Genomic DNA, 72,089 nt, shown 5'->3' on the forward strand with positions numbered 1-72,089 from the left:
AGGAAACAAAAATACATAGAGCATAAATTTGTTTTTGTCATAACCTGGAAACGATGCATCCATTTGCCAAGCTGTTTTAGGAAGAGATACATATGGATGATGGTAACATGCTCAAGCAATTTCAGCAAATTCTAGTGCATAGTTTTCGAGAAATTAGCCTCCATCACCTGCAGCCATTTTTGCATTTTCTCGATATCTGTGCATCCATTTAAAAATTTGTTTCATGGGGATATTCATATGGATGATGTAACATTCCCAAACAATTTCAGCAAATTTCAGTGCATGGTTTCCAAGAAATCGACCTCCATCACCTTCAGCCATTTTTAGTTTTTCTCAAGATCCGTGCATCCATTGACCAAATTTTCTTTATGGGGAGCTGCATAATGATGATTGAAACATGCTAAGAAAGTTTCAATTCAATCCATTCTATAGTTTTGGATATATGGACAAAACAAGTCGGCTACAAGAGGTTGTCCTGAATTTTGAAAATATTGTTTGCAGGTCAATAGGAGGAGGATCAGAGCAACAAAATAGGATCAAAGGGGACCTATACAGTTCATGTTTTCATTTCTCCATTCCACATCCTTCATCATTCCATCATTCCCTCCATTTTTTTACTCATTTAGCTCAGTTTGCAAGGGTTCTGTGTTTTCTATAGGATTCCCTGTAAACCTACAGAATTCCCTGAAGACCTTCAGGATGATCCTGTAGGAATTACAATGGCTTGGGAATCCCAAAAAAAGTAACCATAGAGAAAGGGGATGACATGATTATGTAAAAAAAATATCTACCTCGCCAACTCATCACCATGCGTCTCTCCACCATGATCACTCCTGCATTCATCCAATAAAGTCAGTTTCAAAAAACTTACAATTTTCAAAAAAAAAAAAAAAACAAACAAAAGAGGATGAAGACAGAGAACAAGGGGACAACACCTGAAAGCTATACCTCTCATTCACCAATCCCTAGACCCCTTCTCTACCCATGCCAACCATCCTCATGCTCCAGAATTGAAGAAATGATTAAAAAATTTGAGGGAGAGGCAGCTACTGGACATCCTGTACCAACCTATCCCACAAAACAAAAAAATCACAGGTTGCATTCAAATTTAGCATGGAGATCCAAAGGTCAAAGAAGCTCCCCTAAAGCTTAGCATCAGCATCACCATCCAATACCTGCACATCAAGGAAAAACATAAGAGGAAAAAAAAAAGAGAAAAACACATGCTACAAATGCAAGCAAGGACTTCACTCTCCAACAAATAGCATCTATAGGAAGGCCAAGAAGAAGTTACGACAGGGAATATGATGGAGAAATGGGTTAGATATTCTTTAGGAAGGTTGATATAGGTCCCCCAACACCTGCACATCAACATCAACACAGCAGCAGCATGCATGTCTCTCCAACAACCATCAAGTAGGTATAGGTATGCAATATTCTTGACCTCTTCTCTTGAGCATATTATAGTTAGAAATTTGTTGTCAATGCATGGGAGATGAGGTTTTATAAGCTAAGGAAGGGTCAGCAGTCTCAGCCTCCTTCAACTAATTAATTTCAACTCACTCCTTCACTCATGCAATGTTGAAAATTCAAATTATGAAGGGTAATGATTTCAAGGAATGAGGACAGCAGTTAAAAGAAGAAATTTTTGCAAAGGTCAAGCCACCACAACACTCCAATACCTCCATCCACTTGATATTCACTATCTATTCATCATTCATCCATCCCATTTCATTCTTGAAAAAAAAAACAGAGCATCCTCTCCATTTTCACAAACCTACACTACTCCCTTTGAGCCCTAGCATCATCATCCAATCCCTCTTCATCATTTCTCATCACTCCCATACAGTTAGAAGACCCTGAAAGAGGAGGAATGACTACTACAGGAAGGAAAAATGTTGCTACAAGAAGGAAGAAATGAACAAATTATGCTAAACCCCAAGATGGCAGAGCTTAAGAGAGACCTAATCAAAACAAAGAACTCCAAGGCCATTAGGCAGTCATCTAGGCCACAAGAGAGAAGAAGAAGGCAACAAAAGGAAATGAGGCATTCACCATCAAAACAAAACTCAAACTGCAGTGATGAAAAGATGTTTTCCAAGAGGTCTCCAATCTCTTTCTAGCTTTTTTCCAATGCCTAAAATGGGAAAAAGGCATGGGAGTCAATTTGAGGGCATGTCCTAGGCTCAGAATGTCATTTATGCTCAAAAATCGTTTCATGTAATTTTAACAGGGTTTCCTGTAGGTTTCCTATAGTTTTGACAGGAATTACTACAGGATGTCCTAGTTCTCATCTAAATGCATTTTGAAGGTGTTAGAGGTGTCCAAATGGCGGAACAAGGTAGCAGAAGGTTGATAAGGGTGTGGAAGACCTTGCCAAACTGAAAAATATTCAAGAACCCATCTTCAATAAGGGGAAGAAGGCAAGCTAATGGTCTCAAGAAACATTGATTTTTCTTTGCACAAATATTTTTTTGGGCTTGTCCTTGCAGAACTTACAGCCAAGATTCTTAATGCACAAGAGAGAGGCCACCAGGGCCATGAATGAGGCACAATGAGGTCACTAAGTTGCTCAGAGGATGAGCAACACTTTCAGTGGGGGGATATGATGGGCCTCTAAATTAGACATAAATTAAGTCCCATGCCTCTAAATTAAACATAAATTAAGGCCTATGACCATCCTTCAACATATTAAACCTCTCTTTTGACATTAGATAATGTATTTTTAACTTTAATATATTCATTAGAAAGGTTTATGGATAATTGAATATTTGTGCCTAATATTATTTATTTTTGTGGAATATTATGAGAATATTGGGAAGATTATGAAGATTTGGAGGAGGAGATAATTTAGGGACTTGTTCCCTACTACAAGAGGATCAATAATAAATAATAAATCAACAAGATATTATGGAATTATGGCACAGATTTTGGAACTCCAATGATTGAGAAAATCTAGGAATGTGTTCCCTACCATTTAATGCAGATTCCTAGTATTGGGGACCAAATCCACTAATCAAGGGATTTTGGTGGGGAAAGATTTCTCCTTTCATGGGGAATGATTCCTAATCATTTTGTATAATTACCAAGTCGAATTTGCCTCTAGGGGAGATTTTCATTAGTGTTCTTGTGGAGAGAACTCGTATTTCTACAGCTCCATTGTATTTTCTTGCACGGATGTAATTGTATTGATGAAAATAATGAAGATTGGTGTCATTTTCAGCTTATAAATTTTGTTTTCCTCCATAGGTCTCTGAGTTTCCTTGGGCTTGGCCATCTCAAGAGCCTCAGAGCCCTTTTGTATCATTTTCTTTCCCTCTTTTCACTTCTTATTCACATGCATCTCTTGTTTTTATTTCTTTCTACTTCTGCATTTAGTATTAATGATTTCTTGTTGTAGGATTGAGTTAAATGGTTAATGTAATTTCTTTTGCAGGGTCACCATCATCATTTCATCCTTGTAAAAGAGTTGGAAGGTCATCGTAATCATTGAACTACTTGAATTAACTTTCTTATTTCCAAATCTAGATTTCTAGAACTCCTTTTTAGCAAAAGAATAGTAAATTTATGTTATTTTTTAGAGCATGCTAACGAGCTTCAATCGAGTTGGTTCCACTTGCATTAGATCAAAAAAACATTCTAGTTCATAGAAAAAATTACCCCATTGCATTTGCACTTGATTAGGTTAGGAAATTTATAGATTTACTAGCTCGCTAGTCCTCGAATTTCTAGATTTTCGAATAGTAATTTTCCGCTATTTTTTAGCATCGGTTAACTGAGGTCTTTTTGAGTGATTCCACTTGGAATGGGGACCTAAGAAATCCTAGTCAATAAAAAAATTGTCCCATATAATTTGGATTTGATTTTCTTGTTCATTCAATGAATTATAATTTCGTATAGTAAATTTGTAACATCCTATAGTAAATCAGGGGATCCTGTAGGAAATCCTGTAGCATCCTGTAGGAAATCATGTAGCATCCTGTAGGAAAGCCTGTTTTGAGCCCAAATTGAGAAAAAAAATCATTGAAGTTGGGATTAGGCCTCTACTTGACCTCCATGCCATCAAGATCATTTTAACCCTCTTGCTCCACACTTGTCTCCTTTGCCAAAGATCAAGGAAAGATTAGATTTGCATTTATAAAGCAAAAAGATTTAAAAAATGATTTATTTTATATTTACACATGCACACAGTAGTTAGTACTCTCTAGATAATATTTCATGCTCAGTTAGTTTAAATCATCAAATGTGATATATAGGGTTAAGCTAGGTTTCTTTTACATTTAGTTCATGATCTTTATGCAATTAGAATAGGTTTCTTTCCTTGTACTTTCTTTTTTGCAATAGGTTAAGGTCCCATTTCGAACATTTCATTTTCTGCAATCAATTTAGGATTTGACTTCAATACATTCACTCCATTGCATCATGTCAGCAAAGGAAGGACACATTGTGTGCTGCACATACAGTGTCAATACCTCTTAAGTTTGTACGAACCCCGGGTTGATAATTAAAGTCGGTAGCCTTGGGAGTTGTAGCATTCTTGTTGCAATACCGAGGCTCATCACTTGTTTCAGAAAAACAGCGACCACAAGAAGTTGGCACTAAGTACAAGCTTTGGAAGATCAAGATGGAGAAGGGCGACACAATACCACAATACTTGAGTAGGTACACCCAATGTCGGGATGATCTTGGGAGTGTTGGTATTATAGTTGTTGAAGATGAACTGGTTAGCCTAGCGCTTCTGCGCCTTCCCAAGATCTAGCACAACTACCAGGATTCGGTAAATGGGAGGGAGCATCTACCAAAGTGGGAGTGTTTGTGGTCTGACTTGGTGCAAGAAGAGATAAGGTAGAGCACCAGAGATGGAACCTCATCCAAGCATGATGATGAGGAGAATTGTGCCTTAGTTGGAAAGACGAACAAGTGAAAAAGAAATAAATTCCAATCCAAAGGATATTCCAATCAGGACATCAAGAATAAGGACTTGTCGAACATTAAATGTTTTCACTGTCATGATTTGGGACACTATGCCATGAATTGTACATGCAAGAAGGCCAGAAAGAAGCCCTCGGGAGGAGCAGTAGGTGAATCTCTTGCTTCAAAATTCGAGTTGGATTTCACCCTCATTTCTTGCATGGTGACATCGGTGATGGGTAGTGTGTAGTATCTGGATAGTGGAGCCTCATTCCATATGACCGGAAACAAATATTTTTTTAGTGACTTGGAGGAGAACAACATCCAGATGAACCTCAAAAAGGGAGATGATGGAAGGTATAGCGTGACCAGCATTGGTATTGTTACTTTTCAGAGGGAGACTAGTTCTCCTCTCACATTAAAAGATGTCATGTATGTTCCAGGTTTGAAGAAGAATTTAGTTTCAGTTGCTATGTTGGAGGACCGTGGCTACGATGTGATATTTAGCAAAGGAAAGGCTTTCCTTCATCACATAGCCACAATACAAGTGAAGAGGATCAGGGTTCGGGTGAAGAACCTCTACAAATTGGATGTAGAAGATTATGCAACATTGAGCACAAAATTAGAGAAGGTGCAGAGTCGAGACATCAATGAATTATGGCATAGAAGATTGGGCCATCCTCACCATGGAGATTTGAATATCATGCAACAGATTTCTATAGGACTTCCCAAGGGTGCACTAGAGCAAATAGATACATGCAAAGGGTGTACATTGGGGAAGTACACCAAATCCACATTTCATGATAAGGACAGTCAAGCACAAGTGATCCTTGAAAGATTTCACTCATATGTGTGTGGACCGTTCTCAACAGCCTCCACATCCAAGCACAAGTATTATGTAATATTTTCAAATCATTTCTCACATAAGTGTTGGATTTTCTTCATGAATAAGAAAGATCATACATTCTATAAATTTTGTGAATTTAAAGCACTTGTTGAGAAAGACATTGGTAGGAAAGTGAAGGCTCTCAGGAGTGATAATAGTGGATAATATGTGTCGAATGAATTCAAGAACTTATGTGCATTAGAAGGAATTCAACAGGATTCAATAGTACCCCATAACCCACATCAGAATGGGGCGGTTGAAAGGAAGAACATAAGTATTGTGGGAGCTGCATGAACAATGTTACATGATCAGGGCCTACCATTGCACTTATGGGCTGAAGCATGTAACATAGTCATATATGTGTAGAATAGAAGTCATCATCAGATTCTCGGGATGATTACACTAGAAGAAGTTTTTTCAAGGAAGAAACCAGATGTGTCAGACTTCAGGATCTTTGGCTCATCAGTTTATTGTCATGATATCAAGGATGCAAGGAAAAATCTAGAGCCAACAATTGAGTTGGGCATATTGTGGGTTACATTGATACATCTCACAACTATCAGGTGTACCTACCATCTCACAAGATGACAGTTGTTAATAGATATGTGAAGTTCAATGAAGAGAAGGCCATGAGATTTTCCCTTGAGAGGGAGCTTCAGTTACATGCAGATGAGGAGATTTTGGCTCCTAAGTAAGAACCTCAAAATGATGTAGAGTAGCCACATAAAGAGGAGCAAAGAGTGGAAGCACACACTCATGCAGAGACATCCAGAGATGGAAGGAAGTGCACTAGAGAAGTTGACAGATTAATGCATGATGTTAGAGAGAATGTGGGAGCAACCACATCACAATGCAGGAAAAGGAGGTGACTAGATCAATACACTGGCTACATGGCTTTGATGAGTGAGAGTGTATAGAATTATTCATCCTCATTCAAGGAAGCAATATAAAAACCAGTATGGTTTGATGCAATGGTAGAGGATTATGACTCCATTATCATGAACAGTGCTTGGGAAGTTGTCCCAAGGCCAAATAATAAGTCAACAGTAGGTTCTAGGTGGATCTACAAGGTGAAGCAAGTAGTAGATGGGAGTGTCGAGAAACACAAGTCTAGATTTGTGGCCAAGGGGTTCTCTCAGGAGGATTCCTATGCTCCAGTAGCAAGGTACTCTTCAATCATATTTATTCTATCACTTTCAGCATAGATGGGATGGAAGATACATCAGATGGACGTAGAGACAACCTTCCTCAATGGAATGATTGAAGAAGAGGTGTACATAGAGCAGCTGAAAGGATTTGAGACCTTCAACAAAGAGTCCCATGTGTGCAAACTCAAGCGAGCATTGTATGGATTGAAACAAGCACGTCGTGCTTCATACACCAGGATCCATAGCTATTTCAATAGGTTGGGCTTCACCAAAAGTGAAGCAGATGTGAACCTTTACCATATTGTGGTTGAAGGTAAATTATTGATTATATTATTATATGTCGATGATTTAATTCTAATATGTGATTAGAAGTTGGTCAAATCTTGCAAGATAATTCGAGATGAAGGACCTGCGGCTCATGCATTATTTCCTTGGTATGGAAGTATGGAAAGGATATGGAGAACTATTAATCTCTTAGGGCAAGTATTCCAATGAGATACTGAATAAGTTCCACATGGAGAGCAAAAAACCCATGGAGACTCCTCTAGTAGGGAATTTGAGGAAGGAAGATGCTCCTTCAGGTGAAGTAGTGGAGGCTACTATTTATAAGAAGCTTGTGGGTTCACTCATGTATTTGGTGAACCCATGACAATACATGTGTTTTAAGTTAACCAGATTAGTCAAGCAATGGTTAAGCCAACCAAACTCTATTAGAAGGCAACTAAACATGTGTTGAGATACCTATGAGGCATCACTGAGTTTTGTCTTTGGTACATACGAATAGAGCAAGTGACATTGTAAGGATTCACGGATGCAGTTTGGGTAGGGAGTCCATCAAAAAAGAAGAGAACATCAGGGGTAATCTTCACTATTGGGTCAACATTAGTTTCTTGGTACAACAAGAAGCACAAATCAGTTGCACTCAGTTCAATAGAAGTAGAGCACATGGCCACTAGTCAAGCAACTTGTGAGGCTATCTAGATCAGGAAGATCCTAAGTGTTGGGTTATTTGGTCAGTAGATGGATCCTAAGGTGATTTAATGTGACAATCAAAGTTGTATCAAACTATCTAAGAATCCAATTTTTCATGATCATTCCAAGCATATCACCATCCAGTATCACCATCTACGAGATTATGTGCAGAGGAGAATCATGTTGTTGGAGTACATTCCTACAGAGGAACATGATGCAGACATCTTGACTAAGGAATTGTCAAGAGGAAAATTTGAGTTCCATAGAGGCAGGATTGGGGTATCTGATAATCCCTTTCTTGTTGAGAGGGAGTGTTGAAAATGTAACAAGAAAATCCCGATTTAATTTTGTCCTTGAATTAAATTAGGAATAAAATTGTAATTCCACATCACTAAACAACTTGTACAAGTTAACTAAGTTAATTTGACTTAGTTGGCTCAGTTAATTCGAGTTGAAGGTCTAAATTGAGTCATGTAAAGTGTCTCCTACTTTATAGGAGCCTTGGTTGACCTTATTTTAATTTGTAATTAATTAATTCAATTTAATTGAGTTAAAGTCGGTTAAACCAATTCCAACTGAGAGATGAACTAGTAGGAGATCAGACAATGGGGTGTTGCTTCATGTGTTCAACCAATTAAATTATGATTCACTCATAAATAACTCATGCATGTCAGATCTGAGAGTTACCTAGTTGAGATTGGAGTTCAAGGGCAGTGTATTATTAGTTGTTTAATCATCTGAATTATACAAGTGGTGCATGCAATTAGAGGAAGGCCTATGAGGATTATGCAATTCATATTGAGGAATTTCCCTAATTAATAGGGAGCTAATTCCTAAGGAAATAATATAAGGAAATAGGGACTGGGGCAAGCAAAAAATTGGTTAAGTATTGGCCTAGGCTTGTCTAGAAAGTTGTGAGACAAATAGAGATAATGCAGAGGTTGCTCGGGCTTGCAAAACTTGTTGTAATCTTCTCATATTTTCTGACTAATTAAATATATATATAGCAGGGGTTTTTAGTTGTGGTTTTCCCTGGGAAATCATTGTGTAATGTGTTGATTTAATTCTTCCTCTTGTATTCTTCATGATTTCCCAGTCGTTTAATTGTTTCCACTAATGAGTACAGTAGATTCAAGTCTATTGTTTTAGTAAATTACAATTAGTAGTTTGAATCTATAACGAATTTCTACACAAGGAGCTAATTTTTTAGAGACATTATGTTTGACCAGGTGGTTGGATTATCAAAGAGAGCATTATTCAACACATGGGATGACGGAATGGTGAACCTTAAGTAGATGAATTCTTGGGTGATGGAATTTTGGAATCCAGTTTTAAATTATTGTCATAAAGTAAACAAGCTTTTGAATAATTGGTGTGTGATCCATTTCCTACAACATATGTATGCAGATAAGATTCTCCAAAGAACCTAGGTCCGGGGTCGGAGCTTTTAAAATTTGTAGAGATGGCATGTTGGCTACAATCCCTTCACTAAGATGTCAAGAAGAAAGTTTATTAGGGTGAAGCTCCCTAGCTTACCTATTGATCTTTGGTCTAGGAATGCTTTGAGTCATATTATCAATAAGATTGGAAAATTCATTTCCTAGATGACCATAGTATGGTGGCTTCTAATAAGATGGTGGCATGGATTTTAGTTGAGGTTCACTTTGGCTTGGGGGTGAAGGTAGAGGTTGATTTAAAATGGGAATGCATATCCCACATAAAACCACTGTATTTTTGGAGGATCTGTTTCATTGTCTAGGGTGTCATGAAACTGGACACCTTCTTCAAAAGTGTCCTAGGAGACTTTCTCAAAGATATTTTTTTAAAACTAATTCAAGCATGGACCATTGGGGTCTAGATGATTGTTTAATGGAATGCAAGTGATCTTTTTTCTCATCCAAGGTTGCATCAATATTGAGCATCCATATTTTATTTTTCTCTAATTATTAATTTCAATTCATCAGCTAACTATGAGGGTGGAAAACATGAGGGACCTACTCTAGTCTCTAGGGAGATGGATTCATAAAAAAAACTTGAGCCTTGATAATTGTGTCAATCCCTTGATTAAATTATGGAGATTTGGCTTGTTCCTCTTTTTTTACCTCTAAGTTAAACTCATGTCACCCTTCTTTTGGTCATTCGGATTTTATGTCAGTTGATGACGCTTCCTCTCCTATTATTTTTCCCCTCTAGAAGTATTTTATTACTCCTCTTTCCTCTCATATTAAATTTGGGTCCATCCCTGATACATACCTTCTAGAATCCTGGATCTCTTCACGTCCATCTCTAGGCATAGATAGACTTTTTTTTCACCTAATGAGGTTAAGGGTTATCATTTGACTCTAGATCCTTTGACGATTTAATCTATAGCTTACTCTCCAAACCCCATCCCTCCTACCTTGGATCAAACAAGAAGTGTCATAATTAGGGAGAAACAGGGGTTAAACAAGAGGAATCAATTTTATTCCAAGATTCAGGATTCCACATCCCCTAGCATCCATCCTATGGATTTTGAAGATGAATCCAAGGCCCTTAGAAATATGCCCTCAAATTCACCCCCAAAATGATTTTCTTGTCCCTTAATATCCAAGGTCTGGGTAATGTCTCGAATAACAATCACCTAAGATACCTTGTTCATATTTGTAAGCCTTATGTGATTCTGGTGCAAGAGACTATGGCGCTTGTTTCCAAGGTGCAACCATATTTTTTAGCTTATTCCTTGGTTGGCGGCTTAGATTATCTTGGGATTTCTATAGGTTTTGCTACTCAATGGGACCCCAAAGTATATAATTTGATGCTTATAAATCATGTGCATGAATTTATATTTCAGGTCATATCAGGGGTGTTAGAAAAGGGATCCAAATCATTAATTTCTATGCCCCTTATGTGGAAAGACAAACCTTTTGGGTTCAAATGAATCAGAGTGGGATCAGTTTGGTTGATGGTCTAATCTTGGGTGGTGATTTAAATATTTCAAGGGAATTTTGTGGGGGTAAGTGCATATCAAACCCTTTGGCAGAATATTTTTTGAAGATTTTTGATAGCTTCAAGTTAAGAGATATTCCCTCCTCTCCTATACAACCTACTTGGACAAATGGTAACTCAGTGATGTAAGCAATGGAAAACACCTATATCATTTTCTCATCAAAGAGGAGATTTCAAATGTGTTGGGGAATGTGAGAACTTGGATCCAACAAGCTGGCATCTCAAACCATTGTCCCATTTTCTTGCAATGGAAAGATGACCCTACCCCATTGTTCCTACCTTTCAAATTTAATCATGCTTGGTTGTCGAATCTGGATTTTCATAACATTGTTAGAGTTTTTGGTTGAGCTCAAATAAAATGCAATTTTTTTCACATATGGATAGGGTTTGTTATAGGCTGAAAAGACTAAAATTAGTGGTAAAACGGTGGGAAAGAGATAAGAAGAAAAATCACTATCAAGAACTAATAGAGATTGATTACAAAATGGATATGTAGGCAAATCCCAATCACCCGGGTTTTCTTTCTGAGAATAAAAGAAAGGAAATGTTGCTTCGAGAGAATATGAAGTGCCACATCCTTCATCTACAAGAGGAGGAATGGAAGCTAAAAATTAGGGCTATCTGGGTTGCTGCTAGAGACAATAATACTAAATTCTTCCACAAGTTTGCTTCTCATAGAAGGAAGGTGAATTCCATTTGGGAATTGAGGGATGATGATGATGGTAACACCTTACAATCATGGGATCGACTACAGAGAGGGGTTGTCCAATATTTTAGCAGGCTGCATACTACTAGGGATGATCTGGAGGTGGATGCTCAGTTAAAGTTGTTGGATTCATATCCTACTTTTTTCTCTCCTAAAGACTGATGTTTTAGAAAAGCCTACTTGTAAGGAGGAAGTGGAATTTGTTTTAAGATCCTTCACTAAGGACAAGAGCCTAGGTCCTGATGGTTGGATCATGGAGCTTTTCCTTTATTTCTTTTTTATATTATAATGATTGAGAACATGTAACAATACATAGTACAATACTCCTCACAAGTACTCAGTACTATCTCTAACTATTACACACAAAACTAGCTCAGATCCGAACAAGTCACAAGTTCAAATCTCCTCTGCTGCTTTGCCTGCCTCCACTGCACAATCCTGCAAGAGAATCACGTGAGCACAAGCTACAATTGCCTTGATATTGGCCCACACTGCGCAATCCTCATTGGCATTACTCAAATCCATGCATGTGCAAAATCTCATGCACAACTGATAGTCACAACTCACCCTTTCACTTACCTCTAACACCTGTCTCTGTTGAACTGTCCATGCACTGAGTTAACTAATGTATTCTTTAGTTTCTTTATGAGTTAATAATTAGTGAATTAATTAACAATCAATTCACACAACTCATCACTAGTGTATTCTTTAGTTAGACTAAATACAACTAGTTCAACTAAGTCAAACTGAACACAACTCCATCAACTCCACATCCAACTCCACAGAACTCACATGCATGAGTTCTAACTAAAGTCCTCCATACAATAGCTCAACTAACACATAAGAAACCACTGATTCCTTTTTTCAGCTGCATGTGCCACATCTGTAGCTCAAACTGAAGTGCTCCAAGAGAATAAGATAATGTTTAGAGTCCAAATATTACTAAGGGCTAATAATATTTGACTGTTTCTATTTTTAGCCTGGCAGTCTAAAAATAGACTCTGATCACTCCGTTGTGAACCAAAAATAGAAGTCCATCTATTTTTCCCAACATGACCAATCATCCATAAACAGCATCCTGCAACTCATAGACCATGATCCATATGTCTAAAAATAGACATAGTCTAAAAATAGACTTTACGCCAAAAATAGCCTACGGGCCCACTTAGTGAAGGCGACTCCTTTCCACTAAGCTCCATCATCTTGTTGCATTTTCAACACTCCCTCTCAAAAAGATATGGATTATCTACAACCCCTATCCTGCAACTCTGGAATGCTCTGCATGCAACACATTTGCCCGGTCCACTTGCTCCAACAACACTTGGAACAAAAACACTCCCAACTGACCACTTTGTTGGGCTAGGAACATACTCTGATGCTGAAGCTTTACCTGCTGCTGACAAGTGCTCCCTCTCTGACATCTACACTACTGCAACATCTCCATGCATCTCGCATCATTGCACACCTCTCTGTGCCACCTAGCACTGTGCAAAATACTTGTGCCTCTCACATTACTGCAGCCTACTAGCTATGCGCTGTCCTGGGATTCCCTACACTGTCACTCTCTCTGTCGCTCCATTCGCATCTGTCTCTACCCAATCAGTCAGTTCCTGCTACTCCACATCGGGGCTCCCGTAGCAAGGTCTCATCCAAGAGGTTGGGTACCTCAAGGATCTTGCATCACTTACTTCAATTTGAAGGGTTTACCAGACTCCCTCTCAAAGGAAATGGTACCGAGACCGGTCGCACTGTATCTACCATCATCGCTCATCTCGATGTGCACTCCAAGATCTTTCTCATCTAGATCAGAAAACAAATCTTGATCTCCTGTCATGTGAGAAGACGCACCACTGTCCAAGAACCATACCGATCCCATCACACTTGATACCAAGCATGCGATCAGCGAAAAATCCAGCTCAAACTGCGAGGCTAAGGCCTCTCCCGTTGCAGATCCAACAGCTTGCTTATTTTTCTTCTTCTGCAAACAATCTGTGGCATCTCCATTCTCAGCTTTGATGTTTCTGAGTTTATCCTTGAGCGCCATTCCACCAGCTCAAAACTCAACCACTTCTGATCTAAAATTCGTGAGAACAAATTATTTCTTGTACAGAGATCGATTGTATGGGCATTCACCGGATATCTCACCTTCCAAAAGAAGGATGAATCCAGAAGCTACCTGGCCCGATTACAAACTCTACCTGAAGAAATAAAATGTAAACACTTTCTGAATAATAAATCTAATGATCAATCCTGCTTTGATATCCTGTAGAACTTTTTCTACAAATCAACCAGCTCTGATACCATGTAGAAATTTTGAATAATATGACACTTATTCACAGAGATTATCCCGATTATACACTATTTCGTAATACATGCATAATACATAACCTCCTCTATGTTGATCGTCAATTTAGCAGCATTAAAAACAATGAAACATCAATCGCATGCGCACATTAACACAGTGTGTAACCCAGGGAAAGCATACAGCTGAAAACCCCACACTATCTGTATATTATAATGATTGAGAACATGTAACAATACATAGTACAATACTCCTCACAAGTACTCAGTACTATCTCCACCTGTTACACACAAAACTAGCTCAGATCCAAACAAGTCACAGGTTCAAATCTCCTCCGCTGCTTTGCCTGCCTCCACTGCGCAATCCTGCAAGAGAATCACATGAGCACAAGCTACAATTGCCTTGATATTGGCCCACACTGCACAATCCTCATTGGCATTACTCAAATCCATGCATGTGCAAAATCTCATGCACAACTGATAGTCACAACTCACCCTTTCACTTACCTCTAACACCTGTCTCTATTGAACTATCCATGCACTGAGTTAACTGATGTATTCTTTAGTTTCTTTATGAGTTAATAATTAGTGAATTAATTAACAATCAATTCACACAACTCATCACTAGTGTATTCTTTAGTTAGACTAAATACAACTAGTTCAACTAAGTCAAACTGAACACAACTCCATCAACTCCACATCCAACTCCACAGAACTCACATGCATGAGTTCTAACTGAAGTCCTCCATGCAATAGCTCAACTAACACATAAGAAACAATGTGATTCCTTTTTTCAGCTGCATGTGCCACATCCGTAGCTCGAACTGAAGTGCTCCAAGAGAATAAGATAATGTTTAGAGTCCAAATATTACTAAGGGCTAATAATATTTCATTGTTTCTATTTTTAGCCTGGCAATCTAAAAATAGACTCTGATCACTCCGTTGTGAACCAAAAATAGAAGTCCATCTATTTTTCCCAACATGACCAATCATCCATAAATAGCATCCTGCAACTCATAGGTCATGATCCATATGTCTAAAAATAGACATAGTCTAAAAATAGACTTTGCGCCAAAAATAGCCTGCGGGCCCACTTAGTGAAGGCAACTCCTTTCCACTAAGCTCCATCATCTTGTTGCATTTTCAACATCTTTGACCTTATGGGGGAGGACCTGGTAAAGATGGTGGAGTGTAGATTTCAACAAAGGATTTTAAGAACCATGAACTCCACTTTCATATCCCCGATTCCTAAATCTTCAAAGCTTCCCACTTTCTAGGACTATATTCCTATTTATTTATACAATCTTATATATAAGTTTATTTCAAATATTATTCCTCTAAGGATCAAACATATACTTTCGAATATAGTATCCCTACATTAGTTTGGTTTAATCAAAGGGAGGTAGATACATGATGCCATTGTTATAGCACAATAATGTCTACATATGACTAAACACAACAACTTGAGAAATTTGATTCTTAAATTGGATCTGAAAAATCATATGATTGCATTGATTGGAGTCTTCTTTGTCTCGTTCTTACAAAGATCAAGATCTCATATAATATGGTGTAGTGGATTATGGTTTATTTGAATATTGTTTAGTTTATTTTTCTTATTAATGGTGTTCCTTCCATATTCTTCAAGGCAACTCAATGATTGACGCAGGGTTCCTCTCTTTCTCTTATTTTATCCATCATTGTTATTTAGAGCCTCAATCATTTGATTATCAAAGAAAAATGTTTGGGTTAGGTTGTTGCCATTAGAGTCTCGAGACACCTTTCTATCACCCATCTATTTTTTATTGATGATGTTTTATTATTTGGGATGGGGGCTCTTATGGAATGGAGAAGTTAATTCAAGTTCATAGATAGTTTTAGCAAGGCTACAAGTTTAATGCCTAGCAAGGAGAAATCTATTTTTATTGAATTTGGAGTGGATAATGTTGTTCTTCAAGAGATTTTGGAACTCTTCTAATTTTAGGTTACACATATCTCTCAAGGTTTTCATCTAGGTTTACTCCTTAAACCAGAGAGATACTTGGTTAAGGATTGAAAATGGTTGGTGGGGAGGTTGGAACATAAGATCTCAACCTGGGAAACTAAATGGCTAACAATTGGAGGTAGATATACTCTGGTGAAGGTGGTGCTTCAGAGTATGCTAGTACATTAGCTACATTTAGCTAAAATCCTTATTTCTATTATTTATAAGACAACTTCTATTATGGAAGATTTCATTTGGGTTAGCACAAGTGGGAAGATATTACTTTACCCATGAAAGATGGTGGTTGGAGTATTAAAAATCTCCTTTGGTTTTGTTGGGAACTAGGCATGAAAATACTTTGGAGAAAATTATTTGAGGATGGTCTTTGGTAAGACATTTGTAGAGATAAATATATTTCTGAAGCATCGATGGTGGATTGGTTGAGTTCAGGAAAACATGGAACAATTTATGTGCATATAATTTGGAGATGTATACTTTTTGTTAAGCAGCATTTGATGTGAAATATTTGTTGGAAAATTCGAAATGGTGTGACTGCTAACATAGGAGAATATTTTTTCAGTTCCTCTACAAAGTCTCTCCTTCCACTACAATTGTTACCTTGTCTTCACAATAGGGGTTTTTTTCATATTTCCCAATTCAAAAAATTGGATCTCAGACACAAATCAGGCACTATTTGGTTAACTGCATGTGATTTGGTATTGTTTGGATACTTGACATCTAGTTGGAATGAATATGTTTGTGATTTACAACTTGCGGGTATTAGCCTCAATAATGAAGATGACATTCTTTTGTGGAATGGGAGTTCAATAAAGGGCTTGATCTATGCTAGAGATGTTTATAAATAGATTTTGTATTCTTTGACAATCTCTAAATCAATTTGGTGGCATTTTAAAATATGGAGATGGAAGCTCCCTTTGAAGTTGAAGATATTTGGTTGGACATGTTTGAGAAATAAGATACTTACTTGGGATAATCTTTGCAAGAGAGGTTTTTTTGGTCTTCGTATTTTCTCTATTTGTAGAAGGGAGAAGGATAATATTTCAATTTTTTTTTTTAAAGTGCCCTTTTGCTATGGCTATTTAAAATTTAGTTTTAGTGGAACTTAGGATACATTTTTCTTGGAATGGTAGGGAGTTGGAATCTTGCCTAAAGGATTCGTGTATGCATTTACCTGCATTTTCCACACTCCCTATTACATTGTGTGGGGTCTTTCGCATTCAAGGAACTGCTTAATTTTTGAAAATAGAGACCTATTCGTGAACTACATATTTTCTAAGATTTTGGGATACTTCTTGGAATTGGGGCCTAGTAAAAGGCCTTTTAAATCCCGGTTTCTTACTACACGTGTCGATAGGATTATTCCCAAAGGCTTTCTTCAATGGGGTTGCTAGATCTTTCTCTTGTGGTTGCAACATATTGATTTTTCTGGACCTAGTTCATCATTTCAGGTTATATTGGGGATGTGGAGGGGGCTCAAATATGAAAGCCAAAATTTCTACTTTGTGGGGGGTTTTGTCATTTGCAAAATTCCTTGGCTTGGACTCTCTATAGGTTTTCAGTGACTCTAAAGTGGTGGTTGAATGGATTAAAGGAAATTATTACTTGGACATAGCTACACTTGGTCATTGGAAGTAGAGAGTCATAAGTCTTTTCAACTCTTTTAACTACATCAACATTGAACATATTTACAAAGAATTAAATGGGCAGGTAGATGCCCTTTCTAAAAAAGGCTTCAAGCCACCTCTGGGGACTATATCTGTATATGAATTTGTTGTTAGGGATTTGGCAGTTGCTAGCCAGATTCCCTTTTGTTGATTTTTGGGAATTTGACTCTCTTTTTTTTGTTGTGACATGCATGTTTCCTTTTCAGCAATACTTGGTGGTATTTTGATATCTAGAGAATTAGTTTCTATATGCTTATATACTTGGGGATATGCCTATTTTTTCTTAATAGGTTGGAATGGGTGGAAGTTTTTTTTTTGTGGGTGTTATTCTAATTTTTTTTATATGTAAAATTGAATTGATGTAAAATATTTTATATTAATATATAAAATTGTTGGTTTTTTTTCATGTTGAAAAAAAGGATATGTACTCCATTGTGTAGGAACGCTGATAGTGGAAGAATTATATTTTTGGGTAGGAGGGGATCATCCACATTTATCATAAGCCTCTTGTAACATCCCTGGTGAAAATTCCATGTAAAAACTATAAGACCACAATTATGGGACATGTATTCCAAGTTGAATGGTGGGAAAGACATCCTAGTATGGGTGTTGATTCAATTTATTATGGCTAACGAAATTGGAATGGGCTATGGAAAAGGATTTGGAAAGGAAAAGTGGCATTTTTGGCACATTTATTTATGAAAATAATGGAAATTAGGAGAAAAGGGAGCTGAAAGGTCACAAGTTGCATGTGAGGAGGAAAATGAAGGAAAATAATGGAAAATGAAGAAAATAGAGGCCTCGTTAATAAAAAGGCTTCTAAGGATCAGTGGGTAAGCTTGGTCAGTTAAGCTTTGGAGCTCTCCCATTACTCTCTCTCTCTCTCTCTCTCTCTCACACACACACACAGAGACTCTTGGACACTTAGAGTCTCTCAGAGCACTTTGGAATTGGATCAAGAAAGGAAAATAAGGCAAGAAGAAGGAAGGAGCAAGCAAGGAAGAGAAGGATCAAGCAGCTACAACAGGATCCTTTGCAAGTATTGTTTTGTATGTGTGAATTCCTTGATAGATTTGGCATGCATGGTATTGTATGTGGTTCTTTTCTATCATGGCATGGGTTTTACCAGGTGTAAAAGTGTTTTCAACCTAGCCTTGCCATTTCCAGATAGCCTTGATGAGATGGGTTCTCATACTTCGGTTGAGTTGGATTTCCGATGGATTTGAAGATGAGTGCGGTGGATCTCTGAAATGAAAAACACATGGCCTAGTGGTCCTTGAAATGAATTGTGGATCACGGTAAATCCATTGGCCTAGTAACCCATGAACCAGACTATGGGTTGTGGTAAATCCAAGATTATCTGCCTCGGTGGGCCTAGGAATCCTTGCTAGTGAATGGTGAGATATACGGTAAAGAAAAGAGGTGGATTTCTCTCCGCTGGGCCTAGTAGTCTCGGGATGAGATGTATGGTAAATCCTGGAGAGAAAGTATTGGTGTAGGGCCTAATGATCCCAGGATTAGACTGTGGATTACGATAAATCCTGAGAGACTAGGAGGCACTAAAATTCCTCATGGTGTAGGTGGAGAACTCCGGTAGCATCCATGCTTGTTTGGTTCTTTTCGGTTAGTTATGGGTCCCACATTCATGCTTGGAATATGGCATGGGGGTGATTGGTCGAAGAGAGACTAGGCTCAGCCAATCTATGGTCAGGTGGAATGTGGTAGTCCTATCCCTAGTTGGTTTCTACATTCATTAATGAGAAATTCATTATGTTAGTTTCTCATGTGTAAATGTACTGGCTTATATGTTGATTCTATGGCTGATGTATTCATGATATTTTTGTTGTATTATGTTGGTTATGTATATGTATTCTGATAGTGATGATGTATGTCTCTCCTCATGTTTCTATTTGTAAATGAATAAATAATGTATCTATGACCTAATAGATGGTATTGTAGCTAATGATGTAAGGGAACAATGATTCTTAGCGATTCTTAGATAAGTATAAGACCCCTATGTTTAGATATGTTATTTAAACCTGTAGATTTCATTCATGCCAAGTGTTTGACAGAATGTTAGTCCTGGTTGGGGATGGTCAGGCCTAGTCCTAGAGTTAGTTTTTGGTTTATTGGTCTTGTCATCATGTTTTTAATGGATTCCGAAAGTTACAGAAAGTTCTAGGCAGTCAAAATTCTAGGCTTGAAAAGTGCCTTAAATTCCCTAGACTCTAGCACAAGTATGCTAGAAATAGTCCCTGGATGCAAGCTTGTGGGAGTGTCTAGAGCTCTTTGGATGCTAGCATACCCATAGAATGGGAGTGTCCAAAGGTTTAATAGCTTAAAAACTCAGTGGGACCCAAGTGCATGATACTTGAGTGGTTGGGATGGCTCTTAGGAGTGTTGTTGTTGATGTGGAAGGTATGTTTGATGTTGTTATAGACTTTTTTGTGCCTTACAGCTCTAAGCATGAAATGTCCATAAACCAAGGGATCCTAAGTCCCTAAAAGTGTTGTTCCTGCCCCTAAAGGAACAAGGTCAACCAATTACAGCTTCTCCCAGAAGTTCTCCACCAGAAACTGCTCAGAATCAGTCAAGTCAAGATCATTTCAGCTGCTCCACTAGCTAGCTACGTTGCATAGCACCCCAGTACACTAGCTAGGTGCGTTGCAATGCACCTAAATGCACTACCAGGGTGCGCTGAGCGAGAAATGACAAATGGTAGTGTCATTCCGCGAGGTGGACAGACAATGGAAGCTTCCAGAATCTTCCCCAATGACACTTGCCTCACTAAGTTCGACCAAGGATGAGTAAGAGGCTCTCAGTCTCCAAGTGGAAGCAAGAACTGATAGAGAGAAGCCACAAGTCAAATCATAAGCTGACTCATCCTCTTTGCATACATCTATATATGGATCCCTCATCCCAGAGATCCAGAGGCTGGAATTTTGTACTTTGCAGAGAATTGTTGTTGGTTTTGAGATAGAGATCAGTGCATTGGGTGATTTATGCTTTGTTGGAGGTGAAGAGGGGATTCCTTTGCTGGGGGATTGATGCTGGATCAGGAATCATCGGTTGTAACTCCTCCTGGACCTTCTTGTTATATCAATAAAACTATTTGAGTTTCTCCTACATGCTTGTGTATCAATGATGTTTCGTTATATTTGCATGTTTAGCTTAAATCTGATCCTAAGCTATTTATGAATGTAAATCCATGTCTTTGTGTAGTTTTCCTCTTCTGTGATCTTGTAGGAACTTGGTGAAGCTGGGCAAGTAAGGGAGCAGGTAGCTGGAAGCTGTCAAAGAGGAGAGAGATTGGATCAAAGGACTAGCGCAAGACACAGGTTGGTTCATCCTATTCCTCTTCGTTTACAGTTCATAAAGAAGAATACGAAAGTAGTTTTCCTTGTTTGTTGCTAAGGTACTGTCACACCTTAGTGGGATAGGGGCATTCTGAGTAGACACTTTTCCCGTCAACAAAATGGTGACTCCACTGGGGATCGTGTCTAGTTAGTTTGTTTGTGTTTCTCGTGTTGTTTGTTTCATAAACACAGAAGTAGCAATCGAACTGCATTTTCCATTATCAAATGCAAAGTAGACACCTGCTACTTCAATCCATTCACTGGATTTGTTTATGATTTGAACAGCTGATTCACAAATGATCTGATTACCCTTTGTGATAGCTCTTAGACCTCCTTTAAATCCACCCTCTGATTGTGCATTACTGATTTCTTTTACTCGGCCAAAATCCATAGATTAAACTGCAAACCGTGACCCAGAACCCGGATAGAAGTCTCGTTTCTGCCCCAGCGCAGGCACTGTGAAGAGACTCTGCATTTCAACGCAGTTTCCGAGAGGGATACCTACGCTGCAATTCAGTTTCTCTGTGTAACAGGTGCGCTGATCAGCCTAGCCCTGTGCAGCTGAGGTTCTTTGCTTCATTTTTTCAGTTTTGTCTCTGATTTTGTAGCCTGTGATCAGTGTGTCTCTGTTTAAAAACCCCTTTTCTTTGCCTTAATTCTGCCTCCTTTGTACAAAAAGACTGTAGATGTTCTTTGTGTGTTTGTTACATCATTTACAGTTTTCCATTGAAAGAGTAGAATAGTCATACTGTCGTCCTTGGATTTAGATCTGTCGTAAGTGTCGATTTTGATCTTAGGAGAAAGTTTGTTTGCTGTTGATAGTTGATTATACTTTTACTTTTACCTTTGGTTTGAATTTGTCTCTTTCTAGTGTCGAAACGAGTGTTTATTTCAAAATCATAAAGTGTCGTAATTTTCTCTACCTTTTGATTTCGAAAAGAAGCTTGTTTGTGTTTTTCACTTGAAAGCGAATTCAGATGTGTACATCAACTTTCTTTTTAGGCATCAATATTAAGAAAGTGAAAACAAATAAATGCATATGTGCATTTGCATATTGATAGTCTGTTTGGCTTGATTTAGGAAAAGTGCATCTACAGTGTGCTCTTTGCTCTTTGAGAAAAGATCGTGTCTTTCTTTTCCCCTTGTAGCTAGGATTTTCATTGCTGAAAAGAGATAAAAGCTTGCTTATCATCTTTAGATTGCATTTTAGGAATTACATCTACATCTTGTGGTGATCCCAAAAGGCAAACTTCTAAGAAAGATCAACTTAAAATAAATTGAATGAATCTAACAATGCTTTGGAACTTAACGCACAACATTTAGAGGTCTAGGCTAGAGACGTATTCCGACGTCGTAAAGCCTGGTAACTGTTGTCCTCACTGATGGTTGGGTGATTCCTCCACTTTGAGACGATAAGTGCCAGTACGGACTTGTGCTCCCACGTACTATCGAGTATATATTGGGAGACCCCTATAGGCTTAAAACCTTTTATCCATAGGAAGCCGTGTCGGCCGCCCTACTGATCGCAATGCACCGAACACAGCATTCAGGAAGATTGACGGTCGTACCGTAAAAAGTATTCTGCAGTTTTGCGATTGGTTTGGTACTTCCTCTACCTAGATCTCTAGAGCAGTCCCTTTCGTTCCTTTTCAGACTCCTTAACAGAAAAGGTCCATCTGAGCACTTGTCACTTCAGGCTCATTAAAAATCGAAGGAGACTAGAGTCATCTTTTGTTTTTTCTCGACTCTTTAAAACTGAAAAAACAAGTTGTGTCAAAAGCATCTAAAATTCATTTAATTTGGAAACATAATTCCCCTTTTTTATTTTAGTTGATCGAGTAATCCGCAATCGTGGAAGAAAGTCAATTGAAATCCCGTCGTTCGCGGAGGTTTACGAGTCAACCGTCTTTGTCTCCGGAATCGAAACCAGTACGGACAAAGCGAACTCGTTTAACCGGTTCGAAATCTCCTATTAAAGTTAGAACAAGTGTTCCAACAACATCCAAGATTCTGGTTACTCCAAACATTTCTGGAAACCCTGCCTCTACAGAAGAAGTTCAACAGCCACAGAGGGACAGTGATACTGATCCTAGTCTGAGAGTAAACACTTGTGTTACCGAACCAGTTCCATCTACAACCAGTTTGGAGAGTCTTGCTCTTCAAACATCTGTCGCTGTCGATTCCACCCCTTCTTCGGCACTAGAAATCTTTTACGGACCTGACGGTCTTCCCCTTCCACCTGGTTTGATTGCGATTGAAGAAATTGTAGAAGATTCTCAAACAAGTACTCCAACGCACTTTGGAGTTGGGGTCACTCTATATCCTTCTTCATCAGAAGTTAGTCTACCACCAGTGGAAGTTCCTGTAGAATCGCTAGGTAATCTTTTGGATAGACTGCAAATGTCTGAACAACCGTCAACATCTAGGACTATGTCGTCTGACACAGCGACAGCAGAACTCCCTGCCGTCACTCCTACAATGTTCGCCGGCACACCATCTGTCCCAACTAGCTCTCAACTGCTAGAAGGAGCCCACTCAGGGGCCATTTCGACAGTCTGGTCCGTTCCTGTTTGTTCATCCGGAATAATATCTGGAAACTCTTGTGTTGAGTCTCAACAAATTGATCCATTTGGAGGTCAATTTGGGCAGTCTGGTCCCCAAGGGCAAACAATCCCCTTGAGTTCTGGATTACCACTGTATGGGGGGCAGTATGCCCTTTCATTATCCCCTCTGGGAGGATATCCATACGGGAGTTCACAGCAATATTCAGGTTATACTGGAATTACCTCAAGTGGTTGGGTACCTATACTACCTCAACAACCAAGGGTTGTGTATTCGATGCAACAATGTGTACCTATGTCGAATATCCCGACTACACCAGCTATTGTGACAGTGTCACAATTTCAAACGCTGCCTATTGTATGTCAACCTCAGATTTCTCAGGTTGTAATGCAACAGCCCCTTGACCCTGTGACTCAACCACAATCGCCAACTAGTGGGGCGACACAGGTCCAGACGGGTACAATTACCCCACACCTTGGTCCAACGGTTAGTATAGCGCAACAGCACATGGCTTCTCAACCATGGCTGGTGCAATACCAGCAACCACAATTCCAACAAGTATACCAAGGTTCTGAGCAGCAAATCTTTGCGAACAGTGGACAACCGTACATTCAAAACGGTCAAAATCAACCATTTTACAATGGTCATGTCCACCAACCTTATCAGTCATACCAGCATCAAATGCATTATGCTGGCATGCAAAGACCAACTGCTCAGGCAATCCCATCTTACCCTGGGTATGCTTCACCTAACCTGAATCAACAGTTACCATTCGTGGCAACTTTAGAGTTACCTGATTTAAACCGGTTAACAAACGATCTAATTGCTTACGCCCCTTGGTGGCCAGTGATTCCACATAAACTTCCATCAGATATTCCTACATTTAATGGAAATCCGGGTGAAGATCCATCGAATCACATGATGACATTTCATCTATGGTGTTCATCAAACACCCTAAATGATGATTCGATAAGACTTCGCCTCTTTCAGAGGACGTTAACGAGTCCAGCAGCAAAATGGTACATTGAATTGCCTAGAGCTTCGTTCGACAACTTCGGTACCTTAGCCACAACCTTTTTAACCCATTTTCAATTACCGATAAGGTATGAAACGGGAACAGAACTCCTTACCAACTTCAAACAGACAACGGCCACTCACATATCTGATCATATACATGAGTGGCGACGTCGTCGTAGGATGGTAAAAACGTACATTCCTGATCAGCTATTAGCTGAATGGTTTATCAAGTCATTACTACCTTCCATTACAGAAGATGTGGCAAAGGGGGGAGTTGTAACGGAAGAGCAAGTTATCGCTCGTGCGCAATATCTGGACTTGATCTATACTCAGTCCGGCATGCTCTACGACAAAATACCTGACGCCCCTAGACCAGAATTCTCAATTCCTCTTCCTCCTAAATTGAACAATGACTCTAACGCTGGCGATGGCGTGATTGGCACAACAAACACGAAATCGACAAAGGCTACATCTAAGAAGGCCCGTAAGATTTCAGATCAAAATGCAAAAGACGAACTTCTTGCTTCGGAAGTAAATGCCGTGTCGACAGATAAGGGCAAAGAAACCAAACAACCAGGAAGCAAGAAGAAAGGCAAAGGGAAGAAGAAGAAACAGGATGAATCATCACCTGAAAAATCTTCTTCAAACCCTCCTGGAAATAGGAAACCCCCTGCGGGGTGTCATATATGCGATGAGGATCATTGGACAAGAGATTGTCCATACAAAGTTGAGCTTAAGAAATTCTTTACAAGTTCAAAAACCTCAGCTATGTTAACAGATACGTTCCCAAATCCAGGAGAAAATCTGATTGAGAGTGGAAATGCTTCCCCGTCTCAAGTGCTAATGTTGTCGATTTCGAAACAGCAGAATGATGCTTTGATTTCAACAAGGAACAAAGATTACGAGAATCCGCAGCTAACGAATGACAAGGATAAAGATCAACCAAGTAGTTCGACAACAACTTCGACAAAAGTTGTACCACCTATCATTCCTGAATTAACAATAAAACCGCCGAAGGGAGTAGTACACAAGTCGACATTTAATCCCCGCACTAGAGCGGCACAGCATTATAACATAGTGGAAGATTTGGCCCAATCGCCATCCGCTATGTCGACTCTTGAAGTACTACAGAATTGCCCATCCCAAAGGTAGGCTTTGTTATCGGCGATTGGTGGGATTGACCCAAAGGATTCCAATCTTGTATCCTTCGACCACAAAGGATACGATCCTCAGTTACCGGCTCAACTAGCTTTCCTTATTCAAGTGAAAGCCCTCAACAAAACTGTTCATCAAACAATTATTGATGAGGGGGCATCTACATGTATTATGTCGATGAGTTGCTGGAAAACTTTAGGATCTCCAACCTTGTCGCGATCCTCGACAACATTAAAAGCATTCGACGGAAGGACATATACCCCATATGGTATCCTAAATAACTTGAAAGTTGAACTAGGGGGAAAAACAGTAGAAATAGATGTTGAAGTCATCGATGGGAATCTTGATTACAACATCCTACTAGGAAGACCATGGATATATGCCATGGCAGCTGTTGTATCGACCTATTTTAGAAAGATTTCATTTCCCTTTCAAGGAGGGATTACAATCGTCAATCAACAAAACTTCCTCCCCAATGGTTCTCAAGTTACAGGAAGCATTCCCATGATCCATGGAAGCCCCCATTCGCTTCAGAATATCGGAGTAGGCCTACTAAAAGATCCTATACTAATGGGAACTTTCGCTCTTCCACCTCCAATCAATCTGGCGGAAGTAGCGTCGATAGGAACCTGCAATATGATATCTTCCACAAAGATCTCAGAAAACGATATCAACATGGATCATGCAATGGTTTTGCCCCCAAGCCCAATAGAAATATTATAGCAATCAATGTTTCTAGCATGGGAGGCAAACCCAAATCAACGCTCATCAAGCGTTTGGATAGATAGGTCTAGAGAATATGGCACCCCTTCAGATCCTTGGTCGCAAGTGCATGTCACCGACGAAGGAATTCTCCAAGCTATGGTAATTGAAGGGGCGCCATGGAATGATTCCCACCATCGTTCCCTTCTTACGGATTGTGAAGAAGAGACTCAACATGACCTTTATCATCCATCAGTATTTGATTTCCTTTCAAATACTGTAAATACGGTGGATTCCGAGCGAAACTTATCCAACATTGAAGAGACTATAGCCATAAATATCTCGACTAAAACAGATGTTGTAGAGAATATTTATGTTGGCAAATGTTGTTCTCCTTCAGAACTGGAAATATATAACGCTCTTTTTCGCGAATTCAGAGATGTCTTTGCTTGGTCATACAGTGAAATGCCAGGCATCAACTCGAGTATTGTTGAACACGAAATTAAGATGTATCCAGATGTCAAACCGGTACGACAACGGCTCAGGCAGGTGCACCCCAAGAAAGCCGCTGCCATTAAGGCAGAAGTTGAAAAACTTCTCCATGCTGGTTTTATCTACCCGGTTCCTTTGACCGATTGGGTATCCAATATTGTCCCTGTTATGAAGAAACAAGGGACAATTAGAGTGTGTGTCGATTATAGGGATGTAAATCAAGCTTGTCCAAAAGACAACTACCCTACACCCTTCATCGACCAGATAATTGATGAATGCGCCAGATGCGAAATCTTTTCATTCATGGATGGATTTTCCGGGTATAATCAAATAAATATCTGCCCACAGGACCAGTCAAAGACTGCATTCATTTGTCCGTGGGGCACATTCGCATATCGAAAATTACCCTTTGGTTTAAAGAACGCGGGAGCGACGTTTCAGAGGGCAATGAATTATGCCTTCCATGACATCAAAAACATCGTTCAACCATTCCTCGACAACCTTCCGGCTCATTCGCGAAAGCGGACTGATCATCCGCATCATTTAAGAGCAATATTTCTACGTTGTTGACACTACAAGATACGACTCAATCCACACAAATGTGTATTTTGCGTCAGTTCTGGTCGTTTACTTGGCTTTGTAGTCTCCAAGGATGGGATTCGTCTCGACCCGTGCAAGGTCCAGGCAATCATAAATTTGCCTCCACCTTCAAATTTGCTTCAAATTCAGAAACTCCAAGGGAAAGCAAACTTTCTGAGGAGGTTCATTCCAAATTACGCCGAACTTGCTAAAGGTTATACACGTCTTTTGAAAAAGGAGGTACCCTTTGTCTGGGATCAGGTCGCGCAAGCTTCCTTTGATGCTTTAAAAGATTCCCTAATGAAAGCATCTTTAATGTACGCCCCCGATTATCAAAGAGATTTTAACCTGTATCTAGCTACAACAGATACAACCATCGCAATGGTTTTAGTTCAAGAAGTCGATGGAATTGAACATCCTATATATTATTTAAGTAAGAACTTAAATTATACAGAAAGCAAATATTCTTACGTTGAAAAACTGGCACTTGCAGCTATTCAAGCGATACAAAGATTTCGACACTATGTCCTCTTTCGGAAAACTACCATTCTGTCAAATTGCAACCCCATGACTTATATATTGTCGTGACAGTTGCTGGGGGGCAAATATTCGAAATGGATAGTGATCCTTCAAGAGTTTGATCTGGAATTTGTAAAATCCAAATCAAAGAAAGCTCTAGTTTTTGCAAAATTATTATGCGATCTCCCATTGTCGTCCAACGATGAAACAACCGAAGAATCAATCATGGATGAAAATTTGTTTCTGATATCTACAAGCAATGAGTGGTATGGAGATATAATAATTTATCTCCAAACCCAAAAGTTTAGGCCTAACACCTCACACTCTGAACAAAAACATATTCGATACCAAGCAAAAGACTACATGATCGTCGGTGATACACTTTAACGTCATGGTATCGATACAGTTCTGAGAAGGTGCCTCATCCATGAGGATGTCGAAAAAGCCCTGAATGAGTGTCATTCAGGGGCCTGTGGGGGGCATCAATCTGGATATGCTACAGCACAAAAAATCTTACGAGCAGGATACTTTTGGCCAACAATGTTCAAAGATTGCATAACCGCAGTCAGAAGTTGCCATGTTTGTCAAATTTTTGATAGCAAAACCAGAAGACCACCCGCACCTCTACAGCCAATAGTTGCTATTGGGTCGTTCGCCAAATGGGGCATCGATTTCATAACATGTAACCCCACCTCGACCGGGGGGCATGGGTATATCATAGTCGCAGTTGACTATTTTACCAAATGGGCCGAGGCGATGCCTACATTAGATAATACTGGTGAAACAGCTGCCCTTTTCTTTTTCAATCATGTAGTCGCAAGATTCGGCGTACCACAGGCTATAGTCACAGATCATGGATCGCATTTTCGCAATCACATGATGCTCGAATTAGCTGCCAAACTAGGATTGTCTCACGACAGCTCTACTCCGTATTATCCGCAAGCCAACGGACAAGTTGAAGCGATCAACAAGGTCCTGAAGCGCATGTTGCAAAGGATGATCGGAGTTCACAAAAGAAGGTGGCACCTAATCTTGTAATCAGCCTTGTGGGCTTACCGAACATCGGTAAGGAATGCAACCGGGTTCACACCCTTCCAACTGGTATATGGCCTAGAAGCAGTCTTACCAGTCTAGTGCGAAATCTCGTCTCTTAAACTCGCAATCGATCCCTCCCCGGAACTTCAGAAGAAGAGGCTCGTTTCTTGGAATTAATCCAATTGGATGAAACCCATCGTGATGCCGCTTTGGCTAACGAAGCCCATAAGAAACGAGTCAAGGCACAGTTCGACAAAAATGTCAAACCCCGTGTCTTCTCAAAAGGTGACTTGGTCTTGCTTTACGACCAAGAATCTGATAAATTGGGAGCAGGTAAATTTAAGTCTTTATGGATGGGCCCCTATATTGTTAAACGGGTGTTAGCAAAAGGAGCCTACGAGTTAATGGATTATGACAGAATTCCACTGGCGCAACCTCGTAATGGGTTGTACCTCAAGCGTTACTATGCTTAAATAGTAACCAATATGCTTTTGTTGTATTTTGTTTTCGCTAAAGTGTTCGTTTTGGTCGAGTAATCCACCTTTTTAAATTTATTGCAGATGTCAAACCTTTTGGGGACATGTGTTGGATATGCCGACGGAGTGAGTCGTAGTTCGCGGAACCTGATGCCATTTTTGATCCAAGTGGCGAGTTAGTAAGTTTCAGAGGTGTATATATTGGTCAATCAACGAATAACATCGCTGAGTATAGCGCGTTGATAGAACTTCTCTCTGATGCCATCACCCACGGTATACGCCGACTAATTGTCAGGCTAGACTCACAACTCGTAATACTACAACTCAATGGTATATATTCCGTCCGAAACCCAGCTATTTATCGCATGTTCCTAATGGTTAAGATTTTGGAAAGACAATTTGATCTTATTCAATACCAACATATTTCCAGAAACTTAAACACATTAACCGACTCATTAGCAAACTATGTGTTAGATAGACATTTGCAACATTTATAAAAAGAAACACATCATCAATGTTTTACATGTGGATCATATAGCTCAACCAGAATAAAACCCCGAAAATCAAAATATATATATAGCTATTTATGGTTTACATATAATGTTCTGTAACCAAGACAAAATCAGTCACATGACCCAAAAACTCAAAATGCTAGAGGGCACCCTAGTCTAATGATGCTCGTGATAGCAAGTCACAGCCTATGCGATCATGCGTAAGAGACGAGTCCATCGTCTAGGCACAGCAGTAGTATGCCGCTGTAACTGCAAAGGTAGCTCGTCAATCCTCACATCTGGAATACCGAGAGTAAGGCTCTCAACCTGCTCCTGCACAGCTGTGAGAGTCTCGGCCACATCAAGGTCACGAAGAATAACCCTCCCGGCGGCCTCTCCTGCTAGGGAAACGGCTGGCACTCTCAGGCGAACTACTGGACGAACAGGACCAACATCTGCATGTACACATGAGTTTGATTAAAGTCTTGATAGAATAAAGCACAAGGACATTATACATAAAAAACAGTAAACAGTGATATGGTCAAAGATTTTACCAATAGCGCCCCACTGCTCGCCATCCGGCAGTACTAAATCTGGATCACCCCGGAAGTCCATGCCAGCATATGGATACTCGGCATAAACCATCTCCTGACAATCAAACCACCTGAAGAAGGTATCAGAAAATGAAATCTGAGACTGGCCAGCATGCCTAGACATATGGTCAACCCATCTTTGCATACGTGGTTCAGTAGGAGAAGGTAAGTCGAGTGCAATGTACTGCGGCTGCATCAGTGGTATCTTCTCCAAGGCAAAGGCGGTCAAAATAGAACCGAACCCAAAATTCTTCAACCTCCCGTCCTTTATCTTGGTCAACTGATTTTTCATCACAAGAAGTACTGCATCGCACCAGTTGAATATTTTCGGTTGGAGGCATTCCAAGGCATGCTGCATATAAGATCTGTTGGCTACATGAAGAGACGCACTACCGGCCATCCTACCAAAAGTAAACAGGATAGACCTAAGGGACCTGTCAGTGACATCACGGATGATGATCTTGCCGTCTTTACTTGGCTGAGATCCTTCCTTGCAATACTGGCGGACATAATCTCTCACAGAGTCACTTCCTCGAGCCGAACCTGACAAAGAGATGGGGGCACCCCGCCTCGACAAGCCAGTCAAGAAGTAAATGTCTACTGCAATCAAGGGGATAGATTTGCCCCTAATATGGAAAACTTGATTGATAGGATCCCAAGCATCGAGCAAATACTAGAGTAGGTTGATCTGATGTCTCATGCAAGAGATGCGGAAGAACTTCAGCAAGCCACAGTTCCGTAGCGCATTCACTGTAACCGGATCATGTAGGGCAATCATGTCCTCTTCTTCATGTTCTCGTTCTCGCCATGTAAGGGTCATCTTGCTCCGAGATCTATGAAAAACAAACAAGAGAGGAGTTAGATCCTGATTTTGATGAGAAACAGGAAAAAAAATTCATCAAAAACTGTGCAACAAATTCCTTTTCTGCGCCCAACGCACCTGCAACAGTGTTCCACCTGCGTTGAATGTCAAACTGCCTTCATACTAGCCAACATTCAGCACAGGTTTCGATGTACCCAGGGTGCGTTGATGGCAGAACGAACCCATCAAACCCCAGGGGCTCAGAAAAGCAGAGAATGAAGCACAGAATGCAAAAAGGAAACCATGAAATGAAAGAGCTCAGGTTTAGCTCCTACCTGGTCCAGACGGCGCCGAGAATCGTCCACAGAATCTCCCGAAATCAGCTGATGAAAATCAAGGGGGAAAAGGCACCTCCAAAGCTCCAACAAACCAAGTTCAAATGAAATGGTAAAATGAGAGGTAAAAACACTTTTTAATTGCTTTTTACGTAGTTCAAAGTAAAATATTAGCGTTTTAATCTCATTTTCAAGCAAATGTTGTTCATTTCTAACTAGTTTGATGAAGCAGTTGAAAATACAGTACTATCTTTGGAAAGACGAAGCTATTTATGGTAAAAAATCAAAACAAGACCATTAATCGAGCAGTTTTAGCGCATAGTTCAAGCTCGTTAAAAAATAAACATAAGACATGAGCAAGTGTTTCCACCCGCGTTTAAGCTTGTTAAAAAATGAACTATTCCCCGGTAAATAACCACCGTGAATGAAGCATTTCAGCCATTAAAGCCTTGGTCATGTTTGCACCATCACCTCCACTTTTCCATTGGCCAATCATTCACCTCCATTTGATTGTTTACCCATTTTGAGGAACAGCTACGAAGAGTGATTTCACTAGCCATCCTTGTGACACTGCCGTGATTGGAAAATTCCAACCCTTACCTGGAATTAGCTGCTACCCATTTTATCACTCGTTCCTCAAAAGACAAGTCTTCTTTAAGCTCTTTTCAACTGACTCGTAAAATATGAAAAGATTGCCGAGTTTTGGCCTTCCAGCTCGTTAAAGCAACCGGAAGTGCTATCCCTCCTCTAGATTTTAATCTTTTTGGACCTGAGGGATTATTGCACAAAAAGATCGAGCGCTTGTTTTGTTCGGCTCGTTAAAACTATCAAAAATTCATCCCTTCTGTATTGTTTTATACTTTTTCGGACTTAAGGGATTAGATGACGAAAAAGGAATTTTGGAGTTACCTTTACGTACCTTTTCAGACTCTCTAAAAATGAAAAGGACCGAGTTATCTTTGTCGTTAAACTCGTTAAAAAGATTAATAGCGACAAACTTGTCTTTAGACGAGAACGAGTTTCACTATCACTAGGCTCGTTAAAACATAGCGATGGGTTTGCCCGAAGGGAAAATTATAGAACAAGCATATGTTATCCTCCTCAAGCTTGACAAAAATAAAGAGGTACTGGTCAGCAATGACTGGGGAAAAATTGGGAAGAAACTCAAAGAATCTTTATTGGTAGCAAGTCGCTCTTGAACATGACACTTCCACTCCGTGCCTGAGTCAGGTTGGGTTGTTTCATTCACCGGTCACATCACCATGGTCGTGCCATACCATCCACATTTGGGGTAAATGCTACCAATCCATCACATAAGTGTCGTCGACATGTTCAAGAGAAGTCATCCAGAGAAGTCACCCATGTCCCATCCACTACCATACATTATACTTCATTCTTTCATGACCGCCATCCTGAACCGTATATCATCATATTGTTTTCACCTCCATCAAAATCATTTGCTCCATTCCGTGTCATTGATGTGGGATTCATTAAGGCCCTCCTTTGATGGACCACTTCTTGTCGACACCAGCTCATTATCCAAGAAGTTGATCTAGGAACACCCCATTCAGTACTTTGAAGCTTGCATGCCTCAATGGCAAGTTTCTCACTTCCGGCGACAGGTATACATCAATGACCTTCGACCGAAAGATTTTGCGTGGTGTTCGACGCCAAGTCCTTTATTCACACCACGTGAATTGTACTGCAGTACCTTGAGGGTCATCATCATTATCGGTGATTCCTCTCGCGCTTGTTAACAGTTTACATCATTGACTGGTAATCAAGCGATGTCTTTCCATGTTCGACTTCAGAACATTTCTCACATGGATCGACTTGTACTTCGAGTGAAGATCGGACGAGATTGAAGACCCCGGATCTAGTCTCATCCATCCGGGCTGCGATATATATTCAGGAAAATAAAGACATTGAAATGTACAGCACTGCAGCACAGATAATCATCCTACCAAAAGGATGATGGCTCTATCAGAATCATCAGTCTACCATCAGACGATTGTCTGTCCTATGTACATGAAAATGAATTTATAAAGCTAAGCATGGGAATGCCCACCTCAGCTAGATCATGAAAACAGTATGAAGATAATGTATTGTATTGTATCTTATTACAGGTCTCCTCCCAGCATTGAAAGAACTTCGGATCCTCCTAATAAAGCATTTCACCCGATAAACGGCATCATACTTTAGGGGGCAACTGTTATAGACATTTTTGTGCCTTACAGCTCTAAGCATGAAATGTCCATAAACCAAGGGATCCTAAGTCCCTAAAAGTGTTGTTCCTGCCCCTAAAGGAACAAGGTCAACCAATTACAGCTTCTCCCAAAATTTCTCCACCAGAAACTGCTCAGAATCAGTCAAGTCAGGATCATTTCAGCTGCTCCACTAGCTAGCTGCGTTGCATAGCACCCCAGTACACTAGCTAGGTGCGTTGCAACGCACCTAAATGCACTACCAGGGTGCGCTGAGCGGGAAATGACAAATGGCAGTGTCATTCCGCGAGGTGGACAGACAATGGAAGCTTCCAGAATCTTCCCCAATGACACTTGCCTCACTGAGTTCGACCAAGGATGAGTAAGAGGCTCTCAGTCTCCAAGTGGAAGCAAGAACTGACAGAGAGAAGCCACAAGTCAAATCATAAGCTGACTCATCCTCTTTGCATACATCTATATATGGATCCCTCATCCCAGAGATCCAGAGGCTGGAATTTTGTACTTTGCAAAGAATTGTTGTTGGTTTTGAGATAGAGATCAGTGCATTGGGTGATTTATGCTTTGTTGGAGGTGAAGAGGGGATTCCTTTGCTGGGGGATTGATGCTGGATCAGGAATCATCGGTTGTAACTCCTCCTGGACCTTCTTGTTATATCAATAAAACTATTTGAGTTTCTCCTACATGCTTGTGTATCAATGATGTTTTGTTATATTTGCATGTTTAGCTTAAATCTGATCCTAAGCTATTTATGAATGTAAATCCATGTCTTTGTGTAGTTTTCCTCTTCTGTGATCTTGCAGGAACTTGGTGAAGCTGGGCAAGTAAGGGAGCAGGTAGGTGGAAGCTGTCAAAGAGGAGAGAGATTGGATCAAAGGACTAGCGCAAGACACAGGTTGGTTCATCCTATTCCTCTTCGTTTACAGTTCATAAAGAAGAATACGAAAGTAGTTTTCCTTGTTTGTTGCTAAGGTACTGTCACACCTTAGTGGGATAGGGGCGTTCTGAGTAGACACTTTTCCCGTCAACAGATGTGTTTCTATCGATTCCACTTCCTTAAGGTCACTTAGGAGGTTGAATCATATCATAGTAGCCTCTCATCACATGTTTACCACGGTTGGTCGGTTACTTGGGTAGATATGAGAGGAGGGTGTTACAAAGTGGTATCAGAGCATGGTTCACCCCTCAAACTAGATGGGCCATGTGTTGGTCATGCATTCATGTCGGTTGCATATGTGTTCCTTATGCTTATGGTCCATGTGCTTGTTGTATTTGCATGTTGTTGATCATGGTTGTAGTGATATCACCATATGAAGGTTGGTGGTGTTGTTGTGGGATGTGTTGTCATAAATGTATGGTTGTATATGCATTTGTTATGCATATCGATGTTTATATGCTGTTATGCATGCATTGTCATGGTGAAGGTTTTTGTGCATGAGGTCATTGTATGCAATTAGGTCATCATGATGATATTGGTATGTTATGATGATAATGTGTTGGTTGAGATAAAGAAGGAGATGAAGATCATTAAAGTGAAGTTGCAACAACGGACTTCGAGGTAAGATTGAATCATCATACATGGATTGTATGTTTGGCATGCGGTATGTTAATTAATGGATTGTTATGTGCATTAGGTTTATATACATGTTTGTCATTTTATTGATTGTTGTGGTTACATGCATGATAGATGCTAGTAAATTAGTGTGGTCATATAGTCATGAATGATAGTAACTTGTGGTTGTATGCAGTGTTGTTGATTGTTTTATGTTAGTTGGCTTGATGAGTATGTTATATGTTGTTGATGAGTATGTTATAGGTTAAATTGTTGTTGCTATATGATAGTCAACTGGATGACTATGCTATATGTTGTTGATGAGTATGTTATAGGTTAACTTGCTGTTGCTATATGATAGTAACTTGATGATTATGGTTTATTACGTTAAGATCTTGATGTTATATGTATTGTGTTAACCTGGACTGGTCTATGCAGATGGTTAGGTTTATGACATTTAGGTATGAGTCAACATGTTATGATATTATGTCATACTAATCTAAACTGATTGTGCATATGTGATTATTATTTATGAATTATAATTGTTTATGATGTGAACATGTTAGTTAGTGATTGTTATGGATATCATGATCTTATTTGTGTTTGAGTTGATGTGTTGTGAAGTTATATTGTGCTAACTAGATTGGTTTTGCAGGCAAGATAACCTCCCATGAGGTACATTAAGGTATGAGTTTGCTTATGTCATCTACTTTATGCTTGAATGTTTGATTATGTCGTCTATTTGGTGTTTGATATTTAGCGTGTATCATGTCATCTATCTATTGTTGAATGTTTGATTACTCGCATGATATGGGTATGTGTTCAAATGATATTGTTTTAAGATAATTGTTCTAACACATATGTGTTGAGGTAGTTGATATGTACTTGAGTGTAGTAGGTGACAGTTGTAGCATTATGTCTAATGACTATGAGTTGACTATGGATTATGACATGATTGTTAGTCTTGGTAAAGGTTAATTTAAAATTGATATATATGATTGTCTTGATATTTGGAACATGTGGTTGACATGTGTACACAGTTGCAGGAAACATGCTTGATATTGGTGTGACAAGGTAATAGTTTATGTGTTTATATAACTAACAGTTGGGTGATGTGATAGTACATAATAAGCCTCAATTGAAACAAGGTAAAAAGGTAAAAGAAATGAATTGGGCAAGAGTTCCTATGGCTATGTTTGGAAACCCTAATTCCAAACGAATGAGTGCTTTGCATACCATAAGTATTCTTAACCCTAATTTGTTTGAAATTATGTGGATATGTGCTATATTCATGGACATGTGTTCGACAGGTATAACAGTGGGTTTCTAGTTATATCTAGATTTGTCAAGAGAATTGGAGTCCATTGAGACATGGCATGGATGTGATCAACTAAAAGGCAGCGTGCTTGACACAACAATATAAGGTAATTGGTGTATTGTTATGTTTATTTATGCAATGACAGTTATGTGTTTATGACAATATGATGCAGGGGATTGCATTGCAAAGAGACTACCATGAAATCTTGAAGAAGGCTCGAGTTGAGATTTCCTTTGGAAGTATTGGAAACCATGGGGATTGAGGCATGGTGTCTATTGTTAGTCTTGTGCTTTTGGTATTTTTTGATTGGATTGCGCTTGATTTTCATTTTTGTTATGTCTAGTGCATGATCATGCCACTTTGTTTGTGGTGACGTACTGTTATTGGTTTTCATGGTTTACTTCTTGTTTGTTTCTTGTGCTTTCCTTTTAATTTTTGAGTCTTGGGAATTGATTGGGAAAGAGGAAAGTTAGTGGGCTCAGGGAGAGATGAATGAAATCCAACAGGCAATGAAAGACTCAGATGAAGTCGGTTCATGACAACAAGTTTGATTGGTTGGTTCCATTGGTGTAAATAGACGATGACAGGACAGTAATGGGAAAGGTAATCAAGGAAGGTAAGGTGAATGGATTTGAGGCATCATATGCCATGGCTCTGTTGGGAACTATTTTTCTCAATGTTGCGCATGTGTTGCATGCATAAAGGGATTTCTTTTAACCTTGACCTTATGATATCTGGTGATTATGTTGTGATCATGATTATGTTGACATCTATATGTGTATACATGAATGTATGTATGTGTGTCATTTTTTATAGTGATCCATATTTAAACAAGAACGCAACAAATTACATATATAACCATAAATACAAAGATGCAGTAGAAATAAAACTTGATTTCATTAATATTAAATACTAAAGTATGCTTACAAACAGAATGGAAATAAGACTAGATTGGGCGATGGTAGCTTATCTCTGAGAAGAGATGTGGTGGCTACATGCCTCTAAATTGAGTTACAATGAGGCTCAAGGGCCTTGTTATTATTGAAAAATAAGAGAAAACCCTAAAACCCTACCACGAGGAGATGTAACACCAAGATTTTATGGGCCCCGTTGGGGTTAGTTGGGCAACCAACTTACCTGGGTCGTAACTTGGTCATATTATCTTCGTTTAACGTGTATGATACATCATTGGAAAGATCTCTCTGAAGACAACAACTCCTAACACAATTGCAATAGCAATCATTGATTGATATTTTTCCAAAAAAAACGTCATTTAGGGCCTCAAAACGGCTCTAGAAGTTCAGGACCCGAAAAACTCCCAAAATTTTAAATTGCACTACAATTAAGGAAATAGATGAAGCTGACTAGGGGTTCTAGGTGGAATAGGTGGGTTGCCACCAATTTCCACTTGGATCATTCATCCCCCCTTAGGAAGTAATGGTCCCCATTGTGTGCAGAGCCTCCATGAGGTGAGGAAATTTTTGTTGAACCTAGTCCCTTGTGAACCACTTGCACTGGTGAAGGAGTTGGCCTGCTTTGACAACTTGATATAGTTGTATTCTCTGTTGCCGAGTGTTCTTGATCTTTGTGTCCAGTAATGGTGGGAAGCATGGTCGAGGGCAGTCCAAATTGAATACTCGATGCAAGCCAAGGAATGGGGGAATGTTGTACTCCAAAGCATTGTTTCCCACAGCCTTGGTAATGGTGTAAGGACCATATCAGAGTGGTATGAGCTTCAAATGCAACCAGACTTTGTCACCCACCTAAAACTTGTGTGGCACCCAATGTTGATCATGTCACTTCTTGTACCACAATGGAGTGGGGACATATCAGCCCGTTGGGTAGAGGTGCTCCAGGAGTCAGATCGAACAAATGCTTAACCTGACAGTGCAACGGTACCCCTATGGGTGAGGAGAAGATGCCCAAGTATTCTTTCATGACCATATCCACCTGCTTCTGCTGCATGGAGGAACCCTTCCCGGGGGCCATGGATGTGGCTATGATCTTCCCCTTACTTTGAGAGCGAACCAGAAAGAAAATAAATTTCCTAGTCTGGGAGATGATCTTGTTGCATTTCTTAGCAGAGATCAAAGAGGTGGCGGTAAGTGGGGCTACCTCCAGTATCCTATATAACGTATTACCCAAATAAATAATCACAGAGTGAGGTTTAGACTCATATTTAGCATGTCACTTCCACAAGTATGGTTGTCCTAATAATACATCACAAACGTCGAGAGGAGCAACATCACACAATACCTCATATGTGAAGGGCTTGATGTTGTAGGGAAGGCGGCACTGCTAGCTGACTCAGAGATCTCATCCTTGGTGAAGCCACCTGATGTTGTACAGTTGTGGGTGTGGTATGGTTAGTAGGCCCAGCCACTTCACGACCTCTACTGAAATGAGGTTCTTTTGGCTTCCACTATTGACAATGAATTGCAACGGTGAACCCTTCATCCATATTTGTGAGTGGAAAAGACACTCCCCCTCCTCTGGATCTTCGGGCTCATTCTTCTGGATCTTGGCAGTGGCAACAGTGGCACTAGGCTCTGCATCAATAATCTGCTTCCCTTTGTCATTCCTCTTGTTGAGTTCTAACTCATCGTCGAAACATGCATCTGATTCTGAAGCCTTCAACTCTTCCACCAACAACTGCTTGGTCCGACACTCACTTGTGTTGTGAGTAGGGATCTTATGGAACTCACACCACTTTCCTGTGTCCTTCTTTGACTTTGTGGTGGTGTTCTTTTCTTGCAGCTTCGACGGGTTGTCTTGGGTCACCCCGCCTTGGCTTTTTCCTTTGTTCTTCAGATTCGCAGATCCAAAGTCTTTCTTCTTTTGTTTAAACTTATGCTCGATCTTGACAGCGTATCGATACATTGTGCCAAGAGAGGAGATGTCCAGAAACTCCATCTCGTCGTGGATGTACCTGTCTAGGCAATCATAGTATCTGAGTACCAAATGCCACTCAGAATCCTTAATACCCAACTTTTTGTGAAGGGTATGAAAAATATTGGTAAACTCTGACACGTCTTGGTCCCTTCCCTATCGTAGTGTGGTCCACTTTATGTATTTATCCTCATAGCTTTGGACAAGGTAGTACTACTCCTTGATGGCATCTTGGAATGAATTCCAAGTGGGTACGGTTGAAAATAGTGAGGTTATACTTTCATGCTTCTACTCGCAGTAGGTTTCCTACCAGTCCTTGACGTGGGGGGTGGCTTTGAGAAGTACAAAAGTGATCTTTTCCCAGCTGGAAAAATCATGAACAGAAAAATATCCTTCTAGCAGATTTAACCATTTATCTATGGCATCCGCATCTATCTGACCCTCAAATATGGGAATGTCAAAGTTAACTTGTACCTTAAAGGGTGTGGTGCTTCCAGAGTAGCTGTTGGAAGTAGATGTTTCGCCCTTGGGTTGCCACTGAAGGATCTAGGAAAAGTTGTCCATCATCGCGTTCCTTTGTTGCTTGAGGGCTTCTTTGAGCAAGGTTTTGATAGGATCTCTTGCCCCCTTGTCTTTCTTTTCATCGCCGTTGGGATTTGCAAGGCTAGTTTTGCAAAGGTTCAGCCAGTTCAAGCCCTAACTCCCTATATCCCGACCTCTTTGGGGACATGCAAAGAAAAATAGAGAAAGAGCAGACCGCTTTGATACCACTGATCCAGATTTAAATAGGAATGCAACAAATTACAGATATAACCATAATTACAGAGATGTAGCAAAAATAACACTTCATTTCATTAATATCAAATATTGAAGTATGCTTACAAATAGAATTGAAATAAGACGAGCTTGGGCAATGGTAGCTTATGATTGAGAAGAGATGTTGTGGCTACATGCCTCTAAACTGAGTTACAATGAGGCTCAAGGGCCTTTTTATTATTGAACAATAAGAGAAAACCCTAAACAACAAAAACCCTAACCCGAGGAGATGTAACACCAAGATTTTATGGGCACCGTTGGGGTTAGTTGGGCAACCAACTTCCTGGGGTCGTAACTTGGTCATATTATCTTCGTTTGACACGTATGATACCTCGTTGGAAAGATCTCTCTAAGGAATACAGTTGTTAACGTGATTGGTTTAGAAACCACCAAAGACATTTTTACAAAAAAATGTCGTTTAGGGCCTCAAAACGGCTCCGGAAGTTCAAGACCCGAAAAACTGCCAAAAATAGTAAACTGTGCTACATTTAAGGAAACAGATGAAACTGACTGGGGGTTCTAGATGGAATAGGCGGGTGGCCACCAATATCCACTTGGATCAAATAGGGTCAACATGGATCATGATTATTTATGCTAATGTTTATATGTACATATGTATGTATGTATGTCATTGACTGACTAGATCATTATAATTTTTTGTTGATGTTTATATGTATGTATCTGTATGTATGCATATTGTTGTCTAACAGGATCATAATTGTTTATGTTAAAATTATGTATATATATGTATGTATCCATATATCTATGTCACTGTCTGACAGGGTCATCAAGGATCATTCTTGTGGAAGAATGATTGCTTATGTAGGTTAATGGCTTGAAGAGGTTTCGAGTCTTACGAGGAATCAATTAGGAGGAGTAGCCCTGAAAAATATATGAGGTCAATGTCACGTGGTTATGAGTTGATATTATGTGATTATATATGTTTATGTTATGGATAGACTATACTTAGGGATGCATCAACTAAATGAAAGAAGTGTGCTCTGCAACATTTTGGGACAAGCATGGATAAGACACTGGAAGCAAGGTTTCTTGGTAGAGACATTATGCTTTTGGATGTGAGGTACTATTGCTGTGCATATGTTGTATATGTTGTACATGTTGCATCTGTGATGTTGTTTGCATGCAAGGTTGTGTATATATAGTGTGTGTACATGTTTTTTATGCAATGATTATGTACAAGGTGGTACAAATAGTGTTGTGTGAATGTCACATATGCAGTGTTGGGTATAGATGATGCTATGTACATGTTAGATATGCAGTGAGGTGTACATATGGTGCTATGTACATGTTGTATATGCAGTTCTATGTACATATGGTGTTGTGTGCATGTTGTACATATGGTGATATGTACATATGGTGTTGTGTGCATGACTGTTCAAGTGGTGCTGCGAGCCTATGGTGTCATGTACATGTTGTACATATGGTGTTGCGTGTAGGTGGTGATGTGTACATTTCATGCATATGGTGTTGTGTACATGTGGTGTCGTGTACATGTCATGCATGTAGTGATGTGTATGTCTGGCATTGTGTACATGTTGTACAGGTGGTATGATGTACATGTGGCATTGTGTACACGTTGTGCAGGTGGTGCTTTGTACAGGTGGTACTATGTACATGTTGTACATATAGTACTAGTGTACAGGTGGTATTGTGTGCATGTCATACATGTTGTGTTGTGGGCATGCAGTACTATGTATGTGCATTATGTAGTCATGGTATCATGACATGTGTGTTCATTGTGTTGTACTCTGTGTACATATATGTATTGTTTTGTACATCGTGTGTAGGTGTATGTGGTGTATACATGATGTAAGAGTATGTATTGTGTTGTGTTGTACACTAGGTGTAAGTGTATGTGTGGTATGTCAGGTGTAGGTGCATGTATTGCATGGTGTTGTATGTCGTGTGTGGTTGTATATGTGTGATGCACACTATGTGTATATGCACATCATTGAGGAGAAGACACTGCGTGTTAGCCAGGTGTGGAAACCGATCCGGAGTGCATAAGAAATAAGGGAAAAGGTAGAAGCTAAGGATTGATTAAAGGATAAGTATTAGTATTTTATTTCAATTTTATTATGCATGTGATTAATGTGTCTGGCTTATAATGATTAAATGTGATATATGATTCTGGTTTATGATGGTTACATGTGATTGATGATTTTGATCTATGATGGTTGTGTTTTAAGCTAACCTAATGTCATATGTTTATACATGATGATTTGATCAAAGATGATAGTTTGACTTGTTGTGATAAGAAGTAAATAGGATTGCAAGTGTACTTTATTGACGAGCTACTAATGAGGTATGATGTGAATTTATTTCAATATTTAATTTAAATCTAATGGAAGTCATGTGCTTGGTACAGGAATCACAAGAATGCCGAATTGGGTGGTTGAAATTGACTACAAGCATTAGCAACATCAATGAAATGAATTGGAACATGAAACAATATGTTGGTAAAGTATTCAGGAGCAGGGCAATTGTGGGAAACTAGTACCCAATAGTGTCCATTGATTTCCATGAGAATGTTATGACCGGTATGATGGTTTGAGGTAGGGATATGCCTCGGTTTTTGTATCTTTCGATGTGAGTAAGCCTTGCCAAGGGATGGACTGCCTAGGATGGGGGTGCCAATGGAACTTGGAAGGTGTGTGACTGCATGGAAGGGGGTGACCGGATTGCCTGAGGGACTGTGTAGCAGAGAAGGGAAGGTCGGGGATATATTTGTTTTGGTCATTAGCATTGCCAGATGGAATCAAATGCACATTGGGAGTGTTCCCTGGAACATTGAGTCAGTAACTGTTCACTGAGAGGGCAAGTGGCGCAGGATTATAGCGTGGGACATTGGATGCATATTTGAGCTTGCAGTGGATTTTGTACTTCCTAGGATGGAGGTGAATCTTGGTATTACCTTGAGGGTGGAGGTGTGAGCCTCTAGATTACCTTGTTGCAGATGTAGACATTGTACCCTTTTATTTGTTGGTTGAGAAAATGTGCATATGCGTGTATTATTATAAATATTGTATTGAGCTCGATTTATAAAGCTCCATAGATAGTATGATTATTTGTTGGTTGAAACAAATGTGTATGTGTGTATATGTGGTTATTATTGTAAATACAATAATGAGTTGTGTTATAAAGCTCCAGTAAACTGTATGTTCATCGTGTTTTAGTAGATGGTCATTGTAAATGCTACAATGAGTTATGTTATAAAGCTATCCATGGACAGTATGTTTTGTTTTCAGCAGTCTTGTTGTTAATAGGTGACATTGAACACCTAGGACAATGTTGCCCCAAGGGGGAGGGTTCTGTAACAACCCTAGTGAAAATTCCATGTAAACAATATAAGGCCACGGTGATGGGACATGTATTCCAAGTTGAATGGTGGGCAAGACATCCTAGTATGGGTGTTGATTTGGTTTATTATGGCTACGAAAATTGGCAAAGGCTTTGGAAAGGGAAAATGGATTTTTTGGCACATTTAATTATGAAAATAAAGGAAAATAATAGAAAACGAAGAAAATAGAGGCCTCGTTAATAAAAAGGCTTCTGAGGATTAGTGGGTAATCTTGGTCAGTTCAGATTTGGAGCTCTCTCATTATTCTCTTTGTATCTCTCACTCTTGGACACTTAGAGTTTCTTGGAGCACTTTGGCATTGGATCGAGAAAGGAAAATAAGGCAAGAGGAAGGAAGGAGCAAGCAAGGAAGAGCAGGATCAAGCAACTACAATAGTATTATTTGCAGGTATTGATTTGCATGTGTGATTTCCTTGCTATATTTGGCATGCATGGTATTGCATGTGGTTCTTTTCTGTCATGGCATGGGTTTTTCCAGGTGTGACAGTGTTTTCAGCCTAGCCTTTCCATTTCCAGATAGCCTTGATGAGATGGGTTCTCATACTTCAGTTGAGTTGGATTTTTGGATGGATTCGAAGCTGAGTGAGGTGGATCTCCAAAATGACAAACACATGGTCCCTGAACCAGACTATGGATCACGATGAAGCCACTGGCCTAGTAACCCCCCAGCCAAACTGTGGGTTGTGGTAAATCTAGGATTGTGTGCTTCGGTGGGCCTAGGAATCCTTATCGGTGAATAGTGGGATATATGGTAAAGCCAAGAGGTGGATTTACCTTCGTTGGGCCTAGTAGTCTTGGGATGGGATGTATGGTAAATCTTGGAGAGTGGGTCTCGGTGTAGGGCCTATTGATCCCTAGATCGAACTGTGGATTACGGTAAAGCCTGAGAGACTAGGAGGCACTAAAATTCCTCACGGTGTAGGTGGATAACTCTGGTAGCATCCATGCTTGTTTGGTTCTTTTTGGTTGGTTATGAGTCCCACATTCATGCTTGGAATATGGCACGAGGGTGATTGGTTGAAGAGAGATTTGGCTCAACCAATATATGGTCGGGTGGAACGTGGTAGTCCCATCCTCGTTTGGTTTCTACATTCATTAATGAGAAATTCATTCCCTTATTTTTTTTTGTGTAAATGTATTGCCTTATATGTGGATTCTATGACTAATGTATTCATGATATTTCTGTTCTTATTATGTTGGTTATGTATATGTATTCTGATAGTGATGATGTATGGCTCTCCTCATGTTTCTATTTGCAAATGAATAAACAATGTATCTATGACCTAATAGATGGTATTGCATCTAATGATGTAAGGGCACAATGATTCTTAGCGATTATCAGATAAGTATAAGACTCCTATGTTCAGATATGTTATTTAAACCTATATATTTCATTCATGCCAAGTGTTTGACAAAATGTCAATCCCAATTAGGGATGGTTAGGCCTAATCCTGGACTTAGTTTTTGGTTTATTGGTCTTGTCATAATGTGTTTAATGGTTCCGAATGTTACAGCAAGTTTTGGGCAATGCCCATAATTCTAGGCTTAAAAAGTGCCTTAAATTCCTCGGACTCTGGCACAGATCTGTTGGAAATAGTCCCTGGACACAAGCTTGTGGGAGCGTCCAAAGTTCTCTGGACGCTGGCATGCCCATAGCATGGGAGCATCCAAAGGTTTAATAGCTTAAAACCTCAGTGGGACCCAGGGGATTGATACCTAAGTGGTTGGGATGGCTTCTAGGAGTGTTGTAGCTGATGTGGAAGGTATGTTTGATGTGTTTCCATCAATTCCACTTCCTTACAGACACCTAGGAGGTTGAATCATATCATAGTGGCCTCTCATCACATGTTTACCCCAGTTGGTTGGTTACTTGGATAGATATTGGAGGAGGGTGTTACACCTCTCTAATTCATGTAGACACAAGGAAATTTACATAATGGCCTCCATCATAAATTTTCCACATACTAACGATAGTTCTACTTGAACATCAAATACAAGAAAGGTAGCACTAATCATATTGCAGACTACCTCAATCAGCCCTCGGTTATGGAACCAACCATAGTTCTTAACTCTAATAGGAATGTGATTTGGGAGGATCTGAAAAGGCCTAAAATTAAAATTTCTCAAAAGTTGATGGAAATAATGCCATGTCGAATATGTCAACGAGATAATTCCAGCACAACTTGAATCACGTCGAAACAAAGTCCATATGCAAAAGTTATGGTAGTTTTAAAGATTTTTACCTAATAAGAGGTTGCCACGTGGCACCTCGAGAATAATGTAGAAAGTTCGGTGGTTTAAAATTGTTCAATATACTGGCACTAACGGATTTTGAATACGTGACCTCTAGGTTGCAAGGTAAGTAAACTAACCAATGACACACATGTTGGGTTTGTTTTGTGACTAATGCATACCTTATTTAATGTTTGTTGTAACCAAAATGCAAAAAGGAGGGGAAGGTCGCAAACTTGACCCCGCGACCTCCCCTATAACCAATGGAACTGATAACATATTGTTGAACATCACCAATCAATTGCATATTGTTACAATGTGCCAACATATATTAGAGCATGTGATGGTTCATATATAGTATGGTTTGTTTGGGGCATAACGAAATTCCATGTATAATATTGTTTATATTTTTTTAAACATAATCGATAGCATGTGACCACAACCATCGACCATTAACTACATGCCACAGGGTGTATTTTAATTAGACTGCGAGACATAGGTTCAACAACATGTTTTATAATTGGCAAATGTATTGTTATATAGTTATAACATTTGGTTATATCAAACACCCACCAAACAAAGTAATATTTTTAATATGTGGTTATAATGGAGGTGCCACAACCTATGTGGGTTTTACCCCAAGGCATTGAAGTATGTAGCTATGGTTAGTCTTCATAATTGTCATTGTACTTGTATTAACATGTATTTTATGTAAAAACCAAAAGAAGAAAAAATATTATTATTATTTTCAATGTCAAGCATATTCTTCATGCTTCATTTTGATCAAAATAAAACGGAAAAGGGCATGTTCTTTGTGACCATTATAAAAGAAATAAATTTTGAAGTTTGTCAAGTGTCATTAGTTGCTCCAATTTTTCAAGTCATCCCTCCTAACCATCAAGTCAGATCTACACTTAGAGGAAAATTTTCAGATAAGGAAACAACTATATATTAGCAATTGTCCTCCACAATTTGAAAACCAACTCGGTGATCATTTGTGTAAGAGTAATATAGGTTTGTGGCATAGAAATATGAGGCACACATTCTGAATTAAAGTGAGCTTCTTGTGGAATCTTATGTATGTGTTAATGTTAGTTTTCTGAAGCATCTTCCTCTATGACATGCAAGCTTTTGATGGACCAGACCTTTGTGACATGTAATATTTTAATGGACCAGGCCTCTATAACATGTGAGCCTTTGATGGACTAGAGCTCTATGACATGTGAGTTGTTAATGGACCAAATCTCTATGACATGCAAGGCATTTTGATGGAACAAATCTTTTTGTAATGCGAGCTACAGAAATACTACTATCCCTAATGATACGAGCTACAAGAAGGTAGCTTTTGGAGGGTTGACTTGACACTTGGATCACTGGTTATTTTGGATTTCTATTGTTAACGAAGAATCTATAAGGAAAGGATCGATGGGTTTTCCCTTTATGGGTTTTGCCCTACCTTATAGCCTGATTTCTGTTTTTTCTTGTATTTTGTGCATTGTATTTGTATAATTTCTTGATGACCTAATGAATAAAGAAAAATGCTAAAGGAAAATATGTATAAACAAGTCACAAGTAATTATCATGCTTATAAATTCTATTATACATACGAATTTCAACATGGTATTAGAGCTAGGAACAAGTTTTGAATTTGTCTCTAAGATCTAATCACTTGAAGCTAAGTTTGTAACAAGACTTCTCTGTGATTTTGTTGTCAAACTCTTGTTGTAGAAGAGGCCTAGAATATGCCTAACGGTACCTCTATTTTGCATTATATAAAGGGCCATGATATCTATACTATAGGATAAAGACCAAGGATCCTAGATGGTTGTTAATGGAGGGTTGAGAGGCTTGAATGGTCGTGGATTGGAGGCCCAAGTAGCTTCAGGGAACAACAATGGTATGATGGATCTATTGGATCAAGAAGAGGGCTACTACAAGAAGAGGTTAGGATTACCACAAGCCTGTAATATGACCTAAAGTATGAGGGTAGGTCAAAGGTGAAGAAGAAGGATGTCATAATGAAAGATGAAGGACATAGGCTTATTAAATCATTTCTTTTGAGGTTGTTGAATGTCATCATTAAGTAAAGGAAGCTTCTATAATATCAATAAGGATAAAGGTTTTAGATTTATACCCTTTGCATGAACCTAATTCTATAACATATTATTTTTCGAATAATTTCCTAGAGAAAGGCCTAAATTTTCTAACACATCACCTATACAAGAATATTTGAACCTATGGATGAATATTACAGTGGTCCAAATTATCCCTGTCTAAAGGATCAAGTCCTATCCATGATTCGAAACAATTTCTGAAGCAATCTAAGCCTCCATAAAACCATGACAGAATCAGACTTTGATGAATCTAAATCTCTTTGGACAGTGGCATTAACCTATCTCTTTTTGAAACAATCCAAAATTATATGGTATTATGTTAAATATCTATGAGTCACCTTAGAAAAAGGTGATATCCATGATCCAGACCATCTACTTCTTGTCCATAAAACTAAGGCCGAAAGAGGAACTTCTGTTGGAGGAAGATATATCAATTAAAGTATGATGCAAAGGATCGAAACTCTATGAATCTTCTCTGTCAGGCCAGGAGGTAAATCCTCAAATGAATTTTGTTTATTCATTAAGATTACTCATGGTTATATACATGAGGGAGTGATTCTTGGGCTTCACCTCCCGATGGCTCTTTATTTTCCATTATTTACTGTTTATATTGTTTACAAGTCTTCACCCAATCCCAATGATTATGTTTCAACATTCCCCCCTTTAATCTGAAGTTATGTTGGTGAGTCCAAGCATCGTTCTGATTCTTTGAAGATTTTCTCTTCCAAGCGCTTTGGTGAAGATGTTTGCAATCTTCTCATTAGTGGAACAATGGTGTAGATGGATTGTCTTGGCCTCAACATGCTGTTGAATCATATGGTATTTTGTATTCATGTGCTTCATTTTATCATGGAACTTTGGGTTCTTGGCCAATTTTATTGCAGAGGTCTTGTCAATCATGAGTGGAGTTGAATGTACTTGTTTTACCTGCAAATCTTCCAGAATTTTCCTGAGCCACACAATTTATTTTGTTACCTGAGCTACTACCACATATTCTGCCTCATTTGTGGAATATGCTAGAACTGATTGTTTGTGTGATCTCCAGGAGACAGCTCTTGATCCAAGACTCGTAGCATAACCTAAAGTAGATACCCCAATTTCTTTATCTCCATCAAAGTTTGAATCAGAGTATACAATCAAGCTAAAGTTGCCCATCTGTGTATACTTGAGTCCAAATTCTTGGGTTCCCTTCAATTACTTTAGAACTCTTTTTGTAGTAGACTAATGTCCCTCACAAGGCTTTTTCATAAAGCTGGAGAGGATTCCAACAACAAACGAAATATCTGGTCTGGTAGTTGTCTATACTTTGTTGCATTCTCAATTTCTTTTCCTTCAATGGATGTGAGCTTTAAGTTTTGTCCCATTAGAGTAGTCGTAGGATTGCACTCAACCATGCCAAACCTATTCAACATATCTCCAATGTACTTCTTTTGAGAGAGGAATATATATTTCAGACGTTGAGTTACTTCAATACTAAGATAGTAGTGAACATAGCCCAAGTCATTCATTTCAAAAACTTTCCTCAATTCTTTCTTTATGGATGCAATGTAGCTTTCATTGTTCCCTGTCATAAAAAGATCATATACATATACCACAAGATATACAATTGTTTTTCCAACTTTCTTGACAAACAAAGTTGCATCATCAAGATCATAATGTTTCAAGTTGAGTTTCAGAAGATGCTCAGTTAACTTTTCATACTAGGCTTGCGGTGCTTGCTTGAGGCCATACAAGGATTTCACAAGTTTTCATACTTTATGTTCATGTCCCTTCACAAAAAATCCTTCAGGCTAGGACATAAAAACATTCTCTTTCATATCCCCATTCAAGAAAGTAGTTTTTACATCCATTTGATGGACTTTCCAACCGTTCTGAGCTGCTAGGGAAAAGAGTGTCCAAATGGTAGCCCATTTTTTTGTGGGGGAAAAATTCCTCATAATCGACCCCTTCCTTTTGTGCAAAACCTTTTTCCACAAGCTTGGCTTTGTGCTTTTCAAGTGAGTCGTCATCTTTATACTTGTCCTTGTAGACCCACTTGCATCCAATTGGTTTGGTTCTCAATGGAGGATCAACCATCTTCCAAGTGCCATTATTTATCAAGGAATCATACTCCTTATTATCACTCAGATTTTCCTTGAAGTTGTTGGGAAGAGGAAAGGGGGCCGAGGGAACCACAAACCAACTTTTAGATACAGAATCTAGCCAATCTGTATCCAGAGAGGGCTCTCTCTTTAAGTTTTAGCTTTGTTTTGAAAGATTTTAGGCTAGTTATGAAAGTTTAGAGGTTTTGATTGTGTTTGGGTGGTGAAATTCAATAGCAGAGGGGTAGGACTAAGTAGTTTAGGCCATTGGGCTAATGGAGTCAAAGAAGATGGCTTAACTGGATTTGGTTTCTTAACAAGGGATGGTTTCACAGGGCAAGATAATCAAACAGGGAACAAATAAAGACTTAAAATAGATGGAATGTACTCAAAATGGGTGAAGGGCAGTTAAGAATCCTTCAACACATTTGAAAGAGGGAACTTGAATGATTATTAATAAAGAGCAGTTAAGAATTATTTACTAAATAATCAAAGTGAATAAACTAGAAAATAGGAGCAATTAAGATTTCACTGTTTATGCTAGTTTAGAGGAAAACATTAAGAATAATAACGATTGAAAACAGATTGCAATCAAGCACTTTCCGAATTACTCTTTTTCGTTTATCATTCAGATATGAAACACAGATGATATAATAAACAAGGAAAACTTTAAAACATAAGGTATAGAGGACTTATTGATCCGGTGTCTGACTCAAGAATTCTGTGAAAAGTCCTTTGCATCAATTCTTTATCCAGCAAGCCATACAAAATTTTGTCCAACAGCACTTTATTCCAAAATAATCAGTATTACAGCAATGTCTAAGAATCCACCCTCAATACTCCAATTGAGGGAGTATTTATACAAAAATTTTACAAAAAATATCTCATAACAGAGTGAGATATATTCTAGGATGACTATGAATAAGTTACAAGAAAATAGAGACAAATGGTCTCGAAGATAGGAGAAAAGGTAAATTGATGTTGTGTTGTTCCTATTCTTGTGAGTGTGCTGGAGGCAGGCCCTATGATTTGGCTTGTTGCTGTCTTCTTTGGTAACTCTGTGCTGGTTGCCCTATTTTCACTGATACTCTTTACTTGTTCTGATACACTTCGACCTGTTTGATCTCTGTTCATCCTCTTTACCATCACTGTTCATCCTCTTTACCATCACTTACTGCAGTAAATAGCCAAAATTTACATTTTACCAAGGATAATTTTACAAAATTTCTAATATGTCTTCCCACCATTGTGCTTCTGGCATTCTAGTTTTCTGAAGTTTTCTCAGGGTCTCATCAGTTTCTATGTACCTAAAAAAGGTAGGCTGAATTGGAAACAAGTGCTTTATCTCATGCTCGACATAAAACAAGTTCTCTAGACTGTCATAGAGAACTCTGCCTGTAGGCAATGCTTTTGTTGCTGATGCACTTGTTGATGGACCTACTTGGTTGCTTGCATACTTATTCAATTTCTCCACATAGTCTTTATGACTCATTAGTTTATCATGAATAACTAAAGGACTTGGCAACCCTTTACTCTGTAAAATATCAAATCTTTTCATGAAAGCATTAATTTCTTCCTGCATGTCATGGCACCTTCTTTCTAAGTTTTGCATTAGAGTTCTTTTAGTAAAAACCCTTTTGATTTCCAAAATTGTCCCTATTCTATCTTGAATGCCCAGCTCTTCAAGGTGGTAATTATTCCTGGTATTCAAAAACTGTATGAGCCTGCTGGCTTCCTCAAGCATATTTCCTAATTCTGCCCTTGTCTTTTGAACTTCTTCTTGAGCTAGTTTCACTAAATCAATTTGCTCAAAAATTATTTGAATTGATGGCCAAGCATCATTTATTGATTGAGTGATGTTGGCCGAAGGAATTTTTTTGATTTCTGTCATAGGCTTGTCAAAGTAAGATCCTTTTCTAATAATTTCACTTTGTTTTCCAATCCTTTAATCTCTCTTGTCTTTTCTACAACATTTATTTTTGAGAGATCATACCTTTGCTCTAAGTTGGCATACTGCTCTTTTACCTTATTTAGCTCTGAAACTTGTAGTTTCAGGTCCTCCATTGATTTTATTAGTTCCTCTATGCTCAAATTAGCAATGCTGCCCTGTGCTATTCCTGTTGCTCTTGCTATTGTTGTACCTGTGATCATCTCTGTTGTGGCTGCTGGAATATTTGGTGCTAGTGCTGCTCCAAGAGTTGAAGGGACTGCTGTTGAGACTACTGGTATCACATCAGGAGGCTGAGAGGTCGACTCTCCCTGCTTGTCCTTTAATGCTTTTTCAAGTTCTTGCTCAGTCTCATTCAGTCATTCATTAAGTTTTAAGAGCAAATCCATCAGCTCTTCTTCAGATTTTGCTTTATAATCTCAGCAGTTTGTGGATGCCTTGAAGGTGGCAGCTTTAGTTGTTTCCTTAGGGCAGCAATATCTTCATCTTTCTTTTTGATTAAGGCTTTTGTAGCCTTCACATCTTTGGGATCATGACCCAATCCAATAATTATTTCTTCTAAAGACTTTATTCTGTTATCTTTGGCCTGAGAGGAGGCCTTCTCCAAGTGTAGTTGGGCAGTTGTGTTATCCAAGGAATTTTGCAACCTTTGGGCCATCATTGCCTTACCAGTCAAGGTTGAATAAATCATTTCTCCAGTTTGTTTATGCAATTCAATCTGATCCAAAGGATGAATATCCTTTGCCATGACTTCAAAATTTGTTCTGAGATAATATGCTGTTGATTTAGGCTGTTGTACCTTTGGTTTAGAATAGCTCATTATCATCTTGCCTTCTTTGATGTCATAGGCTGACATCAATCTCTGTTGATTTGTGGGGGCCATTTTCAGATATTGACTATAAACTTAAAGCCTCAATGGATCATTCCTGGCCTTTATTTCCGTAAATTTTTTCTTGATATCTGAGGCATCTGTCCCGGGTGGCCTGAAAGAAGATACCTCTGCACTTTGCTATCTTTCTAGCTCCTGTCTCAGTGAGCTACTGGATGTTCCTCCTACTGGAAAAGTTTGTTGGCTCTCTACCCTTTCTTCCCTCTGACTATCTGTAGTTTCTTCAGCAAATTCCTCCTCTGAAAGGGGATTTAGTCTTTGTCTTTTTGTTCCAGGCTGTCCTGAAGGTTTACTGGCAGGGGTAGTTGTTTCCCTGTCTCTCTTTTTGTTTCTTTCCTCATTTAGAGGAGTTTGCGAAACTGGAGTCTCTCCCACGTTGCCCTAAGTGGGAGGAGTATGTATTTGGGCCCATTCTTAGGAAGTTTCAGGCTGCTTAGACATTGTAGATTGTTCTATGGTTTGAATGATGGTCTCTAATTCCTTGCCTTTTGATGTTCCTATGGCTGGTGTGCTTGTTTCCTATGAAGGTTGTTGAGAGGTTCCCACAATGGAGGCACCAATTCCTGATCTTTGAGATAACTCAAATGGTACCTGCCCAAAAGAATCCAGGTCAAGTGTTTTCTCAAGATCTCTCATAACATTCTCAATATTGACTTGTTCACTATCATGTTCTACTAGGGTCCCTTCCCTCCATTCATCCATATTTGCAAATTGTTCAATCTCTAGAATCCTATGGTGAATGTATGGTGACAACCTGTTTTTCATTCTCCTATCACAGATGAAGCTATTAGGGTCATATGGCCTCCAACCAAAACTTTTGTGCAACTTAAGACGATCTTCTAGAATTATCTCTGCTTCTCTCTATGCTTCCTTATCATTGCAGACAAAAGGGCCTAACTAATTTTTTATTATGAGTTGAGATTTCTTTTTGGCTTTGCAAAAATGAACCATGTCTGTATGTATCATTTGTCTGAAATATTCCAATGCAAACAGTCTCATTGGAACGTATTTTGGTAATTTGAAAGGACAGAGCTCACATCCATATATCCTAATTTCTATATGGTTCTTGTATAGGTACCAATCACCTATTTTGTACTGCTTGGAGAGCTGTAGGATTCTCTTGATGTCACCACTGATCCTAGGAGGGGAAACTCCTGTCAATAAGGTGGTTGCTGGATGAACAAATTGATCAATGAACTCATTGTATGAGTAAGGGGATTCGTAGGATGCATGGAAGATGGGACTCCAAAAGATGACAGACCTTGGATTGCCTTTAGTGTCAAGTTTCTTGACAGGGAAAGAGAAGTTCTCTGACTGATAATACAACATAAGATGATAGATGAAAGTGGTGTATTTGAAGACTCCTTCATTGTCCAGTCTCAGGAATTGGTCATGAATTTTATTGGCAATATAGGAGGCATAATCATACTTGACAGCAGGGGGTTGTCCAGGAGTAAAAATTGATAACAACACTAGGGTTACCTCATCAACATACTCACTAGTGTTAAATCCCATGATTAATGATATCATATCAACAATGAGTTTTCCCATGTCTGTGAAGAAAGTTTGCAGATAAGGAGGTGGACCTTTGGGCTGATGTTTAGGCAACATGAAAGTCTGACAGATACGGTTCAGTTCTGACTGAGACAATTGAGTGGATTTCTCAAGTAAATATCCTATAGAAAGGGGAGTGAGAGCTTGACCAGGGGAAAATTGCAACATTTCATTAATGGATGCAGTTGTTATGGGGAAGAGGACTGTTTGACTTGGGGACATAACAGCTCTGAGGTTAGGGTCATAGTTTGCCTGGCATTGATGAATTAGATCAGGGAAAATATGGACTGAGGGGAGAAAATACCTGGGAAGGTTGGATTCCCACAGTCCCAGGATGTCTGAGCCATTTAGGTAGTGGTCTCTGGCTTGGCAAAAGACTTTAAGGTGGTTTTTATCAGTGGATAAGTCTTTTATCTGAAAGTCTTTATCTACAAGAGGCAGATAGTCTAAATCTTTATGAGGGGCATTCATGGGTGCAACAGACAAAGCCACAGGGGTTTCCATTTCTGGTTCTTGTGGATTCAGAAAGGAATTTGGGTTTTTGGTGAAAAATGGGCAAATTAACAGGTCTGGGAACTTATATGGTGAAACAAAGACTGAATTTGCAATGAATTTTGCCTTTCTCTGTGGATTTTATAATGTAAAACCAAAACTTGCAGGGTTTCGGCGGAAATTGGATAAATACCTGTATTTGGGGAATGAACAGTGTAATGACAGGTGCTGACGGTGGCTAACAAGTTTTGGGCTGCGTCAGCTGTAATTTTCTTAGCAAGGTGGCGGTTGGAAAGCTTGGACAGTTGACTTGGACATTCTTTGCATGGGAGCACGGGTTGTTGTACAGAATAATGAAAACGACACTTTGTTGGTTTTATTCACAAAGTCAAAGTTGGCAGGAGTTTTTATTATTCGAGTGGATGACGTAAGTGGGAAAGGATGTTTTGTCATATGTGGAGGGCGGTAAGTGGTATGGTATCGCACCGCTTTTGGAGACAGGCGGTATTTGGCCGAGAGCCAGCGATTCCATAGGTTTTGCGATGCGTGGCGGGGTACTGTGTGAAAACCACTTTGCGATCGCGCGCTAACGCACAGTCACAAAGTGGTGTGCGATATCATTAATGGCCATTGGATGATGGAGGCACAATCAGACGGCTGACGAGAGGTGCGATACGGTGGGGTTTAATGTGAGCAGGCCCGACCCAATTAAAAATTATTTAATTGTATCGGGAGTGATATGATTGGTTGGGGAGGGTTCTTAATTAACCGTGAGGGTTAATTAATCCCAATTAATGCAGTGGGGGGATTAGGCTGTTAACTAGTTACGGGTTAACTAGTTAATCCTATTTAAACATATTTATGGTTATAATTAACCAAAGGGGCGGAATATATAAAATTTGGGGATTTTTATATATATTTAAATATTACGGGAAAGGGTGAAATGGTGCGGGATTTATATAATACATAGGTTAATAGTTAATATGACATGAAATGTAAAAAGCGCTAAGTAAAACATTAGGATTGTGTATTTAACTTAGGCTTAAGTGGAAAAAAGGGGTTTTTATGTGATATTGTGTATTTTTCCTAAGTAAAATAGGATTTTACTTAGGAAAAGACTTGTGAGAGTGAAGATCCATCGATGTGGGTTGGTTGCGACATTTCGGAGCTTAGGAACCCTAACCATGGCGGAACCCTAGGGTTTCTGGTCACAGTCCCGAGTCCCTGGCTAACAGTGAGCAGCTTGCGGATATGGTCACAGGTTTCTTCACGCGGGTCTGACCGCGGCTTGGTTTTTTTAATGGTTTCTGCCCTCTACAGACGAGCTGGTCGGTGGATTTCTCTTGTCGGTAGTGTGGTATTGCCCGTTGTTTTTGGCACAACCCCGTTACATCTCTACTGTTGGCCTCCTAGCGGTTAAAATGGGGGAAGAAGACCTCGTGGACTACGAGGAGGACCCCATGCCAGAGCAGGAGATCTGGGTGCACCAATCTGCACCAAAGGTGGGTCGGATGACAGATGCTGTACAGTTGAAGCTACACCCGCCCTTTTCCGGCAAGCACCAGCACCCTGCTGTCAACGTTGCGGACCTGCCCGGTTTGGAATGCCCTCCCCTCTCTCCGGCCACGCTGAATCTTCTCGGTACCTGTCTTCATGCTTCACCCTCTTTCGACTCCCCCTTGCCTACTCCGTCGCATCTTCCCCCTCCTCCATCCCCACAGAGCAACCTGCCTATGCAACCTCCCTCCATTTCCCTGGCACAGGCGGGCCCGTCCAACCACCAGCGACCTGCACAATCTTTCTTCCACCCGGGCTCGTGCAGTCTCAAGCCACAGTCCCCGATTCGCTCTGGTTGTTTCAGTTCCCCTATTCCAAACCCTCGACCCACCCCCTCGGTGCAACATAGCTCTTCGGAACTGTGCCGGAGCCTGCTGAAAGAGTATCCTATGGGCAAGCGCTCAGATAAGCTGAAAAAGGGCCGGTGTCTTAGAGCAGTGGATTTTGATATCAATTTGACCTTTGGTGAAGACGTGCATATGGCGGATGCTATGGATACGGCGAGGAAAGTGCTGGTTGGCCGTGTGCGTGGTAGGAATTATTCGGTGGAAAGACTGCGGCAATGGACAGCGGAGATATGGGGCTCCCTGCTGAAAGAACTTCCAGTCATAAGGGTGTTGGCTAGAGGATGGTTCGCCCTCCACTTTCATAGGGAGGAGTATACGGAATGGATTTTATCGAAATACTGGCATATTGAGCTCGCACCAGTTCTATTGAAGCGATGGGATCCACTTTTCGACCCAGAGCATGAACAGCTCGGGGCTGGACCAATCTGGGTCCGTCTTCCTGGACTACCTATGCAATTTTGGACCCCTCAGGTTTTTAAACGCATTGGTGATGCTCTGGGGACATACCTTGAGCATGACAAGTCTTTTGAAAAAACAGGAATCATGACTATGGCAAGGATCTTGGTACACCTGGACACCAGGGCTGGACTTGAGGAAAAAATAACTCTTCATAGAAGGCACTTCTCTCGGAAACAACTCTTGGACTACGAAGGAGTCCCATTTCGCTGCAGGAGGTGCCACAAAGTGGGTCACCTTTACAAGGATTTCCCTCTGCTCTCTACGGTGACCACGGAAAACTCAAAGGGGACGAAGCAACAACACTCTGAAGAACAGAACAAGGGGGAACAGACTCAAGGAGAGGTACCATCCGATGCAGCGGTGGGCTCTACAAAGAAGGCTGGTAATCGACGCAAAGCTCCACCCTCACCTCCTCGGACACGCTCCAAATCAGCAGCGGAGGCGACTTCTATGCCGGGTAATGAGACTATTCCTATATCTGATGTTCTTTTTTCAGATGTTATGTTATCTTCGCTGCATACATCTTTACATCCCCCAGCAACTGCACTGTGTTCATTTCCTTCTCTCCCCTGTTCTATTACACCTCCCCCACCCGCTTTCTCCACCTATCCCACTTCCCTCAGGGACTTTTCCTCCCCTCCATCTCATTCTCCCTCCCCTTCAGGTCAGGGTTCCCATCCATACAACCTCTGGTCCAGAGCTCGACCTAAATCCCCGCATCTCGGTCTGGGACTCTCCCCTGGAAGATCCAAACTCCTCAAACCAGCCAGAGGACGCCCTTCCAAAATCAAGACTGCAATCAAATCTGCGGTGGCAGATGTTGCGAGGGGATGACAATACACTATTGAGAGGGCGCTTAGAGCATGTGAGCCCATTGACCATGTTTCCCCATGATTTGGCTCTCCTACAACTGTAGGGGATTAGCCAACCCCAAAAAGAGACTGGCTCTCAAAAGATTACTAAAAGACCCGCATTGTGACATCCTCTTTCTCCAAGAGACCCTTGGCACTACTGATATCATCACCAAATCACTACACTCTATTCTCCCGGGTTGGTTTTTCCAAGGGATGGATGCCATTGGCAGATCTGGTGGACTTGCTATTGGCATTAATCCAAAAACTGTCAAGCATATATCCACTTGGGGTGGTATGGGCTTTATTGGGATGGATATTTTTGTGGGGGAGCTGGGACTACAGCTTAAAGTGATCAATATCTATGCACCTAATCAAAACAGAATGGAGTTTTGGCACAACTTGCTGGAGCATAATCTTGTTACTAACACTACCATTATTGGAGGGGATCTTAACTTTTCATTGGGTATGGAAGAATCCTGGGGACATCATGCACAAATCGACCCTATTTCCGATCAGATGAGCTCCCTTTTGGATACCTCCAAGTTAGTTGATGTTCCTATGAACAAGAAATTACCCACCTGGCATAATAGACGGACGGGAGAGGCGGCCCTAGGTCGCAGACTTGATCGGTTCTTGATTCATGAAGAACTCATCCGACATATTCCTCTATATCGTCAATGGGTGGGCACCGGGGGATCATCAGATCACCTTCCTATTTATCTCCAGATCACCGGCCCATCAAAGAAGCCGCGCTCCCCATTCAAATTCTTCACCGGACATCTGAAAGATCCGGACTACATCAACCTGGTGACTGAATTCTGGAGAGCTCAACCACCCTTGAGGGAACAAAGAGTGGCTGTGGACTTCTGTAATCGGTTACATAAGCTCAGGACAATGACAGAGGAGTGGTCAAAGAAGAAGAAGCTGAGAGATGAATAACATCTTGTTGACATTGAATTACAGATTGCACAGCTAACAGATGAACAGGGGCTAGGTTACATTTCGGAGGAGTCCAAAACACAACTGGTTTCGCTGGAGAACTGAAAGATCAAAATATTACAGGAAAAGGAAGAACAATGGAGAATGAAAAGTAGGGCCATCTGGCTCCAAGCGGGAGATGGTAATACAAAATTCTTCCACAACTTCGCAAATGGGAGAAAGGCTACCAACACAATCTGGCAGATGCCCTATGGAACCGAAGGTTGGGCCTCTACCCACCCGCAATTAGCCAGATTGGGGATCACACATTTCAAAAGACAATTTACAGCTCCGGCAGCCATCAATCTACCAGATATCATAAATTTGGCTGGTCACTTTCCTAGGTTTGTGGAACAGGATGATGTAGAGGACTTAACTCAGCCGGTCACCTTGGAGGAGCTGGAGGGAACTCTTAAATGGTTCAAGAAAGACAAGAGTCCTGGACCGGATGGCTGGCTGGTGGAATTCTATTTGGCATTCCTGGAGTTGCTTGGTGGGGATCTACTTGCTGTCATTGAAGAAAGCAGAATTACTGGCCATATCTATCCCCCCATCAACTTCACATACTTGGCCCTGATACCAAAGACTGATTCGCCATCCTCTTTTAATGACTTCAGGCCTATTTCACTCTGCAACTGTCTGTACAAAATCATATCTAAAATCATCGCCAACCACATTAAGCCTATATTATCTAACCACATCTCTCAGGAGCAATTTGCTTTCCTCCACCATAGACATATTCAGGATGCCATCGGTACAGCCCAGGAAGCTCTACATTCCATCAAACACAAAAACCTCAAGGGTCTCACACTCAAAATTGACCTGTCTAAGGCTTTCGACAAAGTGAATTGGCTGTACATTAAGATGATAATTACCCACTTGGGATTTCCCCCTGCTCTCACCAACTGGATCATGGGTTGTATCTCCTCTGTTTCTTTTGCTATTCTCATTAATGGATCCGCATCGCCCTCTTTCAATATAGATAGAGGGATAAGGCAGGGATGCCCTTTATCTCCACTTCTTTTCCTACTAGTCATGGAAGGGCTGAGCAGACTAATAGCTACAGAAAAAAGAAGAGGAGGCCTACAAGGACTAAAAATCATGGAACATTTCTGCCTGACACACCTACTGTTTGTTGATGACATCTTGATTTTCCTGAATGGAAGTGTCCGGGACACGATTTCATTGAATGAGATCCTGATCTTATTCTGTAGGGCCATGGGAATGGAGATCAACAGAGAAAAATCCACCATCTCTCTATCTGATTGCTCCCTACAGGAATCTCAATTAGCCACTCAAAATTTTCCCTTTCAAGCAACTGACTTGATGGAAGGCTTGAAATACCTGGGCTTCAGACTAAAACCAGATGGTTACAAGATTGCTAATTGGACCTGGCTCATCACTAAGGTGGAGAAGAGAATAAATAGTTGGTGCCACAGATTCCTCTCTCGTGCAGGCCGACTTACTCTAATTAAATCTGTCCTCGAAGCCACCCCGGTATACTGGATGTCGCTTGCCTGGATACCAAGAGGGATTCTGCATAGAATTCAACAAATCTGCTGTAAATTTCTCTGGAATGGTAGAAAGGAGGGCAAGCCTTTTGCCTGGGTCAAATGGTCCAAGATCGCTACACCTAAGAAGTGGGGTGGCTGGGGTCTAAAACTTCTTCCGGCTTTTGCTCAAGCATTGGCAGCCAAACAGAGTTGGCTTTTACTCAAACAAAATAGTCTTTGGGCAGAGGTAGTACTACATAAATACATCTGGCCATTGACTATCATTGACTGGATTAGAAGTACAACTTGGAACAGGAAGGGCATCTCGGTGATTTGGAGAGCTATCCTTAATTCTATTTCAACCATCAAGGATGGCTTACTATGGAAAATTGGCAATGGTAACTCTGTTCGTATTGGCATCGATCCTTGGATAGGCAGCGGCAACTCCCATCTTCTACCTGTTGGACTGATACAACACCTAAACAACAGGGGCATTAAATTTCTGGGACAGATTGGAGATCACCAGAATACTACTTTCCATACACAAGCCTGGCTGACTGATCCGCTATGGCTTATTCCAAATGAATGGACTAGAACTTGGCAAGACTATCTTCAGGCACTTACCGAATCACACATAAGATTATGGAATGTGGAGGATGAACTTATTTGGGCACACTCGAAGGCTGGGCAATACACTCCGAAACAAGGATATGACATAATTATAGCAGACAAAAAACCGGAGATTACAAGAAGCTGGTGGGTTACCTTATGGAAATTAAAAGCCCCTCCTCGTACCAGACTGTTGATGTGGAACATATTAGAAGACAAGATACCCACCGGATCCTATCTGAAAAGAAGAGCCTTCATGGGACCTACCCGGTGTGTACTCTGCCTCCAAGAAGAAGAATCGACTCAGCATCTATTTCTTACTTGCACTACCACCAGGAGCATTTGGTCCCAGGTCCTACTGTCTCTTAACATGAATTCGCACTGGCAGGGAGACGATATTACATCGGCTTGGGAAAACTGGTGGAGTACCTCGGCTGTGGCTAAAGCAAGGAACCTTCCACTCCTCGTCTCTTGGTGCATTTGGCTCAAGAGAAATAGCAAAATCTTTGATGATGAATTGATAAACTGGAATCTTCTCCCCCCATATATTTGCGCTGCATATGAGGAACTTCCAAACGAGGACAGCCAAAAGAGACCTAGAATAATTCGACAGGAACAGATCAATAGAGCAATCCTGTGGGCCTTTTATGATGGTGCTGCCCAACAGCATGGCTGTGGGGGTGGCATTTGCCTCTACCTTTCAGAAGTACACTTTTTCCAGATCAGTATGGGACTGGGACCGGGCACAAACAATCATGCTGAATTGATAACTCTCCGCCATCTGCTATATTTTGCTATACTGAAACAATGCCGAAATATACAAATATTTGGAGATTCAAAGATTGTGACTGATTGGTTTAATAATACAGCTATTTGCTCTGCTTACTCTTTGAGAACTATTATGGAAGAAATTGTTTTTTTTTAAACATTCTTTGATCAGATTTCTGTTTCTCACATCTACAGGGAAAGAAATGAAACTGCTGACCGGCTATCGAAAGAAGCGACGCATCGTCCTCTAGGAGAGTGGATGATCGTCGAACATTCTCCAGCAGGGATCTATCAGTATTTTCATCGTCCATACATGGACGAGGGACTACAGGGGGGCAACAACCCCTAATTTTACACAGTTTTTGACTCTGAACTTTCACTGAATTTTGTTTCTGTACATAAAAGAACAGTGAATATGGTCGGTCAACCCCTGCGTGGGTGATTTTGGTTTTACACATAGTTTTTTATTTTGCAACAGAACAGCACACCCTTTGGGTCTCCTATGTATATAATTATGTTTCTAGACTGTGGTCAAAAGCCACACTTACAGCATATGCCTTCGGGCATCTACAGCATGTAATTTCTCTTTATGAAATTATGATTTTCTTTTTCAGAAAAAAGACTTATGAGAGTGAATGAATTATGGTTTTAAGTACTTAGGCTTTTAAATTATTAGTCGAGGGTCCAGTCCCTCCAGAAGTCAGAGAAATTCTCTAAGCCCCTCTAATTTTCAAAGGCCTTAGTACTTAGGGGGAATTAGTGAAATTTTTAGGGAAAAATGAGAAGGGGAGTTAATTATTTGACCTTGTCTTGCTTGAAATGCTTCCAGTGTAATGTCTGCCTTGCACTTGTGATGAAAGTGAAAATTAACACATTTAGAGTCATTATCCATCACATGTAATTCTGCAACATCATCTACCTACCCTACCTACTTTAACCTAACATTTTTTCTTCTTTATTAGGGTGCACTTAGACTGGCAAACCCTTATCACACTTTCTTTTCTTTTACATGTAGAAATCTATCTAAGTCTAACCTTATTACATCCAAGGGCTCAGATTAAGTTGTTGAGCTCCTTTTATTCACTCTACCTATCTACTTATCTGCCAAGATTAAACAGTTTGGTCAGATTTTATTCTCTATCTCTAAAACATAAAATTGAAAATATGAACTAGTCAAGCTTAAGTTGTTTGACTGTTCATCAATTGTGGCATAAGTTACAAGTTGCACACAATTTGTTTATTACATAAGAGTAAAAAGTAGTGGCATTTAGACTTGCACACTTTCCTTGGTCTTTCTTTTGGTGGGGTTCATTTTTTTTCACTTTTTTTACCATTTTATTTCTTTTCACCCTTTGATTTTTGTTTTAGGGTATACCCTCTTTACATTTTTTAAATTTTTTGATTTTTTGACAATATGGAAAACCTTTGCAACAAGTAAAGGTATGAACATATTCATAGCTCATAAAGTCAATCATGAAATATGACACCTATTGGTATAGAAGCATAACACTCCTTTTGAATCACTTCTTTCCATTCATCACGGGAAGCAGCTTCTTTGATGGAAGTTGGTTCAAAATCTGTAGTCAAATTCAGTTCACAGTCATAAGAAACATCCCTATTAACAGGTGAATTAGAATCATCTACTTCACCTCCATTTTGCCTGGTTGAATTTCTTATTCCTGTCTGTCCAACCTCATTAGGATGAACACTTTCAAGTGTCTTTGTCAGCCACTTTTGGGGACCTTTCTAAGATGGTCCAGGCTTCTTAGTTGATTGAGTTGGGACTGAATCAAGATTGAGTCTCCCAATTCTGTCAATCACATCACTCAAATTTTCATCAGTGGTTGGAGTTTCATGTGGGGGAGAGAGTGCATCAGAAGAAGATTCCACAGATTGATCCACTATAGGAATCCCCCCTTTAAGATGTGGAATCTGATTATCAAATTCTTGAAATGATTTTTCATTTCTGAATCTATCCAAGTGATCAAGTTATCGCTCAACAACATTGTCAGCTTTGGAAGATTCAAGAAAGATTACATCTCTAGATACAACATTTTTTTATTAACTTCATCATAGAGATAGTATGCTTTGGAGGTATTTGAATACCCCAAGAAGATACACTTATGACTCCTTGCACCAAATTTGTTTCTATGTACCTTTGGTATCAAGGCATAACAGGTGGAACCAAAGACCCTGAGATGATTTACCGAGGGAATGTTGCCATACCACATTTCATAAGGGGTCTTGTTGCTAATAACATTAGATGGACAACTATTCTTTACATATACAACACATAGAACTACATCAACCCAAAACATCAATTTTACATTCTTGAAAAAAATCATGGAACGTACCATATTTAGGATTGTCCTATTCATTCTTTCAGCTACTCCATTATGTTGGGGATTATAAGGCACAATTGTTTGATGTTTGATCCCATATTGGCGAAGATAGTTTCCAAATTCATTTGAAGTGTATTCTTTTCCATTATCAGTGTGAATAAAGCCAATATGAGATTGTGCATCATTTTCAACCCATGTATGAAAGTTCTTGAATGTTTGAAAAGCACCAAATTTGTTCTTCAATAAATAAACCCAACACATTTTGGTGTAGTCATCAATAAATGTCATCATATATTTATTTCCATTTGCAAAAGGAATAGGCATTGGACTGCATAAATCTGAATGAATGAGTTCAAGTTTTCTATGTGCTCTGGAATGTGAATCATGAAAAGACCATTTTCTATGCTTTCCTAGAATGTAAGCATCACATTGCTTAAGTTTCCTAGGAATTGTAGGCAAACCAGTAACACCATTTTTCTTCAACAAGTGAAGGTTGTCATAGTTCAAGTGTCCAAATCTAGCATGCCATAATAGACTTGATGGAAATGTATCTTTATCATAATGAGAACTCTATGAGAAATTTTGTGCACGAGCGGAGGTACCTTGCAGCTTGAGAAGTCTTTCTTCTTATATCCCCATCATGACAAGTGAGTGATCTGATGCTTTTATCACCTCAACCTTACCATAAAACATATGAATGGAGTTTCCTTGCTGGCAGATGTGGACCAAGGACAAAAAGTTTCTCCTCAGCTATGGAAGATATAAAACATCATGTAAAATAAATTATAGAAGACTAAGCAATTTGAGCCTGATTGTGCCAAGCCCTGATGGCTTGAGTTTTGATTTATCTACAAAGTATACTGCTCCATCAACACTCTTAGTAAATGCTTCAAAAAAATCTTTTCTAAAATTCAAGTTGCAAGTTGCTCCTGAATCAAGAAACCAATCATTTTTCCAAGAAGCAAGTGAAGCATTAAACAAGTCTTCATTTACTCCAATATTAAAATGTGCCACAACATAGTGAGCGGATTCAGGTACTTTACCTTTCCCTTTGTCTTTGGTTTTACCTTTGGGCTGATTTCTTTCCTGCTCAATTCTGTCCCACGGAAACTTGCATGTGGATGCATCATGTGATGCATCTCTATTGCAACATATGCAATAAAGATTAGACTTTTCTCCTTGAGAGTGTATGCCCCCACTGCCTCTGAAATTTATTCTTACTCTTCCTCTTCAACCACCTCTTCCTCTAGAAGAATCTTGATCATGATTCTTCTCTCTATGTGAAAGACATACAACTTCTTCATAAGACTAAGGAGTTGTCTTCTTCCCAAAAGCTTTCTCTCTCTTAGCAAATTTATTTACAAGGGAGTCAAAGGTAATTTCTTGGAGGTTTCCATTTGCTTGCAATGACTCAAGATAATTTGAATAAGTGGGATAAAGTGCCTTGAAAAAAGCTATCAGAGGAATGTCTAATTCAACATTAGTGACTTTGATATCATGCATAATAGATTTTACTTCTGATGCAAGAGTAAGAGGATTATCATTTTGTGATTCAGGGTTGAACAATTTAATCATCAATTGGACAACTTCAAGCACAGAGTGTGAGTCATAGAGTTCCTTCAACTTATGTAGGGCTTCAAAAGCATTTGAAAATGGTGAAATATGGCAACTCACCTCTTCATTTACAGATGTTGCAATCAAGGCATAGGCCTTGCTGTTCTTGTTTTCCCAAATGGTGAATTCCTTATCTGAGGTAGGCTTTGCAGGTTCATTATATCCTTCTCCTACACAAACTCCTTTCCACAGCTCATTGAAAATGAGAGTGTGTTTGATCTTCCGAGACCACTCAAGATAGTTCTCCTTCCTGGTGAGAACCACTCCCACAATAGATATCAATGAATGCATTTTAAAATCTGTGTACTGTAAAAAAAAATACTTCTACTTCCAATGTATAAAATTTGCACTCCTAGTGGTAAAAAGGAAATTCTGGTGTAAAATTGTAAAAAAAATTCACTCTGATATGTAGGACAAAGGTAAAAATTTTAGGGAGTTATTACTTGGGGGAGGTGGTATGAGGGGAGGGTATTATATGGGGAAGGGTTGAATGGTGGAGGTATTAACTAGTAGTCGACAACATATGGAGGAGGCGGCATGGAGGAGAGGCCGAGTATGGGAGGGAGCATCATATGGGAGGGAGAAGGGATTCGACTTCGTATGGAGTAGTTTGGGCAGCACCACTAGCGGGATTCTCTACCTTCTTAGCAGCAGCAGGAGGAGCCGACATGATTTTCAAAAGGAGGAGTCGATAGTGTATGCGTATGGGAGTAGCGTATGCACCATGGCTGCGAGGTGTGCCTGTAGAAGTGAGTTAGAAGAGCTTCTGCCCTATTAGCAATGGATGGAAAGGAAATTCAAGGTTGTAGTGTTTGTGTTAATTATATGGCATAGTGAGCAGTGGGAACTGCGAGTAAGGAAAACAAAATAGTGCACAAGGGTATAGGCTGGCCGAGAGTTGAGAACGAAGTTTCCGAGCATGCTGGTGGAGGGAGAATGTATGGAGGCTGAGGTGTGTATGGAGGCCGAGGCATGTACGGAATAGTAAGGAAAACAAAGCGACTGTTGGCACCCACAACGAGTAAGGAAAACAAAGCGAGCAGTGGGAACTGCTCACAGCGCTGACAAAACGCATGAGCGTGGAGTGTATGGGGCGTTATGCCTATAGGAAACGGTTAGTATGGGTGGCAACATACCAGTCGAAGGAGCATCCAGAGAGCGTCGTTCTAGAGAGAAGAGTATAGGAATGAAGAATAGGGCAGACTGCAGAAATGGAGAAGACTGCATAAATGGCATAAGGGAGTTACAAGGGCAAGAAAGCTAAAAATAGAACTGGCTCTGATACCATGTCAGGCCAGGAGGTAACTCCTCAAATGAATTATGTTTATTCATTAAGATTACTCATGGTTATATACATGAGGGCATGACTCTTGGGCTTCACATCCAAATGGCTCTTTATTTTCCATTATTTACTATTTACATTATTTACAAGTCTTCACCCAATCCCAATGATTAGGTGTCAACATTCTCTAAAAGTCGAGACTCTTTTTGTAGACTATGTATTAAAAGGACCAAATTACTAAGGTTTACCTGTGATCATAAGGATCATATCTTCTAAGTTATTTCTCTGTGAAAGAGGGATTCGAATTATCAGTATATAAGAATAATGTCAAGCCTAAAGATCTAGTGTTATATCTCCTTGTAAGAAGGATTGTGATAAGGAATCCAAAGGTGTATGAAGTCTATGGAAATGCAAGCATCCCAAAGAAATATTTGTGGTTCATATCCTACTTTGATGAATGACGGTTTTTCTGTTGAAGGAAGATGATATATAACAACTGAAGAAAAGCCAAATGACCTCTATTACTAAAGGATTAGATCCCTATGATTAAAAGAAGTGAAGGGTTGGATAGGTAAGGTTAAAGAGGTACATATAATTTTTGTTCATTTCTAATTTTTCTTGCAACCAATGACCCATGTGAGTTATATTGCATATAGTGTTGAGTCTTCCAAGTTATGGTGAAATCACATATAGGAATGAACATGAAGAGTAAGCCAATGATCTTATGATCCTTTGAAAAATAGTGGCTTATTATTAAAGGAGTCTATTAGAACATGACATAATCGATATGTTTCCTTGCATATGAAGTCTAGGTTATTGTGTTCAAGGAATGAAATGAACTCCATATTATAAGGCTTTTCAATAACATTTCTAGGGTTTGAAACTAATATTTTTGTATACTTGTAGAATATCCAAATTTTAAGTATGGAAGATCTTGAAGACCTTATATATTGAAACATCTATGGTTTCTAAACCCTAACAAACATTTGAATTAGAAAACCCTAAGACTAATCATTTCCACTGTAATAATAATCCGTAGATCTTGATAATGACATAAATGACATCATGCTCATGTAAGGACAAGGTTGGTGAAAAAGGTTCAATATTAAGAGGGAGTTGATTATTTACTTAAAAGATAAGTAATCTACTTCTTCGTTCTTTGACTACTACCATTGTTATTGTCTCTATCTTTGGATAGTCTTCTGTCTATACATAGTCTCTTCTAATAAAAATTGTAGATCATTGATAAGAGTTTCCCTTGTCTTGAAAACATATGCCAGAATGGAAAGAACATAACAAAGCACGAAAATGGAAGAACGTGATTGCAGAAAGAGAGAGAGGTTTGAAGATGGAATAACGTAATAGCAGAAAGAGAGAACAGTTTGAAGGTTCTCATGTTGAGATGATTCCCTCAGTTAGAAGAGTTACTATAGATTTTGAATAAGCTTCATGATTAAAAAGGACCTTGTACTTTGAGGAGGACTCATGAAGAAATATTGAATTCAAAGAGAGTTGTAAGGAAAAGTTGAAATGAAGGATCTTACAATACAACTTGGGACTTGAGGATACATTGTTTGGGTTGGCAATGCTAATGATGAGTAGAGATACTACTGATGGTTGGGGTCTAGTATGGTTGCATTGTAGAGGCAAAATATGTGGTAGTTGGTACAATTAGCTGTGAAGTGGTTTGGCTCCATAAAATGTTTGATGGAATATTTGATGACATGTTGGATTTGATTGTGATACTCTACAAAGATAGTCAAGAACCTAAATTTTCATAGAAGATGGAAGTGCTTTCTTATTTGAAATTATGGTGTCGATAGGAGTTGAAAAACTACAACCTATCTCCACAGATGAACAAGAAGTTGATGCATTTATTAAGTCCCTTCCTAAAGGAAAGGATGACTATTTTTTAGACAAGCATGGACTTGTGGATATCTCCTTCCAGATTGAGAGGGAGTGAGGATGGACACCTTATTCTCCATGTGTCATGTACTATGGCTAGGACTAATATTAGTAAGTCTAGTACTTGAAAACCCATAGGGAGAATGGTCGATTGGATAAGCATAAGGGACTGATTCTTGAGATTTGTAATGTGACTAGGACTAATCGTCAAAAGCTTACATTGATCTAATATAAGAATAGTTTGAAGGTTTGATATTTAATTGTGTCAAGTATTGTGACAATAGATTAGGAAATGGTCTTGTGAGGACATACTTTGGTGAACCTAGGTGGAGTATGTTCCTCATAGAGGCGGTGTGGTGTCCTATTGAATGCCTCCCAGCATTATGCTCTAATTTAGTGGAGAGATAGAGCTTACTTTTCAAGGCCTTGGTAGTTTGATAATGTTGGTTATGATGATACTATCATCATTGATGTTTATCAATACGAATAATTTCTTAAAGAAGTCTTCAACTTGAGAATATCTTGATGAGTCATTCTAAATACCTCCCTAACTAAGAGAGAGTGTTGGAGTATGTAGCTATGGTCGGTCTTCATAACTATCATTGTATGTGTATTAATATTTATTTTATGTAAAAACAAAAAGAAGAAAGTTGATTATCGTATGTTGGGCGCGGGATCCCCTAAGGGAATTTTTGGGGCTAAAAGCCCATATTTTGGTCCAACTTTGTAATCCAAATGTAAAGACTCCGCATTTTGTGGTCACGGAGTGCGTAGGTGTTAAAGAGTCATAGGGTTGTCCACCCTTATTTTGGAAATGTAATGTCGGCTGTAGAAGATCTACCCCTGGTCCACATACCATAGGATTGTATAAATAGAGCTAAGCTCTAAGTAGTTAGAGAAATAAATCAGAAAAAAAGAAAGATCGAACATGTATGAGAGATAGCTCTAAAGTAGAAGTCTAAGTCTTGGGTCGTAGCGTAGGTAGAGGCTCTATAGCTGAGTGCGCAGAGGCTTAGAAGTTCACAGCTAAGTGCATGGACCCCTGCAGCTGAGTGCGCAGGGCGGGTCGAGTCTGTAATCATTCGGAATTATCAATAAAGAGAAGTATTCTGCAATTTCTGCGTCTTTATTTCCTGTTTATGCATCTGTTATATTGGGTATGAATTTCACTTATAATGCTTATATGATGCGCGAATGTATGTAAATGTATTGGTTAAGTGAACGCAAGTAAGAACATCTGTTTATGCGAAGCTAACTAAGATCTATTAATAAGATAAGAAAGACACTTAACCTAGTTGAGAGATATCGCAGTTCATTGCCCTAGCAACGCAAAAGGACTTCAACCCCTGGCTAGCGCTGTGCGGAAGCTGATTGTACCCTTTCGCAAAGGTACTAAAGGGTGGATCAAAGGGTTAAGAAACTTGCGTGAAGGCAAGTCTAGCTAAAATAAATCAACATCACATCCATCTCAAGGGTGCGGAAGCTTGGTTCCAGCATCCCCCCATACTGTTTTGAGTGAGACTTCAGTCCGCGCTCCATGGGCTGATACTGAAAGGGCCAGTGGTGTATGGATTTGTTTGGCTAACTAACGCTAAACCTGGGTGAGGCCCCCTCAAGAAAACAAATGGTTTCGTTGTCAGGACCGGAATCAGCATAAGAGATGTGTGATGTCGTATCACTAGAATCCAACCAAGAAATAAATCGAAGGCTGGTTGGATAGAAGGATCCACGAGTTTGCGGCACAAGAAAACAGAAAACCGCGACTGTCAAAAGAATAGTGGCTAGACAGGTACCTGTATACGAAGATCCATGAAATCCTTTTCGCCTCCTTTCCTACTAAGCTATATGAGTGGATTGCAAAGCTAGAAGATAGCCAAGGAAGGTGGAAACTTGATGATCCTATTGTGTGGACCCCAGAGCTAGTGCGAAGGTTGGAAGCATCAAAGGATAAGATCACCCGCGTTGTCGATCATTGGCTCGATCGCATCATAGGAGGATTTGTGACTAAATTCGCGGTCGACACCTCGGTCAACTATAGCGAGGCAGAGAGACACTTTTTCAAAGGACCGTGAGGTAAGTATGTAAAATCTTTGAATACTTGGATTAAAATGTTGTTGTGCGAAAAGCAAGTTATGCATCTACCTTGATGTTTGGGACTACAAAAAGTGGAGGATTTTACAGAAATGAAGGAAATATGGGTCTAGGGCATAGCCCCTTGATTTCACCTCCACGAGGGGATGAAGAAGGGATCGTGAAGGTCTCTCTGTGAAGTGCTATTCAGTTGATAAAACTAGGATTCCCGGGAATACCACCTCCATCCACACCACCACCAACTTCACTGCCATCACCTCCAACTTCACCCGTACCACCTCCACCTCCACCATGATTCAGTGTGGCAAACACAATGAAGTTGCTTTTATTCAAAGGCTTGGAAAATGAGGACTCGAACCAATTCTGGTTCTTTGTGAGGGTTGTATGGGAAGCTCAAGGTATTACAGATGACCATATAAAGAAAGCAACATTGGTTAGCGCTCTGCAGGATCGCACACTGACCTGGTATATTAAGTACTCCAACAATAACCTGAATGCGAGAGTAGCGGACATCCAAGCAGCACTAAATAGGGAATTTAGCAGGCCTAAATCTGAGGCGCAGTCAATTGTGGGATTCAAAGAGATCGCGAGGCAACCAAGCGAGACGCCTTGG

This window comes from Pinus tabuliformis, chromosome 9, assembly GCF_031772625.1.
Source record: "Pinus tabuliformis cultivar Carrire ecotype Pingquan chromosome 9, CPIR1, whole genome shotgun sequence".
NCBI classification, from domain to species: domain Eukaryota; kingdom Viridiplantae; phylum Streptophyta; class Pinopsida; order Pinales; family Pinaceae; genus Pinus; species Pinus tabuliformis.